At 36.2% G+C, this 72,089-nt stretch overlaps 3 protein-coding genes and 1 long non-coding RNA gene across 13 annotated transcripts in view; 3 read left to right on the forward strand and 1 right to left on the reverse strand.

Annotated features, from left to right (window-relative positions):
• Positions 1-6,676, reverse strand: part of LOC104898932 (hypothetical protein) — a 7,705-nt gene extending 1,029 nt beyond the window's left edge. Inside the window, exons 1-2 of one of the 2 annotated variants that reach the window (XM_057396161.1) lie at positions 6,368-6,676; positions 423-528 (exon numbers count right to left, since the gene is read on the reverse strand). In XM_057396161.1, coding sequence (XP_057252144.1) covers positions 423-528; positions 6,368-6,477 — 216 coding nt within the window. In that variant the 5' untranslated portion in view covers positions 6,478-6,676. The remainder of the gene's footprint in view (positions 1-422; positions 529-6,367) is intronic. The other variant, XM_010686062.4, reaches the window with a different exon arrangement.
• Positions 6,677-19,284: 12,608 nt separating this feature from the next.
• LOC130592088 (uncharacterized) lies at positions 19,285-19,801 on the forward strand. The gene is made up of 3 exons (XR_008970262.1): positions 19,285-19,507; positions 19,594-19,660; positions 19,748-19,801. It is a non-coding gene; the product is annotated as an uncharacterized LOC130592088 (long non-coding RNA).
• Positions 19,802-24,582: 4,781 nt separating this feature from the next.
• LOC104898931 (hypothetical protein) lies at positions 24,583-46,952 on the forward strand. Of its 9 annotated transcripts, none has more exons than XR_007268508.2 (10): positions 24,583-24,832; positions 25,343-25,612; positions 26,136-26,225; positions 38,823-39,178; positions 42,204-42,415; positions 42,508-42,764; positions 43,117-43,295; positions 44,162-44,252; positions 45,990-46,091; positions 46,704-46,809. XR_007268508.2 is itself a non-coding variant. In XM_010686060.4 (9 exons), the coding sequence occupies exons 2-8, from the start codon at positions 25,405-25,407 to the stop codon at positions 46,059-46,061; spliced, it is 1,374 nt and encodes a 457-aa protein (XP_010684362.1). In that variant the 5' UTR covers positions 24,583-24,832; positions 25,343-25,404; the 3' UTR covers positions 46,062-46,091; positions 46,704-46,952. The 9 variants fall into 9 exon arrangements, 7 of the variants coding, with proteins under 7 accessions (XP_010684362.1, XP_057246898.1, XP_057246899.1 ...); XR_790859.4 differs by lacking the exon at positions 44,162-44,252 and adding an exon at positions 46,558-46,621; XM_010686060.4 differs by lacking the exon at positions 44,162-44,252 and having other exon boundaries at positions 46,704-46,952.
• A 3,025-nt stretch (positions 46,953-49,977) lies between these two features.
• LOC104898930 (uncharacterized) lies at positions 49,978-50,895 on the forward strand. Its single transcript, XM_010686058.4, has one exon. The coding sequence runs from the start codon at positions 50,164-50,166 to the stop codon at positions 50,797-50,799; it is 636 nt and encodes a 211-aa protein (XP_010684360.2). The 5' UTR covers positions 49,978-50,163; the 3' UTR covers positions 50,800-50,895.
• The last annotated feature ends 21,194 nt before the right edge of the window (positions 50,896-72,089 follow it).

A 72,089-nucleotide genomic window follows, 5' to 3' on the forward strand; every position in this document is an offset into this window, starting at 1 on the left:
GATGGAAGATGGAAGATGGAATAAGTCAGTGGTGGTTCAAGGAGGAATGGGGGAACTATGACGTCATTTTGGGACTAATATGATAACCTGGAAAGGAGGGAAAAGTACTCTCATGTAAAGGCTAATAATACTCACTACCTCAGGCCTCAACCACCATCTCCCTTCTCTTTATTTTATCTTATTACCCCCTGAATTCTTTACCCCATTTAAGCATGCCCACAAGTTAAATTCAATGGGTGGGAAAGAGGCGAGTGGGATGGAACTTGGAACGACAAAACTACACCAATAACAGTTAACCCTGACAAATTATAGATAAAAAAATGCTGATACATACAGAAAGTAGGTTCATGCAGTGTTTTTTGGCTCAACTGAAGAGGAAAAATGTGACAGAAACAATGTACAAAAGGAAAAAGTTTGCATACCAAAGGCATATCAAATGCATAAAAATTCCCAGCAGGCTTGCTTGCAACAAATACCATGCGCACATTTGACAAGTAGATAGTTCCCTTGGCTTTCACTTTTCCGCTCCTAGAAGCCATAAATAATAGAACACAAGTGAGACAGATAATAGTGCATAACAAATATAGTAAGGCAACTTAAAGGCGAGGTGATAATTGCAGAACCAAAGGAAAGTAAAATTATATATGGCTGCAGAACTTCTCCCAGAAGCTATATTCTATGTTTATCCTTCAATCTAGCAAAGGTGGTTTGAATTTTTGATACTGACATCTACTTCTAAGTCTTCTCCTTTTCTCCATGTTCAATTTGGACAAAAAGATCTTACTCCCTCCGGTGCAGAATGATTATAACAATTCTTAAACTGTAACAACTAAGGATGCAACGTGATTTAATAAAGATATCCTAATTAATAGTTGTACTTCTTCCAGTCCTAATTAATTTTTATATAGGGTTGCAAATAAAAATTGGAAAATTTTCAAGGAACTACTCCCTCCGTTTTTTTTAATTGCTACATTATCCTTAAACGGTTGTTTTTTTTAATCGCTGCATTGTTTAAAACTTTTCTTCATTTGGGGTACTTGGCCTACCATAAAGTAATATTATAATATTTCTTTTTCTCTTTTTCCACCAAAAAGTACTACTTTTTCACTTTTTTCCATTATTTTACATTAAATGGATCAAAAAGTACCTCCCAAAAAGCTTAAAATTGACATTGCCTAAATTATTGTGCATAACACAAAGTAACAATTAAAAACAAACGGAGGGAGTACCTTTTAAAAGGAACCTTTCCTCTTTCAATTATTTTTTTTCTTTCAAAACACGACTTCCTCCGTTTTTTAATAGTTGTACCCAAAGAAAATGGCACACATATTTAGAGTAGTTGTATAAAGGTATTTTTAAAAATATTAAACGAAACACGCGACGAGAAAAATTCTCCCAAAAATAAAATGGTAAAATTGATTCAAAATATCCCATAAAAGATATGGTACAAAGTACTAAAAACGGAGGTACATTTTACAACAAAAAAATCAAAATACTACCAGGTGACGGTCGCCGTTAAGTATGGTCGTTTATTCCGCCATTGACTTGCAGAGGGTTGTCATGTAACCTTCTTCAACCTTCTCCCCACCATTTGTGACGCCACTACCGAAACTTTTCTACAGTGGTCCATGGGTTCATTTGACAAATCCCTCCAATTCGAGCTTCAAATGGTGTTGAAGGTCACATGATTACCACGCATAAGACAACGGCATAATTACACAATCAAATCGTTATCTGGTAGTATTTTGAAAGGGATTTGTTTTATATGGTATTTTTTTTCTAAATAAAATAGTTTTTTCAAATAAGTTAAATATAAAAGATAGTTCCCTCAGAATTTTCTATAAAAATGCAAGTATGATGCATTCATACATCAATAAACGTGAAAGATTTATCTGGATATCCCCACAAATATAAATAATTATTATTTTGGAAACAATTACATTTTCAATTTCATATGATAGTCTTCGTAAATTGCAAGTTTACAACTAAGACTAATTACATGGTAGCAGTCACAAAGCCACAACAATAGTTGCAATGGAAGTTACTAGGAAATAAGTCAATAACACACAGCAACTGATGACAGAGACATCTCCCGTGAACCTGTTCACATGCAAATGAGAGCCTCATTACCAGGTTTCCTGATACATCTTCGCACTTGTAGTAGTACAAAATTGTTCACAACTGTGTTAAGTAGCGCCAGATTAGTTGCATATTGCACTACTGCATAGCATCTTCCGGGGATGTTGCAAAGATGAAATTTTGCAAGTAGAACTAACAATTTGAGAACCTAGATCAGGGAGGAAAGACAGCAATCCAAAAAGAAATATTGTATGAGCTTCAATACACCTCTGATCAAGCATCATTCTATTCCATCAATTGCTTGGCACTCTGGTTATTCACATGAGTACAGATCCTAGTGTAGATGCATTGTCATGAACTTTCCATACAAGTGTTAAGAATAACACCGCAAGGCAAAGTCCTTACCCACTGCAAACCCAACACTGATCTACTACATATATTCCCAAAAAGAAGTGTTTGTAAAGGATGTTTCATAAAGCATGACTTTTAGAAAAAGCCACATTCTGACGAGCAAAACTATCTTAGGAAGAAGAACACATTCAAGGCCAGTTCATCTTATATTCGGGGTACTAAGACCGTAGTATAACAACTTACGCCATCTCATACATGATGAACAAGAATATCTACAAAGGGAATAAACCCTGCCAAGTTCAAGCTCACTTGCATCAAAGTTCATCATGACAAAACAATGATTCTTTAATCTCATAGTCAGAGAAAAGCTTTCACAGTATCCTATTTAATATTTGTTCATAACTGGAAAATGTCTAAAGATTAACCCTATTAAACAACCTTGTGAGGTAGGATACGACAAGTTGAAAAAATCATCCCCTAATCCGACATTAATGGCATAAGTGAAGTGGACATATACTTCATCTTATCCTTCTTGTTTACATCTCCTAATTTGATCGATTTACTCATTACATGTATACACCAGTATGTGCTATTGCCATCTGATTCACACAGAACTTGAAGAAAATAGCATTAACTAATCATGAGTAAATACCCTAGTATATATCATAGCATACAGTACAATTTCTTATTTTTGTCTTTTAGCACATGTACAACTGGTTTCTTTCTCTCAGTTTTGGTTGGTTAAGGTTAGTATATATAGTGATGTAAAGTTTCCTAGGTGGGGCGCCCTTATTGAGGTGCAAGAGAAACTAGAGCAAACACATTTTACTTATTTCATCAGTGTTGTGAAAGTGTTGATCATTATTTCTTCACTTACTTAGAAAGCTGTTAACTTTCGTCATGGTAGCAGTGAGGTTATTGCAGCTGATAATTAAAGATTAATTCAAATTGGAGATCATAAAGAGTTGTAGATGGCTCGGAAGGATGAAACATAGGCTACATTGATGATTGATCCAGTGTATCTATCCAGTGCAGATGGACCTCAAATGCAGCTAAGCACCATGCTATTTGATGGAGGTAATTGTCTGAATTGGAGTAGAAACAATAAGAAGGCTTTGGCATCCAAAAACAAACTGGGTTTTATAGATGAAACTTGTCCTAAACCTGAAAATACTTCTAAATATTTTAGCAAATCGCTTAGAAATGATTATATGACTAGATGTTGGGTTTGAATCTATTACTATTGGAATGACTCAAAGCCTAATGTTTATGGAGTCTGCTAAACAGCTCTGGGACTAGATTGTGGAGAGGTATGAGGAGAGTAATGCTCTACAGTTGTATCAGCTGAAAAGAGAGGTTTCTAAGCTTGAATCAAACAAGCTCAGTGTGTCTGAATACTATTGCTAGTTGAGAAGGTACTGGGATGAAATACAAGCTCTTGAAGCATTACCTTCTTGTGATTGTGGTGCCATGAGCAAATGTGCTTGTGGTTTGCAGAAAAAGCTGGCGGATATGATGGAAAGAAAGAAGTTAATTGACTTTCTCATGGGTTGAAATTAGAATTATCAGAATATAAGGGGTAATATTATAGGGATGGACTCATTACCTACTGTGAACAAGGCTTTTCATCTTGTATAGCAGGTTGAAAAGCAGAAGGAAGTAACATATGGAAGTGGAAAAGGTGGTGGAGAAAGCCAAACATAAGTGCATCGGAAGTATCGGAAGTATGAGCAGAGAGATTTTTAGAAAAGAGACTACAAGGAGGAGAAAATGAACAAGAAATGTGACCAATGTGGTTTTAGAGGTTACATTTAAGCTGAGTGCTTCAAGTGGAATGGAGCTCCAAATGTTTAAAGAGCTTCAGAAAGGAAAGAGTGGAGGAAAGTCTACTGGAAATGTCGGGATGGCAGATGATACACCTCTAGATGATGAAATATATGAGTTTGAGAGTAGAGGCAGCAGTAGCAAGCCAGATGCAGGGATTATTTCAGCAGTTGTGAAGGAAGTGACGAAGGCTTTCTCGGGAGGAAGCAACTCTAGAGGACCCAACCAGCCCAAGAAACTGTTAGTATTTCTATATGTTTTCATTTAAATTACTACGAAAGTGTAGATCGCAATGAGTAAGACGTAATTAAAGACAAATATTTTTTATCATGAAAATTACTACTCGTTATTTATTTAAATTACTTTCCTAAGTGTAAATTATTTAATGCTCCATCTGTTACTTAAAGTTCTACTCGGTTACTACAGATACACACTTTAAGGAAAATTGGACAGAGAATGTAAAAAGTGGGTCCACTTGATTTTTTTACTCTTTTTTTTAATGAGAGAGAGAGTGTGTGAGTTTATTATATTTGAAGGGAGATAGCTAGCATGGAAGAGAGAGAGAATGTAGGCCAAGGATGATTAAATCATTGAACATCTTTTACCAAATGAGGAATAAAGAATAGTAAGTAGAACTTAAAAAAACGGATGGAGTACAAAAGTGAGTAGAATTTTAAGAAACGGGGGGAGTATTATGATAACATAAATTATTAAATAAATGCTATATATTAATGTAACAGCCCCACAATTTATAAAACATCATAATAGCCTTTATGTGTCTCGCGGAAACGTACTTAAACCACTTGGAGCTATCACATGATACAGGTGCTAATTTAGTTACAACAACTTACATAAGATTTAGTAATAATAATTATTGTTATTACAACACCACCATCGTTTAACTTTAAAAAACAGATCATTCAAAAATACATAAACAATTACTACATATATCAAGTTACTCTCCAAAGAGATAGAGATCAACTAAGGAGCAAACATAACAAAAAACCCCAAAAGTGATGTCGTCCTACACGACCATGGCAAATCAAAGAAGTAGTCACCCCACCTCCTTTGTTTTTCCCGCAATCAATTACGACCCTGCCCTCACCACGACAGGTTCAAGAACAAATATCAACAACAATTGAGTATAAAAGTCCACCCCTAAATTCATTTTTGGTGGCTTGCACCTTATGTAAACAAATTACGTTAAAATCAATATGTTTCACAAATAGAGTGTTTACTAAAATATTAGGATTACTATTCTTGCGCCAAAGCTTTAGAATAAGAATGTATATCATTAAGATCACCACTTAAGTTATTCAAAACTCCTTTAGGTCAATTAGCGTTTAATTACTTGGGTAAAGCGAACACGAATAGAGAAAGACTCCTTACACAAGAAGCCGACTATCTCTAAATTATTGGAGGTCGTCACCCTACCGTTTTAAATTCTTATGCTTGCAAACCTTAACAAGGATATGTCCCATTTTTATTATTTGATGGACTTCACCCACCCAGCGAGGGTTCGGAAGGAGATCACCCATCCTCCAAGGGCTTTGTTGTTGTTCATACCGTACCCTAATTGGTCTCGGCCTTTACCCAAATGCTTCCATAATTTATTTACACATACAGTTTTCATCCACAGTTTATCAATATCACTCATGTTCAAAGAAAAACATATTCATCCATGTCCCTCAAACCCACCCTAAAATTAATCAAAAATTTACTTGTGCTTGCATAAACCCAACAGCAATTCGCTGTTTTCCTTGAAAACCATGTTCAACGTTGTATCATAGTATCTTCCATCTACCTTTTTCTTCTATCCTTAACTTTCTCTCTATAACTCTATATCCCATTTTAATTCTCTTCCACCACCCAAAAAGTAAAAAAATCAAAATTTCTCCAATTTACAATTTCGAATTCTCTGGAAACAATATCACTCACCCATATTAAAAAAACATACCCAATTCAAAATATCATACCAAACCTACTTAAATTCGCAACAAATATACACTGGAAATAGAATTAACACGCCTGATTCGAACAAAAAGTAAAGCAAATATTGAAAAGAGCTTAAAATTGAAGAATTGAGGAGAGAGAGAAAGAGGAAGATGCTAACCCGGAGATTTTATCGACTTCGAACTCGACACCATCTCTGGCTAACACAAACAGTTCGCCGTAAAAGGGGACGGGCATCCCATTAGAAAATAATTGAGGGTTTTGAGCCATTTTTGTTTCTTCCTTCGATTTCTTCTTTCGATTTCTTCTCTGCTTCTCTCACCTCAATTGATGAAGTCGTGTAGTATTTGTGTCGAAATTGGCAATGAATTTGATGAGCACTTTGGGAGATTCCACAACCTTCTCGACAGATCAATCACCTTCTAAAGAGCGTTTTTACGTGAGACTTCTATTGTGTGTTAATTGTTATGACAGGGAGTAATTTATAGAGAAGAAATAAATGAAAATAAATAAATAAGGCTTCGTTTGTTATCGTTTTTTGTTTTTAGTTTTCAGTATTTTAAAAAACTAAAAACCAAAAACATGAAATCAAAAAAAGTGATTTTCACTTTTTAGTTGTCAGTTTTCAAAATCATCACGTTTCCAATAAGTTTGACTGATTTTTTTATTTAATATAGGACATATATCATATGACTTTGAAAATCAAAAAACAGAAAACCACAATAATACCGAACGTGCCCTAAGTAATTAAAAGATATTTTTCTATGTTTGGTAAAAAAAATAGAAAAAATTCAATTGAAAAGGAAAGAAAATATCCTCTTCCTTTTTCTTTTAAAATTGGAGGAATTTAAAAAAATCCTAGCCTCCTCTCTCTTTTTTCTCTCTAAAACTCTAGTCTTCCCTACCCTTTCTTCATCCGTTAGGGGCTATCATGGATGATTTCATCCATGGTAAGCCCCTTTTTTCCTTTTTATATTCAGTTTTTAGTTCATTTTCTTGTTTTATTGAATAAATTAGTATCTCTTTATGAGATTTCTTCAAACCCTATTATGGGGTTTTTAGTCTCTGTTGTGGAGATCTCCTTCTTCCCTATGGGAGTTGTGAGTGCGATTTTTTTGTTTTTAGGTATGAGAAATTTTTCTCATTGGTTGAAGTTTGAGACGCAACATGAAGGTATTGGAATCCCGGATGCGGCTAACATGGCTCAATCAAGAATGCTCTTCCCAAACTATGTCAAAATGATAGACTTCCTCATCAATAGATGTTTGATGCAGCATATAGGGTTGTTTAGAGTGCGGTCTGGACCGCACCAAACCGCAACCCAAACCGTTTTTTCGCGGTTTGGGTTGGTTTGCGGTTTTAAAATTGCGGTTTGGGTTATGATTTCAAGCAAACCGCAGTTTGCGGTTTGGGTTGGGTTTTAATTTTTGTAAACCAAAACCGCACCGCAAACCGCAATTTTATATTTTTCTTTTTAAAAAAAATTAAATACACTTGACAAGGTGGCATACAAGTATATATAAAACTGAAAATATAAGTTTGAGGTAAAGAACTTTAACACTTTTGATAAATCATTATTTATGAAGTCAACTTCATATCTTTTTGGACTCTTATTAACAATTTTTTTTACTCTTAGATTACAATATTAATGTCGCGGAGGAAAAAATGGTTAAACCGCAAACCAAACCGCACCAAACCGTTTTGCGCGGTTCGGTTTGGGTTGGTTTGGGCAAAAGTGCGGTGCGGTTTGGGTTGGAAAAATACCAAACCGCATATTTGCGGTTTGGGTTGGGTTATATCCCAAACCGCACCAATCCAAACCGCGAACACCCCTAGCAGCAAATACAAGGGGGTTGCAGTGTATTGCTCGATCTGGTTCATTATAGTTTCTTCGAATACGAATTTGATTTAATCTTGTTTAATTGTATCTTGTTTTTTTTAATATTTATTGTAGATGTCGTTTGGCCTTCAATTAATGAAATTTCTCTTTAAAAAAATTTGGAGGAATTTGGGGTAAATCGATAATTAATTAAATATATATATATATATATATATATATTTATCTCTGTTATATAAGTCAAGGGGGAGCTATGTGTCCACTCTTGAAAGGACTTTTATATCCTTAATCTCACAAAAAATAATAAAAATAAAGATTTCTTAATTATTTCCTCATTTACAAATATGGATATAACGAAAGTTATACATTGCCAAAAAGAATATGTGAAAAGAAACTCACAACTGAAAATATAAACTAATGACTGAATCAATTTTCAAATAATTATAAAAGCAAAGATTGACAAATATTCTTATTATCAATTTATAATTTCAAATAAAATGCATTAACAAACCATAAACGAATTTAAAAACTTGGAGAATTTTGTTTTTCTAATATTAAGAGGCTCACAATTAGTTGGGATAATAAATAATTAAAGAGATAAACATACATCATCTAATACCAGCTCATAATTTTTTATTGATGTACTACTCACTATAGTATGCCTAAAAACCTCAATTACCAAGTGAAACTAAATCAAACTTCTACTCATGAAATACTCCTATAAAATATATGTATTATGTATTTTTAAATAGATAAATAAATAACATAGCCTAGATCATCGTTTAAATAAGATATCCTACTTTAACATAATCTTTTATCGTAAACATTACTCTTTACTCTAGAGCAATGCTAATAAAAAAAACCATAACGCTCATCAATATTCACCATAAAGATTGCACTCTAAGATCTATGTGCAACAATGGCACTATATGTGTTTTTTTTTTTTGCTCCATTTACATTCAATTGGGGTTCATCTTGGTTTCGGTTGGTTTGATTTGTTTTAAATTTTTGGATTTTTCTTCAATTTTGCGCTCTAATGTGCTGAATTTCAATTTTTTGTCTTTGAATAAATTTGTTGGTTTTTGATGAATTTAGCCATGACTATACTTACTCATTGCTATAACTATAAAGCAATAATGGCTATAACTCTAATGACTACTTCCTATAACTCTAAAAATATTGGTGTGACACTAATGAATACTTCCTATAACTCTAAACAAAGATTAGGGTAACTCAGTGGCGGATCTTGACCAACAATTTAACAGGGGCCAAGTTGATAAATTAAAAGTTTTAGTGTAAAATTTAAATTGATATAAAAACACTAATACACACTAAAATATAAATGCACTATTATTAATGGCTACAAAGAGCTTGTAGCTAATGTAATAGATCAAAATCTCAAATGTGCAATTTTTAAGAAATTGTTTCCATTTATTTATTTGACCATTATGAAATCTTCAAGAAATTGAGTAATCTTGTAAGAAATTGAAGATATAGTTCATTAACAACTAAATAAACTACCTTAGTAAAAAAAAACTAAATTCATACAGACATACATACATACATACCTACGTATGTACCCACCTACGTACCCCCACGGCACACACACTCAAATCTTGAAGCCACATGTCAAGCAACCAGCAAACACAGCCACGTGTCAAAGCAATATTCTTAAGTGCCACATGTTCTGCTCAGAATTTGTGAAATCATATTGTCTGAGTTAGAAACAATCACGTGATTGAAATCATAATCAAACTTTGCGTTAATTATGGGACTAATTTCGATATGCATATCAATAACATATTGCAATTATGGTAATGTCAAGGACCCTACAGCTCTCATATTTGTATTACTCCATCTCTCTCCTCTCAAGCCCTAAATACCAGAATTTAAATTCCTGCAATTTCTTGATCAAATTTCAACTCCTTTGTTTGGTAATTCATCCAAAAATGAGCAACGATTTTACTAGTGGGTGTCATAGCTCTCTCCATCGCGATACACTCCGAAATCGCACCATGCTTACATTCGCCTTCTCACCGATATGGATCATAAGAGCTTAAAGTATATTTTCACTTAGAAGGAGTTGAACATGAGGCAGAGGAGGTGGTTGGAGTTGATCAAGGATTATGATTTGGAGATCTAGTACTATGAAGGGAAAGCTAATGTTGTTGCTGATGCATTGAGTTGAAAGTCGAGTCATTCAGTTAGTCCAATGGTGTTGGCTAGTCAGTTATGTTTACAGATTTAGAAACTGCCGTCGGAGGTACTAGAAGAAGGAGGTTTTGAAGAATTGTTGGGTTCTTTGTCAGTTCAACCCTCAATCTATGACAAGATTAGGGAGGGTCAATCAAAGGATGAAAAGTTAGACTAGATTCGAGAGAAGATCCAGGATGGTCAGGTGTCGGATTTCCAGATATCTGATGGTGGAAGTATCCAGTTCAAGGGGAGGTGGTGTATACCAAGTAATAGAGAAGAGTTGAAGCAAAAATTAATGGATGAAGCTCATAGCTCACCTTATTCAGTACACCACTAGGGGAAAAAATCAAAAGGGCTGCGCAAGTAGGGCTGCGCATTTTAAAAAAGCGCAGCCCTATTGATGAAGGGCTGCGCTTTTTAAAAAAAGCGCAGCCCTTTTGTATGAAGGGCTGCGCTTTTTAGAAAGCGCAGCCCTTCACCTTCAGAAGGGCTGCGCTTTTTTAAAAAGCGCAGCCCTTCTCTAGGTAGGGCTGCGCTTTTTTGAAAGTAGCGCAGCCCTACTAGCTGGGGTTTTTTTTTTCGATATCTTCTATGCGCGCCCTTGTTTTCTCTTTCCTCTTTCCCTCTTTCTTTCACTTTCAATTTCGTGCGAAAAACCGACACCACCACCATACCCATTTTGCGAGCCCTAATTCTCACCACCACCACCCATTTTGCGAGCCCTAATTCTCACCACCACCACCCACTTTGCGCGACCACCACTACCACCACCACCACAACATTTCTTCTTTTCTCATTTCTTCTCCACCACAAAATCTTCTCTTCTCATTTCTTCTCCACCAACATTGTGGTTCGGCCACCACCTTGCGCGCCGCCCACAACATTTCTCTTCTCTTCTCTTCTCTCTCACCATCACACTACTTTCTCTTCTCTTCTCTTCTCTTCTCTTCTCCACCATTTGAGTGTTATATAGGTATGAATTAATTTTGTTTTTAAGTTACTTTTGTTTTCTTAATTGAATTAAATGATTAATGTGCAATGTGGGTTTTGTCAATTGTAGGAAGAAGAGGCTAAGGAAGGCAAATAAAGTCCCAAGTAGCTCTTTTCTCTTCATTGCTCGTCGTTGGTGTTAAGAGGTAACTAATAGATAGTTTAACATGTAGACAAAGTTGATAATTTATTGAATGTATATGTATTTTTTATAATGTATATATAATATATTATTTGTTGATATGAGATTGTATGAAAACGCAATGTGATTTAGCTATATATATGAAAATATATAAGTAGTTGTTTGAATCATCATCATATATGCCTAGATACCCGTTCAAGACTTACTCATTAGGGGTAAGTCTTGAATAGTCCCCGGTTTGGGACTGTTCTTGGACGTTTGATCTCACTTAGGTGGTGAATGTGTGTCTTCTTTTCAATTCTGAGGAAAATCTTGGCTTATCGTTTCGCTACATTGTTCTCTGGGTACATATGTAGATAAGCAATTATCTACATTGTGTACTTGGAGAACTGTAGGGAAATGCTGCCGGATTTTCCTTAGAATTGAAAAGTTGGCATATATTCACTAGTGAGATTAGACGTCCAAGGATGGGTTAGGTTGGAGTGATAAGGACCTTTGACTGCATGCATACAATTGAACATGTGACTATCTTAGCTTGTTGTATACGTGTGTGATTTGAATATGTGAGTGTATGTGTACTTTAATAATGATTGATGCATTATAATGAATGTTGTGTTTAATTATTAGAGGTGGTCTTCTTGAATGAGATGGATCGTACTTGGATGTATGGTAGTCGTGAATCGATTGAGTTTGTGAATGGGGTCTGGAATTCTGTAGAAGTGCATTAGAATATCAAACATCCTCTGGAGCAGTCGACTTTTATTGTCCTTGTTTGGATTGTAGAAATGTGAGCAAGGTTAGTAGTATACATGTGGTTAGGGAGCATGTATTTCGCCGTGGGTTTAGGCCTCAATACCATGTATGGATTTGGCATGGTGAGCAGGGGAGGTATATGGGAAGCTCTGGATTAAAGAATGATGTATGTGAAGAAAAAAGAAGGATGATGATGAGTTAGGGGATGAGAATTTGGATGATGAATTTGGAGATGATGATAGGGATCGGGTAGACGAGATGATACACGAGGTTGAAGATCAGTCGTGTAGACGACCTCGTATTTTTGAGTCTATGTCTAAGGCTGCTGAAAAGCCGTTGTATCCAGGTTGTACAAAGTACACAAAACTTTCTGCGGTGGTAACACTGTTCAACATTAAGTCGAACGCTGGTTGGACGGACTCTAGTTTCACATCGTTGTTGGAAGTTTTAGCTGAGATGCTCCCTGAAGGAAATGAACTGCCAAAGTCGTACTATTATGCGAAGAAGTTGATGTGTCCTTTGGGTTTAGAGTACGAGCGGATACATGCTTGTCCTAACGATTGTGTGCTTTATCGTAATGAGTATGAGCATTTACATGAGTGTCCACGTTGTGGATTGTCGAGGTACAAGCGTGAAGGAGCTGGAGGTAGTGAAGGACCACCAGCCAAGGTGTTGTGGTATCTACCCATAATACCTAGATTTAAGCGCATGTTCTCAATGAAAGGAGATGCGAAGAATTTGAGGTGGCATGCAGATCGTAGGAAGAAAGACGGTCTGCTCAAGCATCCGGCTGATTCGCCTGAGTGGAAAACTATCGACAGGGTGCATAAGTCATTTGGTAATGAGGATAGGAATCTGAGGCTTGGATTATGTTCGGATGGCATGAACCCTTTTGGCAATCTCAGCTCGCAGCATAGCACATGGCCAGTAGTTTTAGTGGTTTATAATTGCCTCCTTGGTTGTGCATGAAACGCAAGTACATGATGTTGTCGCTTCTTATATCGGGGCCCAAACAACCTGGAAATGACATAGATGTATACCTTCAGCCGCTTGTTGAAGATTTACAGAAGATGTGGAACGAAGGAGTGTTAGTATTTGATGCGTATGCTAATGAGATGTTCACTCTGCGTGCCATGCTTTTTTGTACTATGAACGATTATCCAGCTTATGGGAACTTATCTGGGTATAAGACTAAAGGAAAACAACCTTGCCCGATTTGTTTAGATGACATGAAATCTACACACCTTAAGGGCTGCAAACATGTGTATATGCGCACACGAAGGCTCCTCAGCCGCGACCATCCCTATCGGTTTAAGAAGAAGGCATTCGATGGGACGGTTGAAGAAGAAGTTGCTCATAGACCATTAACTGGTACTGAAGTTTATAATCAGGTGAAGGGCATTGAAACAGTCTTTGGTAAACCTGCTAGTGAGGTTGATAGACCTACAGGATTATGGAAAAAACAGTCCATTTTTTGGAAACTCCCATATTGGAAAGATCTAAAGGTCAGACATTGTTTGGATGTCATGCACATAGAGAAGAATGTTTGTGAAGCTATTATCGCGACACTTATGAATATTCCGGGAAGACAAAAGATGTTAAGGCGTCACGACTTTACTTGGAAAAGAGGGGATTCGACCAGAGTTGTGGGCTCAGAAAAGGGACGGAAGAAAGAAAAGAGGGGAGGAAAGGGTTGATGATGATAAACACAGAAAAGTAAAAAGGTGGAGGATTCGGAGAAGAATTATTTGCCACCAGCTTGCTACACGATGTCGCGTGCAGAGAAAGGATTTTTTGCGAGTCATTGTATGGCATTAAGGTCCCTACTGGCTACTCATCGAATATGAAGCGCTTTGTTACCTTAAATGGTGAGTTGAAGTTATCGAGTATGAAATCGCACGATTGTCATGTCATGATGCAAGTATTCTTACCGATTGCAATTCGTGGGATACTTCCAAAGCATGTGAGGCACACCATTACAGAACTGTGTTCATTTTTTCATTCAATCTGCAGCAAAGTCCTAGACCCGTCGACCCTCGATTCCTTGCAGACTAGAGTAGTTGAAACTCTATGCAAATTTGAGATGTATTTCCCCCCTGCATTCTTTGACATTATGGTCCATCTCATTGTCCATCTAGTTCGAGAAATTAAGCTGTGTGGTCCAGTGTTTTTGAGGTGGTGCTATCCTTTTGAGAGATATATGGGAACTTTGAAAGATAAAGTTCGTAATCCTGCACAACCAGAAGGTAGTATAATTCAAGGGATTGTGGGTGAAGAGATCAGTAATTTTGTGGCTGAGTATTTTGCTAGTGTTGATCCTGTTGGACTTCCGACATCCCGACACGAGGGCAGACTTGAGGGCAAGGGTACAATTGGTTCAAAATTGATCACACCTTCCGTAGAAAAGCGTAAACAAGCTCACTTATTTGTATTGCATCACGTACCAGATGTCCATCCTTATTTAAGTGAACATATGGAGGAATTACGTGTTAGCAATCCTGGAAAAGGAGTGAGGGCATTGACGCAAATGCATAACAAGACTTTCATTGATTGGTTTCATAAACGAGTACTCAATGATTTGGATGAAAGTGTTCCTGAAACAGTCAAGTGGTTAGCATTTGGTCCTCGTGAAGCTGTACGCTCTTATGAGGGTTATGATATTAATGGGTATACTTTTTGGACTGAACGTCAAGATCTCAAGTCAAGATCGCAACAAAATAGTGGTGTTTCACTTGTGGCGTCGTCTACACAATATGCAAGCTCGAAAGATAAGTCGCCTGTACATGCTGAAAGCAACTACTATGGGCGAATACAAGAAATCTGGGAGCTGGACTACTGTACTTTTAATATTTGCCTCTTGTGTTGCACGTGGGTTGACAATAATCGCGTTGTGTAAGAAACGATGATCCTTGCGGTTTCACCCTTGTTGACCTTAGTCGTTTACGTGAAACTGAGGAGCCATTTGTAATTGCATCACAAGTGAAGCAAGTATTTTTTGTAACTGATCCTGCTGATCATAAGTGGTCAATTGTTGTACCTGGTAAAAGGAGTATCCTCGGTATTGGTGATGTTGATAATGAGGAAGAATATGATGCATTTGAGGACCTCCCCCCTTTACCTATCCTGAAATTCGTGTGGAAGATGATGTAAATATGTCGGAGAATTATATGCGTGTAGATCACACGGAAGGGATACATGTACTTGAGGATCCTAAGAAAAGGCGGAAGCTCAATGAATCATGAGACATAAACTCAGGTGTGTGTAATTTCTCCAATTTTTAGGCTTCAATTTCTTGTTGGTTGCATTTTGGGAACGAAAAGGCCATTTCCGGCCTATTTTGGCTATTTTGGCCTTTTCGCTCCCAAAATGTACTTATGAAGTGATTTAACCTCAAATTCTTTTTGAACATGATTATATGATGTATAATGTAACTAGTATGTAGATTTTTAGGCTTTAATTTCTTGTTGGTTGCATTTTGGGAACGAAAAGGCCATTTCCGGCCTATTTTGGCCTATTTTGGCCTTTTCGCTCCCAAAATGTACTTATGAAGTGATTTAACCTCAAATTCTTTTTGAACATGATTATATGATGTATAATGTAACTAGTATGTAGATTTTTAGGCTTTAATTTCTTGTTGGTTGCATTTTGGGAACGAAAAGGCCATTTCCGGCCAATTTCGGCCTATTTTGGCCTTTTCGCTACCCATGCCCAGCCCCCCCCCCCCTATGCCCACCCCCCACCCCCCCTTGCCCACCCTCCTCCCCCACTCTGCTGCCCATCCCCGTCCCCTATGCCCACCCCCCAAATCCCACCCTGTTGCACCCCTCCCCCCACCTGCTGCCTCCCCTTCCCCCACCCTGCTGCACCATGCTGCCCCCTTCCCCCTCCTGCCCCCCCTGCCCCCTTCCCCCCTGCAGACCCTGCACAACCCTGCCCCCCTTCCCCTGCAGACCCTGCACAACCCCCCCCCCCCCGCCCCCCCTTCCCCCACTCTGCCCCCCCTTCCCCCCTTGCCCCCTTCCCCTGCAGAACCTGCACACCCCCCCTCCTGCCCCCCCTTCCCCCTGCTGCCCCCCTTCCCCACCTGCTGCCCCCCTTTCCCCCCCTGCAGACCCCCCTTCCCCTGCGAACCTGCACAACCCCCTGCCCCCTTCCTGCTGCCCCCCCTTCCCCTGCGACCTGCACACACCCCCCTTCCCCCCTCCCCCTGCTGCCCCCCCCCTCCCCTGCCCCCCCTTCCCCCCTGCAGACCTGCCACCCCCCCCCCTGCAGACTGCACACCCCCCCTGCCCCCCCTTCCCCCCTGCTGCCCCCCTTTCCCCACTGCTGCCCCCTTCCCCCTGCAGACCTCACACCCCCCTGCCCCCCCCTCCCCCCTTCCCCCCCTGCAGACCTGCACACCCCCCCTGCAGCCCCCCTTCCCCCATCCCCCCTTCCCCCCCCCCTGCAGACCCCCCCTTCCCCCCCCCCCTCACTGCCCACCTTACCCCACCATACTAGTACATTTTTAATTTGCCAATTTTTTTTAATTAATTCGTATGTTTTTTTACCATTTCAGGGACATGGAGGATGTGCATACGGATACGAGTGCGGAACACACTACCGAGGATGAGTGTTTCGATCATAAAAAGGAACAACGGCAAATGGTTATGGCTCGCCGTGAAGAAAAAGGTATACAAACGTCAATTGCAAGTAAGAACTTGCAGACGAAAAAGAGGAAAGGAAGGGGACCTACAAAGTCACTAGGGAAACCCACCCTAATGACTTTGGAGTACGATCAATTGGGGCAACCTTGTGGAAAATGGCGTCAAAAGTATGCCATGCAAATTGGGATTTGCATGCATAAGCTCTCCATTCTCCACTCATGGAAAGAGGTCCCCGAGTCTTTGAAGAAGATGATTTGGGAAGATACTATGGTAAGATTCGCGTATAATTATTTAGAATTTTAACACTTTGGTTAAATATACTATGTAATATTGACTAATTTGTGAAATGCGTTCTTTGTAGAATCAATTCCATATTCCAAACGATGAAGCGAAGAAGAATTTGTTTCTATCCGCAGTTGCCCAAAGGTTCCGAGACTTAAGGCCAAGCTAGTGTCGGGGTGGATCACGAAGCGGAGAAAAGTCGGGGGAACAAAGAAGAAGAAAATCTACGACGGGGAAGCAACACCTTCTTCTGAGGCTTCACATGACACATCATTCGAGGATCCCTCCAAGCTTCCATATCAGATATGGAGGCATATCACAGCTGAGCAGTGGCATGCATTTGTTGCACAAAAAACAACTACCCCAGAAGTTGTTGTAAGAATTTTTTACTAGCTAAGATTTAATACTTCAGATCCAATATTATATAACACCATATCTAACCTTTGTTTATATTTGTGTGTTTCAGGCAATTCGTGAGCAAAATAGCGCGAATGCAAAATCTAGGAAGCACTACCACCATCTGGGTGCTCATTCGTATGGTCAGGCGAGAGAATCGTGGATGTATGACCATTACCCCACGATTGCGTCGACCACGACGCAATCGGGCACTAGCTCTACGACGACAGCTGCACAGCGGCAACCAGATAGAGTGCTCGATTGGTGGTGTTCCATGCATGGGGTTGATGCAAAGGGACAGAAGAGTCATACCTGATCCCGGAACAAAACAGATAGCTAATGCCATTGTAAGTACATATTATAAGTTATTGATAAGGTTTACATAATAATATAACTTCTGCGCTCACGAGTATTTCTCTCTTATCATTTATGCAGATTGGCTTGAAGGAAAAGGAGGCAGCTGGTGAGTTCACTCCTAGAGGACAAGTTGATGCCTTACACGAGACTCTAGGACGGGACCAGTATGGACGTGTGAGGGGCGTAGGAGGTGTCCGCCTCGGGGTGAGAAAGGTGTATGGTGATCAATACACCTCTACGTCCAGATCCACTACCTCCAGTGTCAATTCATCACCTTCCATAGATGTGGAGGCTATGAAAGCCGAACTTCGGGAGGAGCTCAGAGCGGAGATGACTCAGAATTTCAACGCCATTTTGGCGCAGATGGGCTTACCGACTTTTGGTGCTTTCACGCAGGGCAATGTTCCTATGCAGCCTGTTCCTACGCAGCCTGTTCCTACGCAGCCTCGTCCACAACCGGAGTTAACGGTAATTGTTTAATATCACAACTATTGTTCTTAAATATGTTGTTTCATAGACTAACCTTGAATAGAGTTTTTTTTTAAAGGAAGAGACACCATGTGAGCTATGTAATCAAGGAGATGGTCATGGTAGATTCATTATCGTGGCTTATGGATCTGTACAGCCCCCTAGGGACCGGCCACTATTGCACAACCAGCCAGTAGCTGATATTCACTATGTGGTCAGCGTTGAAGACATTGTGCCCGGTTTCGAAGCATTTCCTCTTCCGCTGCCGAATGCAGGAGTTGGTCTACAGTTATTGTCTGATTCCATTGGCAGTTATATTCTATGGCCGCGTGCATTGGTGCGGTTAGCATATCAGGTACAATCTCTAACATAAGTTATATATATAGTTTTCTTTTATAGTTCCTATATATGATTGTCAGTAATATCTTTTAATTTAACTAATTACTAGGGTTCGGGGAAGGCCGACAGGAAGGGAAAGAAGGTAGCTTCACCTCAGGGAGGCCGACGTGCCCAAGTGGGAACGAATTCTTCGGCAAAGTATCCACTCATTACGGATATGGAGGTGGTGCAACGCCTTACTAAACCGTGCTTCTGGCTACATGAGTGCATTAGCGATGCAGCCGATGAAGCAATGATTGAGATTAAGTTGTCGCACCACCAATTCCACTACATTGATGAGGAAACATCGACCTTCATTTCTAAGGATGATATTAAAGAATTCTTACTTGGGGGAGTTGAATGTTTCCATGATACAAACATTCATGAGGTAATACTTTATTAATTAAGTAGTATTCAATCCAACTAATAATAACTTCCATAATAAGTAAGTTTTATTTTTATCAATATGAATTCTCAGGCTATTATACAATGATGTGAGGCGATCTAGTCAGCCAATCTTTGGTTGGTTATGTCCAAGCTTTGTACGAGATGACAGTTGCGTACAAAACGAAAAAGAGGTGAAAGTATATCTCAAGGATTCTTTGAAGCATGTTCTCGTCTTGGATATAAGATCGTTCTTCTTCCTTACATTGAATCGTATGCTTCTTAAACTGACTTTTTAATTAATTAAATTGACCTATTAGTTGTTCTACGATAACAATAACATTATTTTTATTGTTGTAGGAACCATTGGACACTCATTGCAATATGTGTGTCAAGTAACGAAGTCTACCACTTTGATTCTTTGCGTAAAGGAACAATACGGTCCTTACTAGTCAAATCATTGTTAAATAGGTAGCCTAATCGAAACTATATATGCACACTTAGCTTATTAAATATTAAATGTACATCTAATCTTATAATAATGTGTATTGATGTAGTGTGATGAAGAAGATTACTTCATCTGGACTTCGACAAGGAAAAGCTCCTGTTTGGTATTTAGTCGAGGTAACATGTAATATTTTTTGCATCCTTTTATACAAACACATAATACACATATAACATGTCATTTATTGCATCTTTGGTGAATTTTAGTGTCCGGTACAAGAAGGTGGACTTGCGTGTGGGTATTACGTCATGAGGTTCATGCCTCGATATCGTCAACTATTGCAAAGATGTTGTTGATCTTCGAAAGGTATGTAACTTTTAGGTTTCCAATTGTGTTGTTTTTGTATTTCCGGCCTATTTTAGCCTTTTCGCTCCCAAAATGTAGTTATGATGTGATTTAACCTCAAATTCTCTTTGAACATGATTATATGAGGCATATTATAACTAGTATGTAGATTCTTAGGCTTTAATTTGTTGTTGGTTGCATTTCGGGAACGAAAAGGCCAATTCCGGCCTATTTTGGCCTTTTCGCTCCCAAAATGTATTTATGAAGTGATTTAACCTCAAATTCTCTTTGAACATGATTATATGAGGCATATTATAACTAGTATGTAGATTCTTAGGCTTTAATTTCTTGTTGGTTGCATTTCGGGAACGAAAAGGCCATTTCCGGCCTATTTTGGCCTATTTTGGCCTTTTCGCTCCCAAAATGTATTTATGAAGTGATTTAACCTCAAATTCTCTTTGAACATGATTATATGAGGCATATTATAACTAGTATGTAGATTCTTAGGCTTTAATTTCTTGTTGGTTGCATTTCGGGAACGTTTCCGGACTATTTTGGCCTATTTTGGCTTTTCGCTCCAAAATGTATTATGAAGTGATTTAACCTCAAATTCTCTTTGAACATGATTATATGAGGCATATTATAACTAGTATGTAGATTCTTAGGCTTTAATTTCTTGTTTGTTGCATTTCGGGAACGAAAAGGCCATTTCCGGCCTATTTCGGCCTATTTTGGCCTTTTCAAAATGTATTTATGAAGTGATTTAACCCCAAATTCTCTTTGAACATGATTATATGAGATATATTATAACTAGTGTGTAGACTTTTAGGCTTTAATTTCTTGTTGGTTGCATTTCGGGAACGAAAAGGCCATTTCCGGCCTATTTTGGCCTATTTTGGCCTTTTCGCTCCCAAAATGTAGTTATGAAGTGATTTAACCTCAAATTCTCTTTGAACATGATTATATGAGATATATTATAACTAGTGTGTAGACTTTTAGGCTTGCATTTGATTTTGATTCCATTTCGGGAAGATATATGTCATTTTTAGAAGTACTAACTACGGTAAAATGATTGACTTTTTGTATATGTTTATTCCTTGGTTGTTTTGCAAGGTTTATGCTAGTTCCATACCACGTTTGAGGAACTTCACCAAAGAAGAAATTGACGAAGTTCGGGATAAGTTGGCGTCCACATTACCGATGATTGCATAGGATGAGATTTTCGCTCCAACAATGTACTAGCTAGTTTCTATCACCTATGTACACTTTTTACATTATTTTAATATATATTTGAAGTTAATTATTACCTTTCTCCACTTGTCATATATTATCGTATTGCAATTTGCATTTTTTTTCTTGTCCAAGAGAGGTTATGGGTGGGGGTGGGGCTGGTGTGTGGGTGCAGGCTGTGCTGCTGGTATGTGCAGGCTATGTGCAAGCAAAAAAAAAAAAAAATTATAAAGTGAAGGGCTGCGCTAGTTTAAACTAGCGCAGCCCTTCTTACTTGAAGGGCTGCGCTAGTTTAAACTAGCGCAGCCCTTCTAGCAAGAAGGGCTGCGCTAGACCTTCACTAGCGCAGCCCTTCTTCTTAGAAGGGCTGCCCTTCTAAACAAAGAAGGGCTGCGCTTGTGAAGGAGGCGCAGCCCTTCTAGTTAGAAGGGCTGCGCTTTTTTCAAACAGGCGCAGCCCTTATAGCTGGGAAGGGCTGCGCTTTTTTGAAAAAAGCGCAGCCCTTCTAACTAGAAGGGCTGCGCTTTTCTAGCGCAGCCCTACTTGAATACTGAAGGGCTGCGATGGAAAGGGCTGCCCTCAAAAAGCGCAGCCCTACATGCCATTTTCAGCGCAGCCCTACTGCTTTTTTCCACTAGTGCACCCAGGTGGTGATAAGTTGTAAAAGGACATGAAGCAAACGTTCTGGTGGCCAAACATGAAGCGAGAGGTAGCAAAGTTCGTGTCTAAGTGTCTCACATGCCAAAAGGTCAAGTTTGAGCACAAGAGGCCGCAAGGGAAGGTTCAGCCTCTAGATATTCCGAGTTGGAAATGGGATTCTATATCGATGGATTTTATGTCTGCATTACCAAGGACTAAGGCTGGAAATGATACAATTTGGGTAGTGTTAGATTGTTTAACTAAATCTACAACTTCCATACCTACGAAGAATACTTGGTCGATGGATAATTGGCTAAAAGCATATGTGAAGAGGGTGGTGAAATATCACGATGTGCCTAAGGACATTATTCCGATCGTAATTCACGGTTCTTGTCAAACTTTTGGCAGAGTTTGCAGAAGACTTTTGGTACTAATTTGTTAATGAGTACAGCTTGTCATCCGGCTAGAAATTGGCAAACAGAACGAATGATTCAGACTTTAGAAGATATGTTGCGATCTTGTGATATGAAGCGGAAATTAATGTCGCACAAAAAAGCAATGAAAACCCTAATTGAGGGCATTAAAGTCCAATGAATTAAAAAAGGCCTCTACTTAAACTTTTCAAACTCAAATATAAAAGATTTTTATATAGGGTACTCCTAAGGTTAGGGCCGACCAATGGCATGTGCAAACAAAATATCAGCACGTGTCCTCGAAATTTCAAGGGCCCAAATATTAAAGCCCAACCTTTTACAAAAAAAGCGTTCTTTCTCCCAACTGATACATACAACGACATTTTCTTCCCCTCTCTAACTTCCCATAATTTTTCGGTCCATATCATTGGCAACAATAACTCACGCAATTCTCCAAAATTTGTTATCTTTTAAAAATCTTTCATATTTTTAATTTCTCAATTTCTACTAACAACTTTCCAAAATTTTCTCACTCATTCTCTATCAATGGTTATGAAGAATATGGAAAAATCAATTATGATTTCTCAATTAGATCTTCAATTAACGGCTAATTTTTTTTAATCTTTATATATATAGATTTCAATCTAAATGATATATACGACTTTACACAATATAACAACAAGCACAAAAACAGTCATTTGGTGTAATCAAGTATACCTTAAGTAGTACAGAAACTCAAACATATTGAGAAACTTTAACTTATGCATGCAACATACACAAGAATATAATAATATGTTTAACGTGTAACTTTCCGCCTTTCCGGCAAGTTAGTAACAAATTATAAATACCATTATTGTTGTAATACTAATTATTATAAACAATTAATAAGTCATAATCATGCAACACAATCGGTAGTTGATCAAGAATTTTGTGGATAGTGGATCATCATCGTCCACTGATAAAATATTAGCATGAATTAAAAAAACTTCTTAAAATGTTTCATTTCAAAATTAATATTTCGATTTTCATTAACCACATCCATTAAATATTTAGTATCACAAGTTTAACCATATCGATAAAAAAGATCCTAATTTTTTCGAGCGAAATTCAGTAGTATAAATTACCTTTTAGCAAATAAATAATCAAAACTCATAATTCCAAAAATGAAAACAATAACAAAAGTCAAATGAGAGAACCCTTGAAAACTATTGTGGAAAAGAGTATCCACGTTATTCTAATGCTCTTTAGAGATGCTGGACCTAAGTACAAATTCAGCCAAAAAGGTGGGTTAGTACATCCTTTTATTCAGAAGGTTGTACTTCCAGCCATATGCCTTTTGGACCATGTATTACAACAGGTGAAGGATACGTGTATAGACTAGATGAAGCCACGTGTCCTTTTTAGGGCCATTGATCTCTAGGCTACAACAATAGTAATAATAATAATAATATCAATGATAAAATAATCGTAATGGTAATAATAATAATAATATTTTATTATCGGAGAAATAAATTAGGAACTGAACAAAACTAATTGGAACCGAGGCTTCGTTTGGTTGGATGTAAATTTTTTTCAATGTAGAACATTTTACATGGAAAATCCAATTGTGAAGCTAATTTTCTTTTGTTTGGTTCAATCTAAAAAAAGTTATGGAAATGAGAAAAATAGGAGGGGAAGGAAGAGGATGGATAAGAGGAGAGTAAAAGGTTACTAAAGAGAAGGGAGAAATATGTGTTTTCGGTTCTCTTTGAAAGCAAAATAATTTCCACCTATAGCTACTTTAATAGAAAACTTGTTTACACCCCTTAGCCTACCAAACAACGGAAAATGAGAGGTAAAAGAAAACTAATTTTCATTGAAAATATTTTACACCGTACCAAACGGAACATGAATCCAACCAATTGTAATTGAACTGGAAATAAATTGAAGAGAACATGCTTATTTATATGATAATGGGGGTGTTTGGGGGAAGGAGTTTTGGGGAGAGTTTATAGTTTTGGGGAGAGTTTAGAGTTTTGACCAGTAAAAACTCTAATTTGGGTGTTTGGTGAGAGAGAGGATTAAAGAGAGTTTTGCACCAAAAACACTGATCAAAACTCTCTTTTGGAAAAGCTGGGTAGAGGAGTTTTTTCATGAGAGTTTTGGAGAGAGAAAAAACAAATGACTATTTTGTCCATATAATTAAAACTAAAATTTATTTTTTTAAAAAATATATGTCCATAAATGTCATTTGACATGCTCTAAAAAGTACAAAACTCTATACAATCAGCTAAGTGTTACCACCAAACACCTTTACCCAACAATTATTTAAATCAGCAGTCAAATCCTCTTAACAAAAAATTAATCATCTAAACTCTAAACTTTAAACTTTAAACTCTAAATCTTAATCACCAAACAACACCAATATTTAGAGTCCTAACTCCTAACAGATCCTCAATGTATAATAAGCTGTTATAAACTCGTGAATTTATGTTATATTTTCGAGTGTTTTGCATAATAAAAATCTTAAACTATAGGCGAGTAACACTCCAAAAGACGCTCAGGTGAAGGTGACGGTGCCGGTGCAGGTGCAGGTGCAGGTGCAGGTGCAGGTGCCGGTGCCCAACTCATACGCAAATTCAATTCCTTTAGAACCACTCGAACCTCTCATAAGTCATACGCAAATTCGTCACTCATACGCTAATTGCCTAATTCCAAAGCTCGAATTGCAGAAGCTCGTTCCAGGTTCTTGTTTTGTTCCTTATATGAATCTACTTGTTTTGTTGCGGGGATTTTGGTGTGGAATTGCGATTTTTAAGATCTACTTCATGTGATTATTCATGCGATTGGTTTTATGCGGTTGTTATTGTTTGTTTCATGAATTCAACCTATTTTTTCTTTATCTCATATATGTTATTTCATGTTTTTAGAGATGGATAATTTACATGTTATAAACTTATGATTCCAATGAATTTCTGGTATAACTTCTTAATTCATGTTTGTTTGTTTGTTTCATGGAACTAAATAGTAAGAAAATTTATGTCACAATTTGTAGATGCGCATATTTGTGTTCACTTGTTCTTGTTTAATTTCATCAGATCAATTTTTCAAGTGTTGTGGCTGGAAATCAGAAATGAATGACCTGTCATCCTTGGGCCCAGGGCGGCCGCCCCGCCTGCCCTGGCTCAGGGACGGGCCTGGTAGTAGGGTTATCTCTGTGCTTTTATTTTACCCACATTTACAATGATATTGCAGAAATGAGATGGTTCATTATCAACATTGATGTATCTTGCGAGATTACATCTTTATAGAGAAAAATGGCGATTAAACACCAAAAAGGGGATGTGATTGTTTGTGTGGGTTCCAAGTCCAATGAAAGAGGTGATGGTGTCCCTGTTCGAGTCGCTCGCAGGGCTAAGAGGTTTGGTTGGATTAGTCGACAGAGACTCTCGGTTTTGTTGTTGCTAATTGGAGCTATATTCTTCATATGCATGACATTTTTCAGTGTTAAAGTGCATTTCCATGGTAAGCATATACAATATGATTTCCATCATTATGTTTTTCGAATGATGTTTTTACACAAGCATCTATTTGCACACCGTGCTATATTATTGTTGGACAAAGTCTTGTGTTTGCTTTGCTAATGAAACAGACAAACAGTTCAATTTTTACTGCTAGCCATTAGTATACGGAGTATTTGGAGTATGTGATTACGCCCCTATATTAAAGTTCTGCATTTACCAACTCTTTTAATGCTTGCCATCAGTATATCTGTCATTGGGTAATGTCCTTTTTTCTTGTTGATTGCCACCTTTTCCCATATTCTTGTTTTAAACTTTGATGTACCTGTGGATCGAATTAGAGATTCTTATGCATAGATAATTCTAAATATCACTGTATTTGAGAATTGCATGAGTAAGAGTATTGAGTGTTATTTATGATCACACGTTATCATTTCTTAAAAGCTCTTCTCTTTGTATATCCTTTCGAGGCTTTCATCCTTCAATGCTCGAAAGATAACTCTTGATGAAGGTATGCATATTTGTAGGTGAGAATGAAGATGGCATGTCGTCTTTCTTCAGTGTGCGGAAAAGAGGCCTCGAGAGCAATATTACCAAAAAGAAAAGATCTTCAAAACGTAAGAATTTTTCTTGTTTTTATCTATTGATTTGCTTTCTGGTTTAGCAAGAGTTGATTGTTAACAAGAGAACACAACTTGAGCTAGATTTTGGGTTTGATTATTTAGTGAGCCTACCTTAAGCAAGGGGGTGTTCAACAGATTTATCTTCATGAGCTAATTAGTTTATGATCTCGTTATAGATGCATAGAGTCCGAGGAAGATATATTACTTATGAGCTAGTGTGGTTCACCTTTCTGTTCTTTTGCTTACTTCATGAAACATGTAAATCAGGTTCAGTAAATGAAATTCAAGTAAGATAAAAAAAAAGGTCATGATCATTATCTCCTTTTAGAAAATTTACAACTCCATGAATAATAATAGTGATAAAGTAATGATACTAATAATGTATTGCTCCTATACATAATGATGTTGTTTTTATTACTACTACTATTGCTACTGCTGCTACTACTACTAGTAGTACTAAGTATGTCAACTTTTATCCTTATCTCGGGGGAGTAAGTATAGGGTGATGACAATCCTCGGCATAATGGCAAAAGAAGATGGGCTCCTGCCATTTTTTTTAAAATTTATGAAAGAGAAATTTCATTAATTGAAGGCCAAACGACATCTACAATAGGTATCAAAGAAAAACAAGATATAACTAAACAATATCAAATCAACTTCGTCTTCGATGAAACTACAATAGACCAAATCGAATATTGCGGTGCAGATCCCTTGTATTTGTTGTCTCAAGCAACTATTAATGGAACCGTCTCTCATTTTGACATAATTTGGAGCAGATAATTCTCGATATATCCATATTGACCGCATCCAAGCTTCCAATATCTTCATGCTGATAGTTTTGAACTTCAACCGATGAGAACAATTTTCCATACCTACAAATAAACAAACTAGACTCACAACTTCCATAGGGAAGAAGGAGACCTCCACAACAAAGAAGACTAGACTTCCCACAGCACGCTACAAGAAACTCTCATGAAGAGAGACTAACTTATTCAACAAAATAAAAAGACAAACTAGAAAGTGGAAACAAGAGAGGAAAAGGGGCTTACCATGGATGAGATCATCAATGGCAACGCCAAACTGATGAAGGGAAAAGGGAAAAAAGGGAGGGCTAGAGAGAAAAACTAGGATTAGGGTTCAGATTTTTTTTAAGGCTCTAGGTTGTTAGAACTATTATAATGTTTCTTATTACAACATTACTAGAAATGACAACAACTGTAGATAACCATAATGTTTTCTTCTTTGATCATTAGATAACAACAACAATAGCAACAATAGTAATATGAATTAAAATATTTTTTAAATAAAATCGTGAGGTATCAAAGTATGAAAGAGGAAAAAAGTTTGCCAAATAATAAAGCAACAGTGAGTAGAACTTAGAAAATGGGATGTAAATGGGAAGCGAAGAGAAATTAGGAAACTGGCGGGAGTATAGCATAATTTATATATCATAACTTTAGTTATTAATAATAAAGATTATTATTATCAAGAAATCATGTCAACAATTTCAGAAAAATAAATGTTGTTTGAAGAATTTGATTAACATATAAAAGTAACAAGCTTAAGATGAACAATTGTCAAATTTCTGTTCTAAAAATCCTAGAAGTTCACTGGTTTTGTTCTAAAAGAAAAATATAGAACATGTAGAAAGTGATGGAGGGACTAGGCAGTATAATTTACTCAACAAGTTGATAAAGACATTTTGAATGATCCACTTATTTGAACTATCACTTGTGAATTTATTGGCTTAGGTTTCAACTAAGCTTGATTTTGTAAAGTCATCTTCCTGGTGTGGCTCATTCATACATATAGTTTTATGTTGAAAAAGATTTTTGCAGATTATATATGAGGGGCTCTCCTAGATTTTTTGCTCTTTGTAGGACTCACAAAATTTTAGGGCAACTGATGGTGAACTGGATTACGAGAGCCTTTTGGGTAGCCTGGTGTTAGTTATCATCAAGTTTCTCATTTATTACAAATGTTACTCTGGCCTTTGATTTATTCTTATACTCGAAGATCTTGCTTAAGAATCTGCACAAAGTGATATTTTAGATCATGTCATAGAAGTGTAATATCTTCGGATGCTGCATTTATGCAATTTGCTTTAAAGCGTTCTTTTTGGTGATTGGTTGTGTTATATTGAGAAAGGCGAAGATTGTGAAGGTAGTGCATTTTGTTAGTTTTTTCTTAAGATACTCGATGGGTTTTTGGAACTCAAGCTTTATCTGAGATAATTAAGTTAAACCAAAGGAACACTAATGATGATAAAAAGGTTATAGGCAGCCCCTAGAGTGACTTGAAAAGGGTGGGTTATAGATTAGCTTACTCACATCCAAACCTTCACACACTCCAATTTCAGGAATAAAAAAAGAGGTCTAAGTAAAGTAAGTTCACATAAAATTACTTCCTCCGTTCCATAATAAGTGAAACACTTACTATTTTAGAACGTTTCAAAATAAGTGAAACACACCATGAATGGATAAAAGAAAGTGACAAAATGACAAGAGTGCCCATCACAAACTTGTGTGGTTTGCTTTTCTCTTTCCTCCTTTTGATAATAAAAAGGGTATTTTCTGACTTTTTGGCTTTTGAAAGTGATGTTTATTAAATCTTGTACCCAATCCCTATGTTTCACTTATTATGGAACGAAGGAAGTATATAAGATTCAATAAGTCCAAATAAACTCCCATAAGTTCAAATAAGTTCCTAAAAGCGCTACCCAAGTTTAGTTCAGAACTACAATAAGTATTAAGCGCGAAAGTGGTGATTATGCCCCCTAAGTTTGCGTAAAAGTGAGATTAGGCCCCTCAAGTTTCACTTGTGGTGATCAACTCCCATAACTTTACCCGATTGTGAGATTACACACTTATTATAATATTCAGCCATTTTCTCTTTAGTAAATAATTTTTTTTAATACTAAGATATTAGATTATACAACTTATTCTTCCTGGCAAGGCTATGAGGAAGATGAGAATGATTGCATAGTGATAGGGTCTAATCTGAAGTTGTTTTTTTATTTATTTATGTATGTATATACTTAATATGTATAATTTGTGTATTTAAGATATTTCATATCATCATAAAGGATTTTTGAATTTTTTACCCTGGTATTTTTCCTTAAAAAAACATTTGTGAAGAAAAAAATGGTTATATATACTAATAAGTGTGTAATCTCACATTTGGGTAAAGTTGTGGGGGTTACTCACCACAAGTGAAACTTAAGGGGTCTAATTTCACTTTTGAGCAAACCTAAGGGGCCTAATCATCACTTAGCCCTACGACGCTGCTAGCTAAACACACTTAAGATTCACTAATCACAATCAACGCTTAATAAGCCTCGAATGAAATATAGCCTATAAAACGATCCTGGACCTGTGGGTTATTGGCCCACAAAACAAAATCGTTAAAAAAAACACAATTATCTCGACTAGATTCCCAAATATTATATACAACAAAATATAAATAACTAATTCTCAAATCAACAATCTAGATACAAACTCAATCTTTAATCTACGACAACATCATAATCTTGCTTCACTTCCGTTCTCGAGCTCTTGATACCAAACCTGCAACTTCAGAGAAGAAATACAAAACAAACAAAATTCCAAAATGAGTGGAAAACTCGTAACCTTTACTTCAGCCCGTTATAAACATTTTATTTCTCAAAATCATTTTCATCTCGTAACCACGCTGGCATAGCTCACTGTCTTAAACAAATCAGTGACAAGTACAGGCTTCGGACAACGATAAACGCTAAACGCTAAACGCTGCCTCCAAGCTTCGCTATAGAGTCCAGCAATACTACCCCAAAAGTTCGCAATGGAGCGTAGCCGACCGTATAACCATCCTTCACTCATACCTTGCCCACTTACTATTTTCAGTTCATAAACTAAGCCAAAACTAAGCCAGGAAAAATTTGCATATTCATAATCAATTAATGACATTTCATCATCACATTCATATCTATGGCCATAGTATAAACTTATTTATCAAAAACAGAACATAGAGATCCACACACACAAGGGCATGAGTAAAAGATTTTACTGAATATAAAAGTTACCTGAAATGCAATCCAATTCCACCAACATAATTTCCTTCATAATCCCGAATGATACTTCATACCGAAATCATCCTCCAAGAATCACCTCACAATTATAACGATAATCAATAATCAATCTTAACTAATCTAATTAACTAGAAAGTGAAACCATAACTAGTTCCCAATTTACAAGTTATTAACCTTTAACATTCTAATTCTATAATCCTTAATTTATAATGAGAATTCTAATTATAGAACCAAACTAACTAACCTTAACTCACAACTTTCACCTAAATTAAGAACAACAACAAACCAATAACTGTGGCACATCACCACCACCACAACAATCCAAACACCAACAATATTATAACACCAACACCACCACTAACAATAATAACAACAGTACCACAGTACCACAACAACAAAACAACATAATAGCAGCAACCATAATGACAACGCAACAACAACTAGGACAACATCACAAACAACATCAACCACCACAACAACAACCACCACAACCTCTCTCAATTAAACTAATACTCCATAATTAAACTCTTAATCATAATCTAAATATAAATTAGGCTTGAATCACTAATCAAGAATTTTGAAATTTAAAGAAAACTAGATAAGAGGTGTGTACCTCTGCTCTACTTGAGCACGGATGAAAAACAAAGCATAAGAGGGGAGCTGAGCTCCGACGATGCCAGCGGCAAAGGACATTAACAACAGTACCGTGGCAGCAGAACACGAACAGAGGAAGAAGAACAAGACCAGCAACAAGACAAACGAGGAGAGAGAAAATGTGAGCAGGGATCCATAGTGATGCATCGTAGAAGGACACAAAAGATGGTGGTGGCTGCACCACCACCAAGCCGAACAAGAACTAGGGAAGGGCGAAAAACATATTGGCGGCACCACAACAACATCGGCACAACGGCAGCGTGAACAGAGGGGAAGGAAAACTCTGGTGAGGGAGGCACATCTGGCGAAGGACAGAGAATGGATTGGGGTTTCACGGGGTTTTCGGGTTTCCTTTTCACGGGGGTTGGGGTTTCCTTCTTTTGGGTGTGAGAAATATGAGGAGAGAGAAATGAAGGAGTTTGGGTTTTGGATTCATTAAACCGACAAAATAACAAGGGGGGGGGGGTGTTTTGGTTACTTATTTGAGTGACAATGAAGGGGAAATTTATGGGTTATCTTCCAAAAACAACCGACAACATTAAAGGATGGGAACCCGACTTCGGTTTTCTATTTAGGACGAATACCGCTCAACTAATTGCATAAACCCAAAATATAAAATAATAATAACAATAATAATCTCATAATAAAAATAAATAAATACATAACCAACACGTCAATATAATTCAACTCCAACTCAATAAAATAAGAATTTTCGAAATATAATTAACTTAATAAATATATTTAGCTTTTAAATAAACGCTCTTTAAAACAGGGCTATTACATACTTCCACCCTTAAAATAAGTTTCGTCCTCGAACTTCAAAACATAAACTCATATATCCATATATCAAGCACTACAACCTCCGATAGCCCTTACTAAATTTCTATGAAAAAGTTCTCAATATTCCCAACAAATAGATTTCGAATTCCATACTCTTATTCCCAAAGTTTTACACAAATCTAGACTCTTATTCTATAGCTCAAAACTTGAACTCTAATTACCCAAGTAATAACAAATACACTTTCCCAACGATCTTTTACCCTCGCTAGGTAGCCAACTAGGCATACGGTCGCAATACCATTCCACAATCGCCTTCATATTCTCATGAGTCGGGATCAACCATCACTCCCTCTTTTGAAATTACATGCCCTAAGAATGACACTTCAGATAACCAAAAATTACACTTACTCAACTTAGCATATAACTTCTTTTCTCTCAGTATATTTAATACTATCCGTAAATGATCCTCGTGGTCTCTTTTATTCTTCGAATACACTAGTATATCATCAATAAAGACCACTACGAATTGATCTAAATAATCCTTAAATGCTGCTGGGGCATTTGTTAACCCAAAAGGCATTACCACAAATTCATAATGACCATATCTTGTTCTAAACGCTGTTTTAGGAATATCTTCATCAACAATCCTCATTTGATGGTATCCTGATCTCAATCTTGGAGAAAACCTAACACCTTTTAACTGGTCAAACAAATCATCTATTCTAGGAAGAGGATACCTATTCTTCACTGTAATTTTATTAATCTCCCTGTAATCTATACACAGTCTCATTGTTCCATCCTTCTTCCTAACAAATAACACACGGGATCCCCATGGAGATACACTTGGTCTAATGTATCCTTTCTGCAACAGCTCCTCTAGTTGTTTCTTTAATTCAACCATCTCTGCAGGGGCCATACGATATGGACTTCTGGAAATAGGCGTAGCTCCTGGCACTAGATCGATGTGAAAGTTCACTACACGTCTTCCAGGTAAATTCTTCCGGGAATACATCTGGGAACTCCCTTACTATCGGAATTTCTTCTACTTTTAAGGGACTTTCGGTTGTGTCAATTACATGGCACAAGTAAGCATTTCTCCCTCTTCTTATCTCCTTAGCAATCTTCATCATGTAAACAATTTTCACTCTCGATTTCTTCATAACTTCGTGATACACGATTTTACCACCTTGTGGAGTTTTTAACTGGATCGTCAGTGCTTCACATTCAATTACAACTTCATATTTACTAAGCCTGTCCATTCCCCAAATTACATCATAATACCCTAAATCAAATTGTACTAAGTCGGCCATCAATTCATTACCCGTGATACTTATGCAACATTCTTTACATAAATTCTCACACTTGACTCGTAAACCGTCAGGAAGGTTGCTAAGTCTATTTTTGACTGTTTTGGGGTTGGATTCAATCTTTTAAGCAACGAGGGGATATAAAGGAGTTGGATGCTCCAGAATCAAAAAGAACATATGCAGGTACATAATTCACAAGAAACGTTTCGGAGATTACATTACCTCCATCTTTAATAAGTTCGGCCTCCTCGTTTCCATAAGCATCCAAATTATCATTTCCGACAAACTCGGGTTGTGCCTCTCCTTCAGTGCCTATGGCATACATCCTTCCAGCTACCTTCCCTGGATTCGCATATGATCCTCTTTGATTATTGCGATTAAAAGTCGATCCTCCTTGGTTCCCTTTCGCATTACTCATTCCAAATCTGGTAGGTCCAGTTTGTGTTCTTACATATCCAGCTTCCTTCATATTCTTCTTAGCCGTTTCCGGGCAGTCTTTAGCAATGTGCCCAGGATTCTTACATTCAAAACATATAGACTTTCCTTCACAGGTCCTTCCAAAATGCATCCTTCCACATTGAAAACATCCTCGATTTTTAGGTTGAGTATGCTGTTGAAAGTTTGGTGCACGTACAACCGGTTGAACAACTCGAAGCTTCTTACTTTTCTCTTCTTCCTCGCTCCTAACATTCCTTCTTTTGCTTATTTCTTTTTTTCTTTCTCACTAATTCTTTCTTGCTCCAATCCTTTATCATATAATTCTCGGAAATTGATACAATGTCCAACTCTCTTCTAATAAATAAATTCAATCCTTCGAAATACCATGTCACCTTAAACTTTTCCGACTTCACTAAGTCAGGTGCAAATCGGGATAGCTTTGACAAACTTCGCCGTATATTCCACTATCGACATCTTACCCTGACGTAAGGTAAGGAATTCACACTCCTTCTTTGTCTGAAGTGGCTGGAGGATAAAACCTTTCCCGTAATTTCTCAAGGAACTTATCCCAAGTAAAATCAGGTCGTTGAACAATATTTTTCACAGTCTTCCACCACATATCTGCTTGTCCATCTAAATAGAATGATGCTAACTTCACTCTTAAATTTGTTGGACAATTCACCATATCCAGGAGTTTTTCCATATAAGCGATCCAATCCTCGAACTTTACTGGATCAGGTTCCCCATCATAAGTCCTAGGATTGTGTGATGCTAACCTTTTATAAAACTTTCCCTCACCATCTGCATCCATATTTGTATGGTTATTCTCCAAAAGATTTAACAATCGGGTATTCATGTTTTCTAACTAGTTAGTTCTAGCCTCCATTTGGTGAATTGAGTCACCAGATCCTGATGATGAAGCACGACCTCTAGTTCCTACCATCCTAATTAAAGAGAATGAAATACTATTACCTTCCCACTTAATGCATTAAGCACATAACATAAAAATAAAGTAAAAAACAACACATACACACCAAAATTTGCTCTTATATAAAAGCATATAGTTTCAGCTTATACAACCATATCCGAGTAATCAATATTACTAGTTACATATATATATATACTATTTACATTAGTTAATACTACTATATTCTAACATATATACACGGCTCATAGGCCCAAAAGTTGGTACACCTATATACATCCTAACATCATATACCCAAAAAGATGTCACCCTATACTATACCAACTATAATGTTACCCCAAAAAGATCATCTTCACTTCAAGTTCTCTCCAATGATCTAATCTATTTGAAAGGGATCTCGTACATAACCACTATCACTACTACTCCCCGATTCTATTTTTCATGGCTTGTAATCTGAATCATAACTTGAGCTACTTTCATAAGAGATACTACTTTCATCTTCTTCCGTATCCTGGTCTTCTATTCCCTCATTTCCTATCTCGGCTTTTTTTTATTTCCATCTCGGGATCCTCTTCTTCAATTTCTTCACTGTCAGAACTAATATTGATATACTCGATTTCCTTATTACCTTTCTCAGGCTGATTAACTTCTTCAGTTCTACTTTCCTTTATCCTGTTGGGACATGCTTCATCCTCAACCTTCCTCTTTTTAGGAGGTATTTCCTTATTCTTGTTACCACCATCCACTTTAGCATTTTCCCAATCCATTTGAGCTTCTAATTCTTTGATTTTCGTAGTCTTATACTCTTCATATGTTATGATAGCTCCTTCTTTTCTTCCCTTACGATCCACTTCTTGAATCCTCCTATAAACTTCCTCGACTGTGACATTCCATTGTATAAGCTTCTTGTTTATTGTGGCATAGTCAATTTCTGACCCCCTCAATTCTCTATCAGGAATATAATAGTCTAATATCGTCCAATATTCTTGCATAAGATCTCTGTATGGATAATTCAAAGGCAAAGTCTTTACTAATGTATAAGCTTGTTGAAAGTAATCTTTAGCATTTTATATATTCAGGGGAAGCTATAGGAGTAGTTAATCAATTGGATTAAGGAGTTTCGTTGCCTTAAGCATCTTTAGTGAAGGTACACACTTAGTTTGGTTTTAACCTAGAGATTTCCATACCTATAGTTAAGTGGTATCCGAGCTAAATTAAGACATTAGAATGTATAAGTATGACTATTCTATGTTATCTTACGGTGATTACTATGAAGTTTGAGTTAGACTAGTTGTTAAATGATGTTTATATGTTTTGATGATGTAGATGAATCCAGGAAGTAAAGGAAAGCCAATAGTGATTGAAACTTCTGATTTCGAGGATACGTGGACAGACAATCTTGAAAGCATAGGTGAAGATATTCCAGGAATTCGTGAACCAGACACTCTATTTTCTGCTAGCTTGTGTTATACGGATATACCTGCTTGTGCAAGGCAAGTAATGAAGGCAATTGTAGAGTATAATCAAGCAATGGGCCGAGGAGAAGAAAACCCATATGCTCGTCCGGAAGTTCAAGCTTATACATTAGTAAAGACTTTGCGTTTGAATTATCCATTTAGAGATTTTATGCAAGAATATTGGACGATATTAGACTATTATATTCCTGATAGAGAATTGAGGGGGTCAGAAATTGACTATGCCACAATAAACAAGAAGCTTATACAATGGAATGTCACAGTCGAGGAAGTTTATAGGAGGATTCAAGAAGTGGATCGTAAGGGAAGAAAAGAAGGAGCTATCATAACATATGAAGAGTATAAGACTACGAAAATCAAAGAATTAGAAGCTCAAATGGATTGGGAAAATGCTAAAGTGGATGGTGGTAACAAGAATAAGGAAATACCTCCTAAAAAGAGGAAGGTTGAGGATGAAGCATGTCCCAACAGGATAAAGGAAAGTAGAACTGAAGAAGTTAATCAGCCTGAGAAAGGTAATAAGGAAATCGAGTATATCAATATTAGTTCTGACAGTGAAGAAATTGAAGAAGAGGATCCCGAGATGGAAATAAAAAAAGCCGAGATAGGAAATGAGGGAATAGAAGACCAGGATACGGAAGAAGATGAAAGTAGTATCTCTTATGAAAGTAGCTCAAGTTATGATTCAGATTACAAGCCATGAAAAATAGAATCGGGGAGTAGTAGTGATAGTGGTTATGTACGAGATCCCTTTCAAATAGATTAGATCATTGGAGAGAACTTGAAGTAAGATGATCTTTTTGGGGTAACATTATAGTTGATATAGTATAGGGTGACATCTTTTGGGTATATGATGTTAGGATGTATATAGGTGTACCAACTTTTGGGCCTATGAGCCGTGTATATATGTTAGAATATAGTAGTATTAACTAATGTAAATAGTATATATATATGTAACTAGTATATTGATTACTCGGATATGGTTGTATAAGCTGAAACTATATGCTTTATATAAGAGCAAATTTTGGTGTGTATGTTGTTTTTTACTTTATTTTTATGTTATGTGCTTAATGTATTAAGTAGGAAGGTAATCATATTTCATTCTCTTTAATTAGGATGGTGGGAACTAGAGGTCGTGCTTCATCATCAGGATCTGGTGACTCAAGTCACCAAATGGAGGCTAGAATAACAGTTAGAAAAATGAATACCCGATTGTTAATCTTTTGGAGAATAACCATACAAATATGGATGCAGATGGTGAGGGAAAGTTTTATAAAAGGTTAGCATCACACAATCCTAGGACTTATGATGGGGAACCTGATCAGTAAAGTTCGAGGATTGGATCGCTTATATGGAAAAACTCCTGGATATGGTGAATTGTCCAACAAATTAAGAGTGAAGTTAGCATCATTCTATTTAGATGGACAAGTAGATATGTGGTGGAAGACTGTGAAAAATATTGTTCAACGACCTGATTTTACTTGGGATAAGTTCCTTGAGAAATTACGGGAAAGGTTTTATCCTCCAGCACTTCAGACAAAGGAGTGTGAATTCCTTACCTTACGTCAGGGTAAGATGTCGATAGTGGAATATACGGCGAAGTTTGTTGAGCTATCCCGATTCGCACCTTTATAAGTTTAGACAACTTTGGATGAGTTCCAATAAGTTCTAATAAGTTTCATTAAGTTCTTATAAGTTCATACAAGTAAATCTCATGTGAAAAAAGTGCACCCTATGTAGTTGTTATTGCCATTGGTATAGAATATTAAATATGTAGAAATTGATGCAAAGTACCATGGATACGATTCAGAATGATTAAGACTTTTTTTTTATCTGTGATTCATAGTTATCTTGAAATAATTTCCTAGGTGAAGAAGCTTTCTGAGAACTATCAGATGTGGGAATCTGTTGTTTTCTTTTGTAGTAAAGTAAGTTTCAGATGTCTGATTTGACTAACATTTCTAACTATTTTACTCACAAGTGTGGGTAATTCATGCTTAATTGTAAATGTTGGATGTTTCAGCTTTTTACATGTCGATTGATTCAAGTTACTTATATATGACTGCTAGCATACCCTCCCATCGTCCCATTTATAAATATCAAAGTAGACCAAGTACCTAATTTGGTTCTTACCGCCCCTCTTTACATTGAACATGATGTTATCACATTGTACCTGTTAATTTGTTTTAATTGTGACTTGTTTATGTTGGCTGATTGGCTCTTACTCTGACTCTTGTGGGGGTCAGTGTGCTGCATTGTCTCTGACCGATCTGCGGAAAGTGAAAATTTTCCCCAATAGTGCCGTGCTTGTGTTAACGCATGCTCATGTATGAATTATGGCCATTATATGAATTAATTTCTAAGAACTATACCATTGGTGAGTGGTGACCTCAGAGCTCAGAGCCAATAGGAAGCATCTTTGACATCTACGATACTCGTGTTGTTCTCCTTTTGTCAACTATATAGTATGTAGATATAGTAGTCATGTCCTTCTGGATGGATAACCTGCTTGTGCTGTACTTTAAGAACTGTGTAATAACTTTGATGTTCTCTGGTGTGTTTTAGCATAGAACTTGTCATGGTTGTATCATATCCTGATGGGTGGTTGTATGTGGTCCCATTGTGTTCTCGAAAAATTTACCGAAGGATTTGACAAAAGTATGACTGTGCGACCCTAGGCTTGCTGTTAATTGGAATAAAAGGGTATTTCAGTGTCAACTTCATGATATAACTCAAATGTTTAAAAAATTGATTGCCATATACATACAGTGACTCAAAAGTCAAAACTAATGGTAAGTCCATGCTTTATGATGCACAACAAACAACATCGGTCAAAAGCACCCAGAATAATTTCATTTAATTATGAAAACATAGGGCCAGCAAAAAGAACCCCCCCCCCCCCCCCCTTTTTTTTTTCCCTCTTCTCAATTTGTTGTCAACTTTCAGATTATCCATGCGACGTTGAATTTGCAAAGTCTGTTGAATATATTCTGGAGCCCAAAGATTATTTGAACTTCACGAACTTTGATTTGGACTATATTGGCAAAGAGGAGAAATATTTGACGATAAGCCCGTACAAACTCAGATTTAATGGTCATCAGACTCTAGAAGAACGAGAGAGGTCTTTTTATGCCAGAAACCAGTCTCTGCATTGTGGCTTTATAAAGGGGCCTGATGGGATGGAAAGTACTGGATTTGATTTGGAGGAGAAGGACCAGAAGTATATGAAGTCATGCGCCGTTGTTGTGTCATCGTGCATCTTTGGAAGTTCTGATTTTTTGAGGCGGCCGACAAGTAAATTGGTTAGTATATTATGCATAGTGGTTGTCTTGTTTTCACAATTAATTTATTTATTCTTCTTATTTGTTCTCTCCTTCCAAAATTTACGGTGTTGTTATTTACAGCCCGTATTTTACTAAAAAAGCCCATAGTTGTATATGTATCACGTATTTTATCTCAAAAAATATAAAGATTGAAAAACTTTTTGGCATGAAACCATCTGTTTTTTACGGAGGGGTTCCATGGTGAGCAATAAAAATCTTTTTGGACGAAAATCTGTGAGGAGGAAGGAGGAAGAAGAAGAAGAAGAGGAAGGAGGAGGAAGAAGAAGAGAAGGGAGGAGGAAGGAGGTGGCGCTGGTGCAGCGGCGTCAGGAGGGTGGTGAGGTGGAGCTCGAGTAGTGGTGGTGAAGTGACAGCGGGCTGAGCAGAGGAGAGAGAGAGGTGCAGTGAGAGAGAAGAAAGAGCGGAACAGGGGAGGGGGAGGGGGAGGAGGAAAAAGAAGAAGGGAGAAGGTGGCTCCGGTCGAGCATCGGGGAAGAGGAGGGGGGAGAGTGACGGGCAGGGGAGGGGGAGGAGGAGGAAGAAGAAGAAGAAGAAGGGAGGACGATAGAGAGGAGGTGGCTGCAGTGGTGGCGGTGTTGGTGGTGGTGGTTATGGTAGGTTAGTAGAAGAGGAGGGAGAAAGAAGAAGAATAATAATATGGTATAAAAAAATACGGGCAGTTTTAGTAATTTACTGGTGGTAAATAGCTTCACACAATTTTTTTCCTTAATGTATGGACACATCTGTTTTCTCGTTAGGTATTTTTCACCTTCTCATTCCTCCCTATCTTTGAAGGTTATCTTTAAACATTGGAAAGTGTGTAAATGCAAAGAAAAGAAAGAAATCAAAATCTAATATTTCCAGAGCATATTTGGTTGGGAAAGGGGGGGAAGACTTTCTTACTTATGTTAATTGTTTTGGTTGACTAAAACCTCATAAACCTTCGTTTCTCTTCTATTCTCACCCTCAAACTCACAAGTCTTCTCTATCATCATTGCCCTCAATCACCTCCACCGGCAGTCTTTTTGCAGCCACCAGGCCCACCACCACTGTGCAGCCCACATTTGATCATTGCCATTATCAGTCACCATGAAAGTCAGAATTAGTCAATGTTATCAGGTTTTGTTCGTATAGGTTTGAACCCCACACATGGACACCAAGGAGCATCGAACCACCAAAAGCCAAGGTCCTAGACCTAGGCTGATATCTGGTTGAAAGTCTCTTGCAAGAGTGTTCAGCAAAGCAATTGCTCGACTGTGAGTTTGCTCTCTATCTTCTGTTCTTGCAGGGTTGGGGAGCAAAGAAGGCGGTGATTGTGGTTATGGTGGTTTTTGGAGAGAGGGTATGCTAAGGAGAAGCAAATTCTGCTGCTAAGGGGATTTGGCGTGTGTTTCGGGCGACACGATGGTGGTTGTGGGGTTGACGTGGGTTGAGGGAGAGGTTGTGGTGGCTTTATGGTGGTAGAATTAGAGGAACGGATCAAGTATTGATGGTGAGAATGGTGGTGGTTTTGGGTGAAATGGCGGTATTCTGTATGGTGGTTGTTGGTCAAAGGGAGTGTAGAGGAAAATCAATTGTCGGTTGCTAGAGAGTTTTTGGAAGGGGGAGGGCATTGTGCTGCATGTTGGTGATTGTGGGTCAAGGTAGAGGTTGAGGTGCCTTTATGGTAGGGGAATAGGGTCAGGAATGTAGGAATCAAAACTGCTTTAGGTGGCAAGAGTGTTGTGCTTGTGGATTTGAGTGTAGTGGTAGCTATGGGCGATTAAAGGGTTAGTCACTTAGTTAGTTCCAGCGGTTATGTGTCGAAGGCATTGTTGGCCACTAGAATAGCTGGGTAGGGTTCAGAGGGAATAGGGGTCTGGTTTTTTGTGCAGAAAGGTAATTGTGATTCGTGGTGATGGTGGTTGTGACTGGTGAGGTTAGCGGGGATGGGTGGTTGAAGGTGGTGGTGGACTGGTGGTAGTGGGGGAGAAACTGATGGCAGCTTGAATTATCAAAACTAAGAGTGGCAAAATTCAAAAACCTTGGGGTCAGGAAGGGAATTCAGGAACCACTACTGGATAAGAACAAGGAAAAGTTAAGGCAAGGGGAGTCGTTTTCTGAAACTCTTTAGGTGATTGAAACCACAAGATTGAAACCACAAGACCCCCAAGTCCATTCAAAATTGAGGCGTTTAGTTGGGAGCCAAAGAACCACATTGCGTGAATGAGGGTTCCGTTATATGAGATGCAGCAGGAGAGCTATGGATAAGATTCTAATTTTTTGTCTACAAATTCATTGACTGCAGTAGACCCATTGATCATATAGTTAATTAGTAATAGTTGGAAGTGCATAGCCTGCATCTTTTCTTGAAAATGGGCTTTATATAGGCTATATTTGTAGCACCAGCATATTGATGTTTTAAGCATCTTAGCAGTCGAAATATCACTTTGAGGAGCTTGGCCCCGTAATTATTAATTGGAAAAATTTATAAGAGAGAGCTCAACTATTACCTATTTTCTTTTATATGTCTCAACTATGGATTATTCTTTATAGGTCCCAAGTTTACTATTTTGTGATTTTCATAGGTTCTGAGTTACTTATAACCGGTTTAGAAGGTAAGATTTTTAAATATTTACCATCTTCTAACACTTTCAGCAAGTGACAAAGACCTATAAAATAGGGCCAACATTTAAATATCTTACCTTTTAAACCGTTTATAAGTAATTCAGGACTTATAAAAATCACAAGGTGGTAAACTTGGGACCTGCATGGAATAATCCATAGTTGGGGGGTAATAATTGGATCCCCTTTTGTGAATTTCTCCTTATCCATTTGGTTACTACATAGTTTTATTAATAAACTTTGCATTCTATTGCAGTATCAAAGTAACCCCCCCCCCCCCCCCCCCCCCACACCTTCCAGAGTGGAAAAGTATATACTTTTCTGTTTTGTCTAGGTTCTTTTTCAAGATACTAGTTAAGTTGACTCTGTTGAGGTAACAAGGGGAAATTACTTGTTGCAGATTAGTGAATATTCAAAGACACTTGTCTGCTTTGTTATGTTCCTGGATGGGGAAACATTGTCGAAATTGTTTTCAGAAGGAAATGTTCTTGATGAGAGAGGACACATGGGTTTATGGAGAATTGTAGTTGTAAAAGATTTGCCTTATGAAGACATGCGACGAACCGGTAAGGTGCCAAAGCTCCTAGCACATCGGCTATTCCCATCTTCTAGGTAGGTTTCTTCATATCTGTAATCATGAACAGCTTACACCTTTGTACTTTCACCGTCATCTCTGGTGACAACCATCTATGTTGGCTTTGCAGGTATTCTATCTGGCTTGATAGCAAGATGCGGCTTAATGCTGATCCTTTGTTAATACTGGAACACTTTCTATGGCGAACTAAATCAGAGTATGCCATCTCAAAGCATTATGATCGCCAATGTGTTTGGGAGGAGGTGCTCCAAAATAAGCGTCTTAATAAGTATGATCACACTGCCATTGATGAGCAGTTCAAGTTTTACCAGGCTGACGGGCTTACCAAGTTTAATGCATCTGATCCTCATATTGCTCTTCCAAGTTGTGGGTGCTAAACTCTTTCTTTGGTATCTTAAATCATATATTCCTTCCATCCCTTGATATCATTCACATTTCTTTCTATGACATCCCAAGATACGTCACACTTGCATTTCAAGAAAAAATTTCCTTCCCTCTATTTGTCACATCAACCCTCTTTTGTCGATGATGACATTTCTCTTGCATTTTTTCTCTCTATCCAAAGCCTACCTTTTAAGTTCATAGTTGACAACTATACTTAATTTTAGTGCCAAAACAAGATGTGAAAGATATTAATAGATGGTGGGAGTATTTTACTATTTCTGAAGTTCTATTTTCAGACAGAGTGCTTGCTCAATTGCAAACCTTTGGTGTGCAGATGTACCTGAAGGTTCCTTAATAGTCAGAGCCCATACACCAATGTCAAATCTTTTCTCATGCCTCTGGTTTAATGAAGTGGATCGTTTCACTTCTCGTGATCAGCTGAGTTTTGCACATACCTATTTGAAGTTGAAGCGAATGAATACTGATAGACCATTTTTTCTTAATATGTTCAAGGTAAGTTCCATTGTTATTTGATCAGATTGCATCCTCTCAGCTGCATGTATATCAGTATACCATCCCTGACTCCCTGTACTATGAGAAACTGAGAAAATGTGGAACTATCAAAAACTTAACTGCTTCTCATGATTTAGCACACAACTGACAGAAACATAACAATTAGGTTCTATGTATAAGCTAAAACTCACTTGGAAAATAAGAAACTTTCGAATCATAATCCAAGTAATATTAGGTTAGTAAGAATGATATTGATGCCTATGATAACTGCTACAATAAGAATGATATTATGAAATATGTCCTCACAGCCACTTTGTATGAACAAGATATTTTAGACTTGGAAGTATCTGGCAAGACAGGACATAAATATCTAACAGACTATAGAATTCTTTAGCCTGCAACTGTATAGTATAGTCACTGATTATGAAAGGTTAAAAATACCCTCTCTGATTCCAGCCCACCTATCCCTCTTTTCCATCAGAATCAGGTAGGTTCCATATGTTATTATGCTCCATCATCAGCTTGCCCTGTATCTTATTCCAATAATGTTGTTCAAGCCAAATTACCAAATTTACTTTTGCAAATATGGTATTAGCTTTGCTATTTCAATGGAGTCAAATAGTTTCTCATACGCTCCATCTTCAGGCCTCAGCCGGTATCCCCGTAGGTTAACACTGTTGCCCTGTACCTCATGGCAATTATGGTGTTCATACAACATTGCTAAATTTGCTTTTGCTATCAAACAGTCAACTGTCTACTTATTGTCCTTCTGTTTCATCGAAGTCGGGTAGGCTGTCATATGCCCCATTGTCAGCTGGTAGCATGTTAGGTTAAAACTGTTTCCTTCTATCTCATTGAATGTGCAGTTAAGGGAGATTGTTCTTAAGGCAAGCACCCGGTCCTTCTAGGAGTCCAATCCTGCAGAACGTGATTCCATTCTTGTTAGAGAAAGGCTAGGTAACTAATTCTTTGATATCTAAATGTGAGGTAGAGGAAATAGTGGGCCCCAATTCCAGTGAAATTACAGAAATGCAATATGGACTCATATTACAAAATTTAATAATTAGATTTCTAGCCTTTCTCTTCTTATTTGGGTTATGACGATCATGCCAAATTTGCTAACTTTGCTTTTGTTATCAAACACTCAATTATCTGCTTGTCTGATCCTCTCAAAAAACAAATTCTGCTTTTCCGATGCTTTCCTCAAAAAATTATCGCTACTACTTTAATGGCAGCATGAGTTCTTTTGCTCGATAGCATTGTGTCCTCTATGACCTGGGCAGGAAATACAATACTCGATTAGCTTTTCAGGTCTAAGTGCATCTAGGCAATTACTAGCATCTGCTTGACTCCAACAAATCTTGCAGTTAGGTCTCCAGCATTCCTCAAATATTCATTCCTGTTGAACTGGCTTCAAATTCTTGTACTGTTGAAGTGTCATTTATAGGAGCCAGCCTCACCTTGGGTTAGCATAAGTTTCCGCCCGATTTAACATAGTTATGAAAAGTTTCCAGCTTCATTTGGTTGCTTCTTACTATATCATTAGGAATACATGACGGACTTTCCGTAGGGGAGAAGTTTTTGTTACAGTCCCTAACTCACTTTTGGGTTTGGTTTGCTTTTACCTTTGAGAAGACTTTTCATCCTGTTGAGATTATGGATTCTACTGTTGATAGCGATATGCTTTGACCCTGTTTTTGTAATTAGTGGATAAAGTACAGCATTTATTAGCGGTGTTTAGCTAATTTTACTAGCTCCTTGCTCAAGCTGTAAAAATATTGGGGTTCAGTGCTATCTAATTGAAGTGATGACTGTTTGTTGTCAGCTGCTTGATCGTCTCAATGATATATAGAGACGTTGATTGCTTTTCTTGTAAATCTCTAAATTACCACCTTCTCTTTTGAAGAAACTCTTCTTGTTCAAAGAGCTCTTCTTCTCAACTCTTTAGAAATTAAAGGATTGATCCCAAACCTCTTCCACTGAGCTAATTACCAAACACAGCTATTATGTCAAATCTCTAAAACCACCTGACCTTAATCCTCTTGATTTTGGCCAAATCTCTCTTTACATACGGGGATTTTGTCTATATAAGTAAGTGAGAAGAAGCTTGTTGATTGTAAATTAAGTAACTTTTGAAGCTATGGAGCTGTTTTTTCCTTTCAGGAATTATCACTAAGTATCTATTTTAGCTATATACTCCATCCGTCCCATAATATAGTGCTTGTTTCTTTTTTATACGGTCTCCAAGATGTAACTTTGGCCTTTAATATCTTCAATTCGTATTAATAAAAAATATAAAAAGTTGATATTATGAAACTAACTTGAGACGAATCTAACAAGATCCCATGAATAGTTTTTTATATATACAAATGAGAATATTCGGTCAAAGATTTTAAAGTTTGACCCACCAAAAATGAAGTAGGCACTATATTATGGGACGGAGGGAGTATTAGTTTAGCTAAAATTAGTCTCATAAGTCTAATGAAGGCTTTTTTGTCACTTCATTTTATGTCGGGTCCACAACTCTTTTATCTCTTGTTTAGCTAAATAATTTTTAGCCAAATAGAGTGTTTCTTAATTAACGCGTCTTGCTTTAGATCTTATTGACCATGTAGAATATGCAAACTTTATGAATTAGGAGACCTCACAGAGTTTTAACCAAGCATTTGTTTTCGGAATCTTGCTTTCTTGAAGGATTGTGAGCGTAGAGCATTGGTGAAGTTATTTCGCCATAGGGATGGTCAATCTCTTCCAACTCCGCCTTGATATATAAAGGTTCTTTTTATCCTTGGCATGGTAAGCTTCTCTTACTCTCTTTTTACTTTCTTTATTTGGTGGTGGTGTCAGGTTCTGTTTTGTCTGTCTTTATATGACATTGTATCTATTCGGGTCTAGTGCACTGTGAAAGTGACAAAGCAGAGTCGGACTATTTTCCACGAATTGGGACCTAGATGACGAGTATATCTTCCCTCAAAAAAAAAGATGACGAGTATATCTTCCCTCAAAAAAAAAAGATGAGTATATCTTTATTAATTTTTGGGTGGCTAACAACCTACTGGGAGCACCGGACTTCTAATGTTACCAGCTTAATTTCTTTCTGGATTTTGCCTATATGCTTGATACCGAGACACTTCTTCCCCTTTGCTCTCTAGTTGCCATTGTTCATCGACCTATGGACACTATCGCATTATTTTCTCAAGCTGACAATATATGTCTGTCCACTTCAGTGTGTTTAATGTGATCCTGGTTTTGGTGTATTCAGCAAATCCTAGATGTCACAGACCTGAACCTGTTGTGGAAATTAATGGACATGTTCATCCTTTCAGGTCACTTATATTTGCATTGTAATTTGCTATCTTCATAAATGAGAACTAGAGAATGATCTTGGATATTATTTCTTCATTGTAGTCCATACTTCGAAGGACGATTTTTTTCCAGAAAGCTGTATCGTCAGTCGAGTAGATCTGAGATAATGCAGTGGCATCCGGAAAAATTCAGGGTGAGATTATTTCCATGATGTTGGCTTTATAGGTTATTCAATTTTTATTAGCCATTTTGAAGAAGCTTCTTGTTTTTATATTTATGATAAAGATAATACTCAATGTACATGTCATACGGTTTTATATATAATAAATCCTTATTGCATATTTGAATCAATTAAGAAACTTCATAGCAATTGCTCAAGTAAGGATCCCTGTGATGGTAGCCTGAGGTTTGGACTAGTATCAGCCACTGTTACTATGAGAAGATTGTCAAGGATGTCTTTCTCCAATTTTTCTTGGACCAAAGTCCTAACACATTCTGTGGTCTTTCTCCCCCTTTTTTGTTGGACCGAAGTCCTTACACATTGTGCCTCACCGGTGGCCTCTGACCATGTTGTCGGCCACTGCTGTTGCCGATGAGTCTTATCACTATCAAAGTACTAATGCTTCCCTCGGCTTGCAGCAGTTGTTTCAATCAGGTTTAGAACTTCAGTTTTAAGTGCTGGCCTTGGTTTTTGATCTCGCTACACATCTAATATCTGTAACGGGTTTTTGTTTCGTAGTGATCAAGGCTTTTGTTTGTTTAGCTTGTTAATTGAGATAGTCTGAGGGTAAATTTGAATAATTGTTCGCCTTTTGGCTTATTACTTCATCTAGGGCTATTTTATTTGATTTAGGCTTATTACTGCTAACTTTTCATCAAATTAACTGACGATCTTAGTTTTTTGATTGTGGGATTTATTTATAACATTGGCAATCAGTTTCCATCATTTTGTGAGTTGCTCTAAAGATCCTTCATGTTTGCTCAAGGTTTATTGATATTTCCTTCCTTTTGTGTGAGTTAATCTGCGTAATTGGTGATCAATCTCCCTATCTTCCCCGGTTCCCCCCTTGCTTTCCGGAAACTCTGATTTATGGCATAGATGGTCCATGCTTGAGTTCACAAGAATTTAGTTACAATTCTAGATGTTGTGGCTGCATCTCCTTTACCCCCTCCCCCCCCCAGTTCAAAGAGTTACTGAGGGACTGCGATCAGTCATACATTATTTATCTATGTTTCTAACTGTGTTTTTACAAACCCATACATCTTAATTTATGTAACTTGACCCAACCCGATTATGTGCTACTCTCATGTGATAAGTTTCCAGTAAGTTTTTATTTGTGTAAGTGTACTTGTAGCAAATATATTTTACTATACTGGTAGCAAAATGTCAAAAAGATGAAGATTGAAGAAGAAGTTTTAGGCCCTATGGGAGCAAGAAGAGTTTGGAAATTTTTGTCTTACAATGCGCGTTTGGACTGCTTGCGAAACATCACGGCACCTTCGTTCTGTGTTGGCTACTTGTGCCATAAGGAGCAAAAAGTGAGGGAAATAACGATTTCGTTCCTTTCGTTAAATGTTTTCGGAATAATGTTCTATCGCCTACAGATGGGAAAGCGACAAAACAAGTTTGGAAACTGGAAATTTTGAGTATATTTCCTTGCAAATCGTTTACATGATAATCTTTTTTTTTTTTTATTGCTATACTCGTATCGGGAAGAACTAAGGAAATTTTGAGGAATGAGTATAATAAAAGGATGTTTCGTTTTGCGGAATGGAAAAGAAACATTATAAAAATGTAGGACAGAAAAAAATATGGTAGGTGAAAAGGTTTTGGGTAGATTATTATAATACTCCCTTTGTTTTAAAATATAGTTTTCATTTCATTTTGCACAGTCTCCAAGACGTATTTTTGATGTATGATATTTTTTATTTCTTATTCATAAAAAATATAAAAAGTTGATATTATGAATTTACACATTGGGACGAATCTAACAAGACCCTCATGAATATGTTTTTTTTGTATACCTTAGTAAAAATATTTGGTCAAAGTTTTTAAAATTTGACTCTCAAAATAAAAATAGGAATTATATTTTGGGACGGAGGAAATAGGTGTTGGGATATATGAGGTAGAAATGAAACAATTAACAAAACGGACTCAAAAGAAAAGCATAACAATTACAAGAAAATGTAGGGAGTACATTAAAACAACCAACAAATTAACTACTTTATTAAATAAAAGTTCTAAGATCTATTAAAACACAAGATCACACAATATAGTTGAATTTTAATAAATTTTTTTCTAAAAATAATTGATTTACACACTGTACTGTAAAACTGCGTTGTGGTATTTTTAGACAGTTGCACTGTCTACCATTAAAAATTATTTAATTGTCTATATACTGTAAAGTTATTAGATGTAGTTATGCAATTAATTTAATTGTCTATATACTTTCACCTGCATCACGTGCATATAAGGCTAGTATAGGTGCACGCACATGCACTTACACACATAATTTTAAGCATACATGTACATGTGCAAAAATAATGAGACGCACGCATGCACGTCGCGCGCGGAAACACGCCACCTTTTTTAATATAGTGATTAGTTTAATCTATTTAGTAACCAGTTTAATTTATTTCGTGATTGGTTTAATCTATTCAGTAACAACATTTTCTAACTCATTTAGTGACTAGTTTAATCAATTTAGTGACTAATTTAATCCGTTTGATAAGACTACCGAGTTATTTTTTGAAATTGTCTGTTGTAGTTCGAGAATGAAGAGAACAAAGGAAAAGAGAAGGCATGACTAGAATAGTATTGAGTTAGAGTAAAATAGAATGTGGTTGTTAGAAAAATTCAGTATTATATTAATCTAATTTGATGTTAAAATTAATCCGTCTATTTTAATAAGTTGTGTTGGGTAGATTGGGAGTTAGGCTATGTTTGGTTCACCTGAAATTTTCTGATCTGAACTTATTTTTTCTGATCTGATCTGATCTGATATGATATGAACTGATCTGATAACAAGATCTTATCTTTTAGTTTTTTCTCAATATATAAGAAAAAATATAGTCATGTGGGGTCTTGTTTGATTCGTTTCAATGAGTACTTTATTAATATTCAATTATTATAATTTTTTCTAATACGTAATGAAAGATATAGTGATTTTTAAATATAAGCATGATCTGAACTGATCTGATCTGAACTTGTTTTTTCTGATCTGATCTAATCTGATTAGATCTGAAATAAGCAAAAATAAGGTGAACTGAACATAGCCTTATCATATAGGTTTTGTACAAGTATGGATTAGAAGACATGAGAAATCGATAATTAACGCGTAATGTGTAATATTAATGCTAAACCGTGACGCAGTAGAACTAAAGTCGGTCTCCCGATCCCTTTTTAAATACTCTGTTCGTCTCTCATTCCACATCCCTCAACAAAATCAGAACTTCCAAGATTCTTAAATTTCCTTTTCACCCATCACATCTCTTTAATAACACATGTATGATCTTCCTATCTTTTTAAATCCATAAGTAAGAAATCACCCGCCATCAGTTAATGATTCTCTTGTACTATTACTACTTTGCATCAATTTTATTCCTCCTCACCAATCCCTCTTTCTCCACTCAATTTAACCCCTCCTCCATCACCATGCCTACAAAACGCAACTTCTCTTCTTTTTCTCTCTCCTCAACTCATAACTCATCTCCACAACAACAACAAGAAGAATCAATCATGGGTATTAGTGTGACTTCAAACTCCTTTCCTAATAACAAGAAATTGCGAAGGCTTCCCCACGTTTTTAGTAAATCGTTAGAATTGCCCTTCGATTTGGATGCCGATGTTCGCGTTGAAGAACACCATGATTGTTTCAAATTTAGTGTCAAAGTTGATCATGGTGAGATTATTGATGGTTTTACAGCTCATGTTGTTGAGGTTCATCCTGGGATCACCAAAGTTGTGATTCGGAGGAGAGAGAATTTGGCGCAGCTGATTGTTGACGACCTCCGATTCCACGTGTGGCAGGTTCGGCTTCCGCCGTGTGCGCGTGCTGAGCTTGCTACGGTGGATTATGATTGTGGCGAGCTGGTTGTGAAGGTGCCTAAGAATGGATGTGGTGAGAATAATAGCAGGGGTGGTCATTGTATGGATGGTTTTAGGGGAAATATGGGAACTCTTGTTCTTGTGCAATAGTAATATTAAATTTATACTACATTACCACTAAGCTTTTTTGGTTATATTTTTCATCCCACCTTAAATAAATCTTTTATTTATTGGAATAAATTTTGACTTTGGGGTTTTTTTTTTTTTATGTTCTTTCTTAAGCCAAAAACTTGCAAGCACCTAGCAGCGGATCGAAATTTACAAATCGACTGTATGTGATTAATTAAACTAGTATTTGGGCTCGAGCGTTGTCCCGGATTGGTATTGTTTTTCGAATTTGATATGCATTTTTTTTCCATTCCAATTAAAATATATTAAGGAAAATTCAACATTTAAAAGGTACAAATATAATAATGTGGACACTTAAAGTATGATTAAAAGTTGGTTGAGGTGGTAATTGTGTTATGTATAATAGAAAAAGGTCATGGGTTCAAATCTTGTCACAAGCTAATTTTACTTTATCTTTTTAATATATTTGTATAGATAAACTTGGTCTTAATATGTGAAAAATATTTTACGTTAAAAATATTACAATCCAAAACATCGATCAATATCTAATGTCATGAATCCCAAAATACATAAACTGTCACAAGCTAATTTTACTTTTGTTAATTGACATGAGTTACATATACATTGGAGAATTCTAGTGGAGTAACAGAGGTGGTACGTGGCGTGTATACATTGTCACGCATGCCTTTTAATATATTTGTATAGATAAACTTGGTCTTAATATGTGAAAAATATTTTACGTTAAAAATATTACAATCCAAAACATCGATCAATATCTAATGTCATGAATCCCAAAATACATAAATTGTCTACTGGAGAAGTAGATGAAGTTTCTTTTGATTTCATTATCTGGACCATAAATTGGCGAAGATCGCATTGTTGTTTCCCTTTTATCTTTTTTTATCTAGGTTTTATTTCCCATACTCAATGCTCAAATAATTTGTTTCGGCCCAAACTACCTTTGGACTCCTGGGCCCCGAGGTAAATTACAATATTGCCCCGCGACATTCCGAAAGCTAGGCCTTCAGCAAGGTTGGCCCAACCAGTGCAAGTGCAAAGTCGGCTCAACCATGTCTCAGATCCGACTTTGCACTTAGATATATCATTCCCAATACTTATAAATAAGGAACAAATTTCAATGTATGGAGGTAATGGATAGCACACCTACCACTTTATACTAGATATAACATCTCGATAATTCTCTCTTTTCCAAAAAATACTTTTCAAATATAGAACTAGAGAATCATCAAAGCATTATAGCCCGTGTGATAACGTATCGGCTTATTCAGAATTTTGCAGCGGAAAACATATAACTAAATTTTAGAATTGAAATTTAATAAATAACAAAGTTAACTTTTAAACCAAACAATATTGTTAATGTTAACTTCAAACCAAACTTAAATATAAAGGTATTATCTATAGAACGATAAATAAATCAATATGTTACACAAGCTCTCCATTCTTGAACTCCCATGATGCATCATCTGTGCACTTGTAGATGATAATGCACTAGAGAATCTACTCACCAAAAATGGATCATCACAGAATCAATAAGGCAAATCCATAATCAACACATACAAACAAAGCACGTAATCAGCAAAGTTGAGTACTACATAATAACAAATAAACATTCCTAATTCATGATACTAATAAATATTATGCAGAGATAAATAACAACATAACAATCTGCAGATAACTTTAACTGAACTAAACTTTAACAATATTTTTATTACTTTAATGGAATAGTCATTGGGCTGCTTTGTCTAACTAAAAATCAGCCTTCCCTTTGGAAGACAATTTACGGGCGCGACTATGTAGTCCCATGACCTACGATATCGAGGAACCTTTTAAATAAAAAATAGGAACGATGCAAAAAACATGACCCGCTCACCATGAACCCCAACTCCTGATTGTCCAACTTCAAACGTGCACCAGCCTAAAGTTTATTACTATCCAAGTTTCACTTTACATGATTTACCAATTATTACTTGTTATGACACACAAGCAACACAAATAATATAATAATCAAACATCCACAACTTTATTTTTATCTTAGGATTAAATAAGTGATCATACAACTTACAACTCAAGATTAATTCCTTCTTATCCAATCTTTCTTATTTGTTGAACCTAGCCAACATCCAACTTACCTTTCAAAGGTATAAAATTTCAACTTACGAAATAAGGCCCACAGTTCTCATAGAGTAGTGAAAATAATAATGAAAGAGAACACATGATTCAATCATGATCCATACCAATAAATATATGAATTCCCCGATGTGAATTAATAAAATAAAGTTCTCAATCAACATACTTGCATCAATCTTCCATACAAACATGATATAAATCTCATACTTAATATGTTCACACACATGCATAAAACATGCAAAATCCCATATAATAACAATCATTTATGAACTCACAAAGTTCTTATACATGATACTACGTATATAACTTTACTTTCTAAAATCATGATACTACATCAAACAACACATAGGTATGTACGTACCTTGTGTAGACAAATTGAGAGACCACTTTAACAACTTTAGAAGTCGCCCAAAGAGAATTCTCTGCCTAAAATAACCAATAAAATTTACGGGTTTTTCACCAAATACCCCTGCCAAAAAAATTTATTCACCAAATACCCCAACTTTTTTCAAAATTCACCATATACCCCTAACTTTTAACAAAATTCACCAGATACCCCAAAACTTAAAAAAATTACCCAAAATGCCTTTTTGACTAACGGATGTTAGTACTCCGTTAACTAATTAACTAATTAACCATAAAAAAATCCTAAATAAACCTAACTAAACCCTAAATTCTCCTTTAACCCAAGCCCAACCCCCAACCCTACCCCTCAAACCCTAGACCCAACACCCAACCCCAGCCCCACCCCCTCCCCTCCCCGGCAACCCCCGCAGGCCCTTTTCCGGCAGCCCTCCTCCCCTTCCCCTCCCCAGCAACCCCCGCAGGCCCCTTTCCGGCAGCCTCCCTCCCCTGCTCGCCTCGCTCGCGCCTCCCCAGCCCCTCTTTCCCTCGCGCTTCCCCAACCTTCCTTCCCTCGCGCCTCCCCAGCCCTACTTCCCTCGCGCCTCCCCATCCCTCGCGCCTCCCCTCCCCCTCCCTTACTCATGCCGGCATACCAATTTTGGAGTTACAGTAATCTGGGTCGGAAGAATTTCGAAAACAAGCTCGCCGGCGAGAGTGAGGGAGGGGGACGGGAGGCGCGAGGGAAGGGGAGGCATGAGGGAAGGGGAGGCGCGAGGGAAGGAGGGCTGGGGAGGCGCGAGGAAAGGAGGGGCTAGGGAGGCGAGAGCGAGGCGAGCATGGGAGAGGGGCTGCCGGAAAGGGGCCTGCGGGGTTTGCCGGGGAGGGGAAGGGGAGGGGGTGGGGCTGGGGTTGGGTGTTAAGGCTGGGGTTGGGTGGTGGGTCTAGGGTTTGGGGGGTAGGGTTGGGTTAGGGAGAGTTTAGGGTTTAGTTAGGTTTAATGAGGTTAATTAGGTTAACTTTGGGCTAATTAGGTTGACTTAGGGCTAATTAGGTTGACTTATGCCAAACTTGTAAATACAAGCTAACGGAGCACTAACGTTCGTTAATAGTAAGGGTATCTGGTGAATTTTGTTAAGAGTCAGGGGTATATGGTGAATTTTGAAAAAAGTTGGGGTATTTGGTGAATTAATTTTTTTGTAAAGGGCATTTGGTGAAAAAACCGTAAAATTTATAATCAACACTCCACATAAATTCCAGCAACTTTAAAATAATTTTAATCTCCTTTAAAAATATTTAAAAGTTGTTTCCATCATTAAAACTTCAATTACCAATATACTACTATACTAGTCATTAAAACACATGAAACTCTATTAATACCATCCTTTTTAAAATTCCAGCAGCATATAATTAATTAAAACTCCCTCTAAACATACTTAAACTCACAAGTGTAATCAATTTCATAGTTTATAACATACTACTACGATTTTTCAATCTTTAACACCATATAGATCCATGCTTTGATAATTAAAAATCCAATTTAAACATAATAATTAAATCTGAATTTTTATTTCTTCAATATATAACTTATATAATCATAGACTCATAATTAAATCATTAAATTAAAGCTTCTAAACACAATTAACACTAAAACAAATCATAAAAACATAATCTTGAAATAAAACTTGAGGAGGAAAAAGGTAATCAAACCAACACAAAGAAGTAAGAGAACAAGGAGGCGCTGACTGGAGCGTGGCAGCAACAACGGTGGTCGGCGGTTGTGTAAAGTGAAGGAGGAAGATTTCTTATTGAGGAATAAACTGTTTCTTGGAAGAGAAGAAAGGAAGAGAGAGAGAGAAAATCGTGAAAGAGAGAGGAAGAAAGGAGGGCCGGTTCTTCTAAGAGGGATGAGAGAATAAGTTTGTGTGTGTGTAAAATTTGGGTCTAATGTATTTATAGGTGTGTTTTTCTTTTGGGCTTAGGAAAAGGCAATTGGGGTTTAAATAGAGTTTAATGATGAATATGATTGATGGTTAAAACTCCTAATATCACTAGAAGTCATTTTCCTAGTCCAATTAGTATTTGGGTTCCTCAAACCCATTTAAACTCATTTTTCAAATCCAAAAATTATTTTAAATGTTGTTCAAAGCATGCCTTAACAAATATTTTAACTTCCTTAAATTCTTAAAATAATTCCTTTGACTTTCAAAATAGTCAATCTTTAAAGAAATAAATTAATTTAAACTAAATTATATTTAAATATAACTATATATATACTAAAATATATTTATAAAATCCATAAATTTACGGGGGATTACAGTCTACCTATCTTAAAAGAAGTTTCGTCCCGGAACTTGACACAAAAACCCTCATATTTCGAAAAATTTGATATAAATTTTTATTTGAGAAATACTTGTGTTACTCATGTGCACACTTTAACAACTTTAAAATTCACTTGCGTTACTCTTAAACACATTTTCCATGAGGGGAATTTATTTATTTTGCACCAACATGTGCAAATCGCCAAAATAAGCATAAAAAACTCATAAAAATAGGTAAAAAGCGCGAAATTCTATCGCATTCTACCCCCCTTAAAGAAAACGAGTTATGCCTTCGTAACTCACCTCAAGGAACAATTCTGGATACTTTCATTTATCTTCGCTCCCACACTGCCTCTTCAGACTCGTGGTTAGACCAAAGTACTTTCACGATATGGACATCCTTATTGCGTGTACTACGCACCTTTCGATCACAGGATTTTCCTCATTTGTGAGGCTACTATCAATCTGGATCCTCTCAATCTCTAGAACATGACGCTCATCAGGGATATAACGCTTGAGTTGGGAAATATGAAACACAACGTGCATCTTCTCAAACTCCATTGGCAACGCCAACCTATAGGCTACTTTTCCAATTCTTTCCAAAATCTCATATGAGCCTACATATTTGGCACTTAACTTACCCTTTTCCCCAAATCTCATGATGCCCTTAGTTGTTGATTCTTCCAAAAACACTTTATCACCTACGGCGAACTCATTTACTTGTCGTTTTAAATCGGCATAACTCTTTTGCCTGTCTTGTGCAACTTGAATTCTAGCCTGAATCAGTTTGACATTTTTTACGGTCTCTTCAGTAAATTTGTCCCCAAGACTATATTCTCACTAAAATCATTCCAGCAAATGAGACTTCTACACTTCCGTCCATATAGTGCCTCAAAAGGTGCCATCTTAATTCTCGCATGATAGTTATTATTATATGAAAATTCGATCAGGTCTAATTGGTCCTCTCAATACCTTGGAAATCATAGCACACTCTCAACATATCCTCCATGGTTTGGTTAGTCCTCTTAGTCTGATCATCAGTAGTAGGGTGAAAGGTTGTACTCATCTTTAAGGTTGTCCCAAGATTTAATTGGACCATTTTCCAAAATTTCGAGAGGAATCTCGAATCACGATCAGAAGTAATATCCTTTGGAACCCCATGCAATCTCACTACATGCCTAATGTACGTCTTTGCCAGTTGCTTCTTTTTCCATGTCTTCTTAATAGGTATGAACACAGCGGACTTCGTCAGTCGGTCCACCATAACCCAAATAATATCATTGCTACTCATCGTCCTAGGCAAAGCAGTCACAAAATCCATTGAAATGGAATCTCACTTCCGTCTAGGAACCTCTAAGGATTGAACCTCCCCCATGGGTCTCTTATGATATATCTTCATTTTTTGACAGGTTAGGCACTTAGACACATATTCATCTACCTCACCCTTCATGTTTGGCCACCAATAGATACCCTTAAGGCCTTTGTACAACTTGTCACCTCCAGGGTGCACAAAATATGGAGTGTTATGCCCCTCATCCATAAGACATCTCTTAAGGTCATCACACTTTTGTGGTACACACCACCTTCCCTTAAACCTCAATCTTCCATCATCATAGATCTTAAAGTCGGCTTCATTTTCTCCTTAATCTTAACTAGATGCTCATCCGCAAATTGAACCTCTTTGATCTCGTCGAAAACTGACAACCCCAAAGATAAAGCGCTCAGTCTTGCCTCACTTTCCCCAGGATTTAGAATTTCTAAGCTCAGCCTTTGCATATCTCAACATAACTCCTCAAGGACTACCAAGGCACTCACACTATGGCTCGACTTCCTACTCAAGGCATCGGCAACAACATTTGATTTCCCCTCATGATACTAGATGTCTAGGTCATAGTCCTTAATCAACTCCAACCATCTTCTCTGCCTCATATTAAGATCTTTCTGGGTGAAATTGTACTTCAAACTCTATGGTCGGTAAATATCTTACAGGTTACTCCATAAAGGTAATGTCTCCAAATTTTCAGTGCGAACACTATAGCGGCTAACTCTAGATCGTGGGTAAGGTAATTAGCCTCATAAGGTTTCAATTGACGCAATGCATATGCGATTACCTTTCCATTTTGCTGTAACACACATCCCAAACCATTTTTTCGAAGCATCACTATACACCTCAAATCCCTCATTTCCATCAGGCATGGTTAAAACAGGTGCGGAGATTAAACGTTCTTTCAACATCTGAAAGGCTTCTTCACACTTTTCAGTCCACTCAAATTTGGACTCTTTTTTCATCAATAGGTCATGTGCCTCGCTATCTTCGAGAAATCTCGCACAAATCTCCTACAATAGCCAGCTAGACCTAGGAAACTCCTAATATCTGACAGATTCTTTGGAGTTGGCCAATCACTCACAACTTCAATCTTAGCAGGATCTATAGAGACTCCTTCCTTAGATACATAGTGACCCAAAAATGTTACTTTCTCCAAACGAAACTCACACTTAGAGAACTTGGCATATAATTGATTCTTCCTAAGCGTCTCCAAAATAATTCTCAAGTGCTCATCATGCTCTACTTCATTCCTCGAATATATCAGTATATCATCAATGAAAACAACCATGAACTTATCTAGAAACTCATGGAGAATCCTATTCATCAAATCCATAAATATGGCTAGAGCATTGGTTAACACAAACGACATTACAGTGAACTCATAATGACCATAACACGTCCTAAATGCAATCTTAGGTACATCCTTATCAGCTACTCTCAACTGGTGATACCTCGAACACAAATCAATCTTCGAGAACACACTCGCTCCATTTAATTGGTCGAATAGGTCATCTATACTAGGCAAATGATACTTGTTCTTTATGGTTACGTTGTTCAGTTCCTTATAATCAATACATAACCTCATACTCCCATCTTTCTTCTTCACAAACAATACAAAAGCTCCCCAAGGTGATGCACTAGACCTAATATAACCTTTATCCAGTAACTACTACAATTACATCTTCAACTCACTCATCTCAGGTGGTGCCATTCTATAAGGTGCTTTTGGTATTGGTGCAGTTCCAGATGGCGAACTCAACAGCTCTCGCATGTGGCATACCCAAAATCTCGCTTGGAAATACATCCATAAACTCGTTTAAAATTGGGACATACTCAATATTCACCCCAACTTCTTCACTCACATCCTACACACTACAGAAAATAGCTTGCACCCCTTCTTCATCAATTTCCTCACTTGCACTGCAGAAATGACCCCAAAGTTCTTAGGTTTTCCAAAACGTCTATATGACTTCAACTTCCCCAAAGGATTTCTCAAAACTACTTCCAGAACTTCACAGTCCATCTTGGCCTTGTAGAAACCTAACTAGTTCATCCCAAGAAGAACATCTAGGTCTCCCAAATTGAACTCTATTAAATCGGAAGGAAATATACAGTCTCCTATCTTCAGAGGTAATTTTTTTAACAATATGGTAGACCTTATAATCTCTCCAGTAGGTATACTAATAGGTAAATCAATTTCTTCAAAATCTACTAGCCCCAGACTCTCCCATAAACAACATCTAAGGACACAAAGGTCTCACCATCTAACCCCCAATGAATTTCCTCAATCATACCTTGCTCAACTCACTGAGCCTTTAACTCCACAGTGGCCACTATCTCAGGTGCAAACCTAGACAATGCTATGAATTTGCTATAATACTCAAAGATGTCATGCTCCCCATCCTAAGGCTGATAAATTCTTCGGCCTTCAGTTTCTTCATAAAAGCACGGTAAAACTTCCCCCTTAGGACAGTAACAAAATATTCCCAAGTAAAACCTTCCACAACACTTAGTCTAGCTCCATTTTCTCTCCACCACAACTCAGCCTCATCCTTAAGGTACAAGACAACCTGACCCACTCTCATCCCCTCAGGACAGTTCACAACCCCAAAGATCTTCTCGAACTCTCTAATCTAGTTTTCTAGAATGGTAGGATCACCTTGCCCCTTAAAGTACTGTGGTTTAACCTTGGCTAGCCTCTCAAACATGTCCCTAGCAGAACCGGGACTCTCAGTTCGTTCTTGAGTCAGTTTCTCTACCAATAGGCGAATAGCAGAAGGTAAGGCATCATTGTTGTTCGACACTCTACTTCGCGACTGAAATTTAACATAACTCTACTTTGGTTTCGATTCAAAACTTGCCACTCTCTACGAAGGCAACATTTGATTTGACTATAAAGATCGCATCAACAAATAATTTCTCATGAAGTTACTATAAATCTAAGTTCACATATTATGAACCATAACAATTATATATTCACATTAATAATCACATAAGGATCAAATGCAACCAATCACAATAATTATTGGGGTTCTAAAATAGGGAGACATGATTATGTTTATACAACCGTAGATAAGGATTACAATCTTGTCCGCAAAGATGAACCAATCTTATCCATAGATAATGATTACAATTTTATTTGTATATGTCTATAAAACAAGAGTTACGTTGCATTTGTTTTCAGAACATTCTTCTTCCAACAAATTTAACACTACAACTTCCATCTTCTTCAAATTTCTCACAAATATGAATCTAAATGACAATTCTTCTAGTTCAAATGATGAATTCTTGTTGACTATGTCAATTCTGTGAATGAGTGTCTAGATGAAGAAGAAGATTACATAATGGAGCAAGTTGCTCAATTGGTTGTTGCCTCAATCGCTGAAGAATCCAGCAACAGGAGAACAACAAGCTTAAGTACATTGATAGAGATCATGAAGCTGGAAACACAAGGTTAATGAATGATTACTTTGTTGATCCTTTTTTATACCCAGAATATATGTTTCGACGTAGATTTCTTATGCGTATCTGTATTCCTTCAAGTTGTGGAGGCAGTTACTGTGAAACAACACAAATACTTCGAGCATGGTCGCGACACTAATGAGAAACTAGGAGCCACTCCTATCTAGAAATGCACATCATTATTTAGGATGCTAGCCTAGGGGGTAGGAGCTGATTCAGTTGATGAGTACATCAAAGTAGCCCAGTCAACTACAAAATAAAGCCTTGCTCTCTTTGTTAAAGGGGTTTGACAGGCATTCACTGAAGAGTACTTGAGGAGGCCTACTATTACAGGTTTGCAACGCCTTCTACATGATGGACAAAGACGGGGATTCCCGGGCATGATGGGCAGTATAGCTTGCATGCATTGATAATGGAAAAACAGCCTGCATGCTTGGAAATGATTATATCAAGGAAGGAGTAGGTGACTCATGGATATGGCACACATTTTTTGGAACACTTGGAACATGCAATGACGTCAACACGTTGCAAAGATCACCTATGTTCGATGATATATTTCAAGTTAAAGCCCCTCAAGTGAACTTTACAGTCAATGGGAACACATATACCAAAGGATATAATCTAACTGATGGGATATATCCTAAGTGGGTAGTGATCATTCCAGCTATTCGACTCCCAATGAATCCCGTGGATGAGTTCTTTACCCAACAACAAGAATCGATCCGAAAAGATGTTGAGTGGGCCGTTGGCGTTCTTCAATCACGTATCGCAGTAATATAAAGACCAACTCTTGTATCGGACATACACTTGCTGTGAGAGATAATGATGGCTTGTACAATTATTCATAATATGATTGTTGAGGATGAGCAAGATACATATCAAAATTATGGTGATGTGTCGGAATTCGAGCAAGAAGATAGGACAGCGGTGAACGGATCAACGCGTATAAACTATTCTATGCAACCTCGTCGATTAAATGATATTGGAATGGAACAACATATGAAAAGGCGAGCTTATGCATGGTATAGAAATGTGCACAACACCTTACAATGAGACTCGGCTCAACATATTAGGCAAAATTATTATCGGTCTACCGATGACGATCGAAGATCTAAATTATTGCAAGCTTTTATTAAAAATTAAATGTATGATACTATGTTCAATTTTAATCCATGTGTTTTTAATGAATTTATGCTTTTTTTGCGTATTTATTTTTCGCAATTATTATAATTAGCAATTAGTGTAATTGTCAAATTAAACCGCAATTATTAAGGAAAAACTGGTGAAACTAGTGTAATTAAAAATAACGCTTTTGTTAATTTAATACAATTAATGAATTAATCCGATCAATTAGAAGGTAATTTTGTAATTATAATTATCATATTTTGATTTAATTGATATAATCTAAAATTAATGTGATGAATCAAATTATTTTATTGATAATGGTGGGACATGGAAAAGTAGGAGAGAGAAGGTAAATGGGGAGGTTAATGAATGTAGCTATGAATTGCGAAATATAAAGGGTAGGTGATAAAGTTAGTGGAAAGTGATGTGGACTAATGAGGTGAGCAGAGAGAAATTAAGGGGAGCCTAATGTAGAGGCTCTCAATATCCAATTTCCACAAAATTGCAATTTTTGGGACACGCGCCTATTTAAAAACCCAAATTATTACCATGCAAAATCAAGTAGATTTCACATATCTGCGTCTCTTTTAATTGCTTTCAACATCTGTTCAAACTATTCAAAATTAATCCAGTTATTAATTCAATAATAAATTACTTTTTTAAAATCAAAAATAAATTTCAAAACTTTATTTTCAAAGTTTTTATTAATCATTTGACGAGATTAATTACCTACCAAACAATCCCCCTTTCGCTATATAATTAATCTGAACTACGTCCGGAACGGTCCATAACCCGTTCAGATTAATTATATAGCGAAAGGGGGACTGTTTGGTAGGTAATTAATCTCGTCAAATGATTAATATAAACTTTGAAAATAAAAGTTTTGAAATTTATTTTTGATTTTAAAAAAGTAATTTATTATTGAATTAATAACTGGATTAATTTTTTTGGTGATATATCTTTTTTATGTCACCTAAATTGACAGAGAAGGAGTTGTCATCTTCTCTTCCTTTTCTAAAAGGAGCCATTACAAAAGATCCTTCATTATTATTAACTTGAATTTCAGTTAAAGGAGGATGAATAGACTTAATTATACTTCCATTCTTTAAAGTCCAGCTTTGAATTAAACTACCTGTCATGTTTATTTGATTTTTATTAAAGGGATAAAATATATTATTTTTTATGGTGTAAGTTGAGAACCAGATGAAAAAAGGAATATTAATTTCTAATTTTTTCATATCAGAAATCCATTCTAGTCTGACGTGATCTCTAGCAACTTGATCAAAACATCCAAAGAACCAATCTTTTTTATCATTATTTTGTTTTGAGTAAAAGTCATTATGAATATATTCTAAGTCTATTTGAAATTCCTTTTTAATAACATTAATAGAGGAAAAGGTAGGAGGTTTCATGGCTGAAGAAGTAGGTGAATTATAATTAGTAGAAGATTCTCCTATTGGTTCAGGTATTGGGTTTTTATAACGGAATTTTGAAGATTCTTCAAAATGTAATTTTTTTGAAGCACACGTTTGAGGATTATTATAAGAATTATCTTCATACGAAGGTCGAGCATTTTCATAGGAGGTTGATGGTCTAGCTCTTTCATGATTAGTACCTAACTTTATTATTACTTGACCATCAGGTTCTTCTATAATTTGATCAATTTTCTTTTGAGTAATGTTTCTAGGAGGAGGATTACAATGAATTAAAAATTGTTTAGGAATAGTAATTTCATTCCATTTTAATTTTTTAGGAGTAAAAGTAGCCGCACTTTCAGTTTCAACTTTTAAGAGTATAGTTTCATCTATAGTGGGATGAAGTAAACATTTTGGATTAAGTTGAGAAAATAAAAGTCTAAAATAGACACGGTAAATTAATGCGAAATTTTTAACATATTACCTAAATTGTACTGTTGAATTATTTGAAAGATGTGGACATCTAGAACTAAAGTGTCTAGTATCCATGGATCGGTTAAGTCTATCGTAAAGTTTGGACAACAATTAAAGTAGATTGGGCCATTACAAATATTAGTTTGAATCATAGCTAAAAGGGAATCTTTATAACCAACTAAGCGGTTATCTCTTAGGGCTATATATATTGGACAATCAAGACCTTCTCTAGACAGTGGTTTTAAGGCTATTTGAATCATACCAAAATGAATATACCTATATGTTTTTAAGTATTTATCTATAGATGTCTTATTAAGTAATTTAATACTTTGAAATTCCTGATTTAAACTCGTAGTTTCCTCATGATGCTTAATAGAAAAAGCTGTCTTAAAATCAAGTTTTCCTATTTGATAAATTGTATCGATATGTTTCCTAGGTATAGTCCAGTTTTGAAAATTAATCGGAAAAGATATTTCCTTACTTTGTACTATGTTTGAGTTATCACTATCATGTGAAAATAACTTTCTAACAAAAGTAGCCATGATCATATAATAATAAAATTTAGTTCACGTAGCAGATAAGTAAATGCATATAAATGGGACCAACGGGACCACCCTTACCGGGACCACCTTTTCTCTTCTTAACGGCTGACCAACGGATTTAACAAGGGCTGACCAACGTCTGACCAACACTTAGTGCAAGTTCTTAACTAAGAAGCTCACAAAAATTATATTTTATATGATGTAGGTAGCTTTTAGTGAAAAGTACTAACACTAGATAGTTAAACTAAACTTAGTACATATAAAGATAATAGATTTTCCTTTTAAATAAACAAAACTTAACTATTCTAATAAAATATAGTAGAAGTTATCAAGCAATTGTGATATAGTGCAAGTTTACGTAGAAAGTAAACATGTACATCAAAGTTACTAAAAAACAAAACCACAAAAGGACGGAATAGCAACCCATCCTAATTTTAACACTATTAGTGGTACTAGTATGAGTAATTAGACTGTTTTAGGCTTAATATCGGCAGATCCTACCCCCCGGCGATTTTTTGGCTCTGATACCAAGATGCACCCCAAGACTGGACGGGTTATGGACCGTTCCGGACGTAGTTCAGATTAATTATATAGCGAAAGGGGCATAGTACAAAGTAAGGAAATATCTTTTCCGATTAATTTTCAAAACTGGACTATACCAAAAAAAATATGTAGACCTTATCCTTGCTCCTTCCGTTAATGTTATTACGAAAGATAATAATGAAAAAAATTTTTTATTTGAACTAATAGACAAAATTAATGATCCAGATATAAAAAAGGAATATCTTTTAAAGTTAAAAGATATTATTTGCAAAAAAGAAAATCCTACTAGAACTGAACCAGTTACTTTATCAAAAATATTTGATCAATATCCGACTCCTAATATTTTCAAACAAATTACAACTAAAGATTTACAAACTGAAGTTAGCACTCTTAAAACTCAAATAAAAGAAATTAAAGAACAATTGTTAGAATTCAAAACGAAAGACTTAGAACTTCAAACTAGAATAGCTTTGTTAGAACCAAATAATAGTCTAAAGGATCAACCATCTACTTCAAATACACCTCCTATTCAAATTTCGTCTCAAGAACCTAAAGAAGATCAAATAAATATTATAGATAGAATAAATTTTGAAAAATGGTATATTCTCATTTCACTTAAAATAGGTAATGACTTTCATTTAAATACTATAGCATTACTGGATAGTGGTGCTGATCAAAATTGTATAAGAGAAGGACTAATTCCTAGCATCTTCTATGAAAAAACAACAGAAAAGTTACATAGTGTAATGGTGAACCTTTAAAAATAAAATATAAGCTCCCTAATGCATATATTTGTAATCAAGGTTATTGCTTTAAAAATACATTCATTTTAGTAAAGGATATAAATAATGAAATAATACTTGGTACTCCTTTTATTACTCAAATTTATCTATTCTCAGTTGATCGTATGGGTGTTCATACTATTATTATGGGAAAGAAAATATCTTTTCAATTTCTTGCACCAATCTACCAAAAGGATTTGGCTATATTACAATCTTCGTCTATATTCCAACAAGTAAATACAATAACTAATAAAGAATCTCAAATTTCTCTTTTACAACAAGAAATATCATACTTAAAAATAGAAGAGAGTTTAAAAAGCCCTTATATTCAAAAGAAAATATGTGATTTAGAACAAAAATTTAAAGAAGAATGTAATTTCCCTAGGAACACTACAAGAGGGGGGGGGTGAATTGTAGGTGTAGAAATAAACGTAACTTTTTGCGGAAATTTAAACTTAAACGAATAAACAAGCTAGAGGAACACAAGGGATTTTTTACGAGGAAAAACTTCTTGCGCCCAACAAGAAGAAACAACCTCGACCACTAGGGATTTTTAAACTCAACTCTTCACTAATTAGCCAAACAACTTTGTTACAACCTAATTCTAACTCAGCCACACCTTGAGTTCCTAAACTCAGTTCCTGAGCCACTGTTCTCTTAACAATAGTTCCTCTCAACTTCACTCGAAGTTTTCTCACTCATACAAGCTTAACTCAAAGCCTCTCTCTTACAGAACTTCGCTCAAAGTTCCCTTACCCCAAAAACCAAAATACAATTATCGAAATAAGCTTAGTGGAATTAGAGTAAGAAAGCAAAGAACAAATGGCTATTATGAGAGAATAAAGGCACTGACACTTAATTAGTTAAACTCACTTAATTACTTAGTCAGACACATTTTGGAACTCATTTAGACTTTAATATTTATAGTGACAATCACAAAGAACGTGGGAGTAAAACTCGATTTCATGTTAAGTCCATTAACCATGATGTTCCTTACCCTAAGGAACACGTTTCTCATCATGTCCCATGATCCCATGATCTCATTATGAACGTGGATATATTTTAGCCACAACTCCTAAAGATTAGTTGTTTCTTTAGCTTTATCCAAAAATCAGTTTAAATACCAAAACATTTTTATTATTAAAAATGAATTTTAATCTTTAAAGAAAATATTATCTTTTTAAAATAAACTTTACATAAAAACCGGATAATATTTTTCCTATCTTTTTCGAAAACAAAATCTTTTCTTTAAAAAGATTTTCTATTTGAAAACTGATTCCCTTAAGTAAAAACTGATTTCCTATTATTTAGGCATGACTTACTCAATTGCATAATTGTACCGTTATACTTTTGCACACCTAAGTCTAGTTCCTTTTATAAACCAAGTTCCTTTAACAGATTCGTTTAGTGCCACTTAGTTTGTTCCTCAGAAAGGAACAAACTCTCATTCTCAAATTAAACTGCCACCGTCCCTTACCATCCTTACTTTGTTCCTTTACAATGGAACTAGAAAATAAAACGCCTAGCTTTTATTCTTATTGATCCAATGCCTGCTTCAGTATCAACTATTAGAAACTTCTTTACTTAGCCTTTGAAATCCTCTCTTGATTTCTTCCTTGACTTCGTATTCTCCCAGTTCCTTTCATTGTTACCTTAAACATCATACACTTAAATAACTCATTAGTACACTACTTAGTTTGCATCTTTGTTTCTTTGTCATCATCAAAACTAGGGTTCAACAAAGAAGTTTGTGCTGATATTCCTAATGCTTTTTGGGAAAGAAAAAAACATATGGTTTCACTCCCCTATGAAAAAGAATTTTCAGAAAAATATATTCCTACTAAAGCAAGACCTATTCAAATGACTCAAGAAATGTTAGAATTTTGCAAAAAGGAAATTCAAACCTTATTAGATAAAAAATTAATTAGACCATCTAAATCTCCTTGGAGTTGTGTTGCTTTTATGTTATGAATCAAGCGGAAAAGAAAGAGGGTTCCTAGATTAGTAATTAATTATAAACCTCTTAATAAAGTCTTACAATGGATTAGGTACCCAATCCCTAATAAAAAGATTTATTGAGCCGTCTTTTTAATGCAAAAATCTTCTCAAAGTTTATATGAAAAGTGGATTTTGGCAAATTCAAATAGAGGAAAAAGATAGATACAAAACCGCCTTCAATGTTCCTTTTGGACATTATGAATGGAACGTAATGCCGTTTGGATTAAAAAATGCTCCATCTGAGTTTCAAAATATCATGAATGGTATTTTTAATCCTTATACTCAAAATATTATAGTCTATATTGATGATGTCCTAATATTTTCAGATTCCTTAGATCAACATTTCAAACACCTTAATACTTTTTTACATATTATTAAAAAGAATGGTTTAGTCGTCTCTTTCCCTAAGATGAAAATATTACAAACTAAAATACGGTTTTTAGGACATGATATTTTTCAAGGTACTATAAAACCGATTAATAGAGCTATAGAATTTACTGATAAATTTTTAGACGAAATTAAAGATAAAAATCAATTACAAAGATTTTTAGGATGTCTTAATTATATTTCAGACTTTTTTCCTAATCTAAGACAATATTGTTCATGTCTTTATCAAAGATTACGAAAAAATCCTCCTGCTTGGTCACCTAAACATATACATATAATACAAATATTAAAAGAAAAAGTCAAGTCCCTTCCATGTTTAGGTCTACCAAATCCCAATGCATTCATGATAGTAGAAACAGATGCATCCGACACAGGCTATGGAGGCATTCTTAAACAAAAATTACCTGAAAATAAAAATGAACAAATAATTAGATTTCATTCCGGCCTATGGATAGGTTCTCAAAAAAATTATTCAACTATTAAAAAGGAAATTTTATCTATTGTTCTTTGTATTTCAAAATTTCAAGATGATCTCTATAATAAAACTTTTTTATTACGAATAGATTGCAAATTTGCTAAAGAAATACTACAAAAGGGTGTTCAAAATATTGTTTCAAAACAAATTTTCGCCAGATGGCAAGCTATATTATCAGTCTTTGATTTTCAAATAGAATATATAAAAGGAGAAAATAATTCTCTTCCTGATTTTTTAACTCAAGAATTTTTACAAGGAAAAGGCAATAGTAATAATATTTAAAGTTCAATTATTACAGGAGGCAAAATGAATCAAGATTCTAATAAAGGCAAAGGTATTCAAAAACCAGAAGATTATGTGATGAGATTTCACAAGCTCCGCCCATCAAGTGAAAAAACATCTTCATCAGATAAGCTTGACGCATTTTCTGATTTTCCACCTTTATCTTATTCCCAAGCAGTCAAGTATCCTACTCAAACTTCAAACTCAAAATCAACTACTCAAAAATCCCAATCTACAACTTCCGAAACCCACAAATACATCACCCAACCACATAAAGAACACCTACTCCTTACACGTTTCAAAGAAACTCCTCAAACTCCCGAACTTATCAAATTTACTAATTCTCTTTTCCCAATGTGTAGTCAATACCGGCCTGAAACATATTATAAAACACAAAGGTTTTATGAATTCATACTTGTTGACACCAAGTCCGTTGAAATTGAGCATAGTGAAAAAGGAAATTAAATAGCCTATTCAAAATGCTAAATAAAAAAGATTATTCCACAGACTGAATGGATATCTGCTTATGTTCCGAAAGAATTCTCGGTCCCTTTCCAGCCACAAGAATATAATTACATTGATTATCAGATGGTGTGGTTTCGAGCATTCTTACTCAGGGCATTTAATTATTCATGGTTCTTCCCTATTTGTCCTCAATGCCCAAATAATTTCCCCATATGGTTTTACGAATGGTGGCTCCATTTTGGAAGTTCTCAACAACTATGGCCAATAGAGGTACAAAAATCTTATGAATTTTTCTCCACTCATGTACAAACCAACACTCCATATTCCACAGAGCTCATATTTCATCAAGAATTTAATGTTCCATGGATAATGTGCTGGTCTTATAACATCATTAAATGGTATCCAACACCACTCCCCATGTCTCTAGTGCGTGAATTCAAGATCAAATGGTGGGAAAAATTTGCCATCGATAAATTTTGCTCATTAAAGACTGTCCAAGATCAAATGGTTGCAGATAATCAACTTATCCAAGCAATCAAAGAAATTCCTAATCCTTATACTCCACAAAAAGAGAAAGAAACAGGGAAGCCAGAAATTCAAGAAACTGAAATTGAATTACTTAAAAAAGAAATCAAGCTTCTCAAAAGACAAACGCAACTCTTGATCTGAAATTCAGACGACTCTTCCGGATCATCTGTCCATTCCTCACCTGATGTCCCATTCGGAAGACCTTGTGCTCAAGATCCTTATTTACAATAAAAGAAAAGTTTTCTCTTTAAAAAATAAAATTGTCAGCAGGAACTTCCTGGCAAAAATTAGGACAATAGAAAATAAAAAATAAAAAGATCCCGCTAAGTGAATATCACTTAGGCAAAAATAAGGGACATATTTTACTAACGTTTTCAATGCAAGTACTCCTATGACGACTCATCAAATATCCGGTATGCCACCTGACTATCTGATGAATTGTATATTCATCACTCAAAGGCACAAAAGGACAAAGGAATTAATCTACAAAATGAACAAAGGAATTCTACAAAGTACAAAGGTATCCACGGGCATCCACAACCCCACTCCACATAAAGTCACAAAAAACCAAAAGTTTCATTTAGGCATAATCCAAAACCACAATCAAAGTTATCAGAAGAATACTTACCAAATACCAAGGTTACCAGATCAACTCAAAGCCAGCTGAACAATTCAAAGAAAAAAGCTTCGCATGTCTTCAAACGACAATGTCCACATACGGCAAAGTTTATCAAAATACAGGCGGCGAAACTTATCAAACAGAATCCATGTACTATAAATAGCACGTATTGTATCTCCGTAGATATCAAGTGTTTTCTTCAGTACAAAAATTTAGAGAGAAAAATTTAGGAATCTGTTACAAAAGCCTCTCGCTCAAAATTAGTTATTACTCAATCCTTGTAAGATCATTCAAAGTTCAATCAAAGTAAGTTATTATTCATATCTGCGTCTCTTTTAATTGCTTTCAACATCTGTTCAAACTATTCAAAATTAATCCAGTTATTAATTCAATAATAAATTACTTTTTTAAAATCAAAAATAAATTTCAAAACTTTTATTTTCAAAGTTTTTATAAATTATTTGACGAGATTAATTACCTACCAAACAGTCCCCCTTTCGCTATATAATTAATCTGAACTACGTCCGGAACGGTCCATAACCCGTCCAGTCCTGGGGTGCATCTTGGTATCAGAGCCAGGTTTCGATCCTGGGACCTGTGGGTTATTGGTGCAAGAAATTGAAAAGATATTTTCTTTCCCATAATATTAGTATGAACACACATACGATCAACTGAGAAAGGATAAATTTGAGTAATAAAAGGAGTACGAAGTATTATTTCATTATTTATATCCTTTACTAAAATGAATGTATTTTTAAAGCAATAATCTGATACCAAAAGGATTTGGCTATATTACAATCTTCGTCTATATTCCAACAAGTAAATATAATAACAAATAAAGAATCTCAAATTTGTCTTTTACAACAAGAAATATCATACTTAAAAATAGAAGAGAGTTTAAAAATCCCTTATATTCAAAAGAATATATGTGATTTAGAACAAAAATCTAAAGAAGAAGTTTGTGCTGATATTCCTAATGCTTTTTGGGAAAGGAAAAAACATATGGTTTCACTCCCCTATGAAAAAGAATTTTCAGAAAAATCTATTCCTACTAAAGCAAGACCTATTCAAATGAATCAAGAAATGTTAGAATTTTGCAAAAAGGAAATTCAAACCTTATTAGATAAAAAATTAATTAGACCATCTAAATCTCCTTGGAGTTGTGTTGCTTTTTATGTTATGAATCAAGCGGAAAAAGAAAGAGGGGTTCCTAGATTAGTAATTAATTATAAACCTCTTAATAAAGTCTTACAATGGATTAGGTACCCAATCCCTAATAAAAAAGATTTATTGAGCCGTCTTTTTAATGCAAAAATCTTCTCAAAGTTTGATATGAAAAGTGGATTTTGGCAAATTCAAATAGAGGAAAAAGATAGATACAAAACCGCCTTCAATGTTCCTTTTGGACATTATGAATGGAACGTAATGCCTTTTGGATTAAAAAATGCTCCATCTGAGTTTCAAAATATCATGAATGATATTTTTAATCCTTATACTCAAAATATTATAGTCTATATTATGATGTCCTAATATTTTCAGATTCCTTAGATCAACATTTCAAACACCTTAATACTTTTTTACATGTTATTAAAAAGAATGGTTTAGTCGTCTCTTTCCCTAAGATGAAAATATTTCAAACTAAAATACGGTTTTTAGGACATGATATTTTTCAAGGTACTATAAAACCGATTAATAGAGCTATAGAATTTACTGATAAATTTCCAGACGAAATTAAAGACAAATCAATTACAAAGATTTTTATGATGTCTTAATTATATTTTAGACTTTTTTCCTAATCTAAGACAATATTGTTCATGTCTTTATCAAAGATTACGAAAAAATCCTCCAACTTGGTCACCTAAATATACATATAATACAAACATTAAAAGAAAAAGTCAAGTCCCTTCCATGTTTAGGTCTACCAAATCCCAATGCATTCATGATAGTAGAAACAGATGCATCCGACACAGGCTATGGAGGCATTCTTAAACAAAAATTACCTGAAAATAAAAATGAACAAATAATTAGATTTCATTCCGGCCTATGGATAGGTTCTCAAAAAAATTATTCAACTAT

The sequence above is a fragment of the Beta vulgaris genome, chromosome 7 (genome assembly GCF_026745355.1).
Source record: "Beta vulgaris subsp. vulgaris cultivar EL10 chromosome 7, EL10.2, whole genome shotgun sequence".
NCBI lineage: Eukaryota > Viridiplantae > Streptophyta > Magnoliopsida > Caryophyllales > Amaranthaceae > Beta > Beta vulgaris.

Coding starts and splice junctions, on each gene's coding strand:
- LOC104898931 (XM_057390915.1), top strand. CDS start 25,405: ATGGCGATTAAACACCAAAAAGGGGATGTGATTGTTTGTGTGGGTTCC. Junction 39,179..42,203: donor GGCGGCCGACAAGTAAATTG/GTTAGTATATTA, acceptor TACTTGTTGCAG/ATTAGTGAATATTCAAAGAC. Junction 42,416..42,507: donor CGGCTATTCCCATCTTCTAG/GTAGGTTTCTTC, acceptor TTGGCTTTGCAG/GTATTCTATCTGGCTTGATA.
- LOC104898930 (XM_010686058.4), top strand. CDS start 50,164: ATGATTCTCTTGTACTATTACTACTTTGCATCAATTTTATTCCTCCTC.